The sequence below is a fragment of the Aedes albopictus genome, unplaced genomic scaffold (assembly GCF_035046485.1).
Source record: "Aedes albopictus strain Foshan unplaced genomic scaffold, AalbF5 HiC_scaffold_11, whole genome shotgun sequence".
Classification (NCBI taxonomy): domain Eukaryota; kingdom Metazoa; phylum Arthropoda; class Insecta; order Diptera; family Culicidae; genus Aedes; species Aedes albopictus.
Window position 1 is genome coordinate 50,728 of NW_026916482.1, and position 72,089 is coordinate 122,816.

Genomic DNA, 72,089 nt, shown 5'->3' on the forward strand with positions numbered 1-72,089 from the left:
GGCTAGGCGAAGGCTAAGCCTTCGCAGCTGGAAGCCATCATACTTCGACGAAGGGGTATTTAGGGAGGCGCCTTGAGCGAAACCTATTCGGTCTAAGCGGTGACGAGCTGGTGGCGGTCTCGCGTGCGTGCGAAAATACCATGCCTAGGCGAATTCAGCCTAGAAATGGGAGACCACCGGCTTACTGGTGGACTCAAGCGATTGCGGACCTGCGCCGCACCTGTCTACGGTCTAGGCGGCGGATGCAGCGAGCACAATCTGAGGAAGAGCGAAACGAACGACGGGTGGTGCTTGCCGCTGCAAAAACCGCGCTGAAGGCCGAGATAAGGAAAAGATAAGTAAAAGTCTTGCTTTGAGGTTCTCTGCCAGAGTGTCAATGCCAATCCGTGGGGTGATGCCTACAGAATCGTGATGGCCAAGACGAGAGGTGTAATGGCTCCTAAATATTGAGCAATCTCCAGAGATGTTGGAGGGGTCATCAAGGCTTTTTCCGCGCCATGATTTTAATCATTGGCCTCCTTTCGTAGGACAGGGACTGGGGCTGGCGACGTGGCGATGAGGAGAGGGTCACCGATGTGGAACTTGCGGGGATAGCAAAGTCCCTTAGCGTAGGTAAGGCCCCAAGTCCGGACAGAGCTCCGAAACTGGCCTTAAATGTAGCTATTGCAGAGGCCCCCGAGATGTTCAGGTTCAGGGAAGATGCTCGAAAAGATCATCCTCAACAGAATGGAAGGTCGACCGTAGACGCTATCATGTCGGTTACAAAGGCCGCCGAGATAGCGCTTCAGCGTTAGAGAAGGGTAATTCGTTACAGTGCAGTAGTGACTCTGGATGTAAGGAACGCGTTCAATAGCGCCAGTTGAGCGGCTATTTCCGATGCACTCCTGCGTCTGGGGATACCTGGGTACCTGTACAAGATTCTCGGAAGTTACTTCCAGAATCGAGTACTAGTTTACAACACAGAGGTGGGTCGGAAGTGCTGGTTATGTGACCTCAAGAGTCCCGCATGATTCCAAAAATTTCTGAAAATTACACCCAACCTAGCACCCAACGTAAACAAATTTGACATAGGATCTGGGACCATTATGAGCAGGGTGACCTATTTGGGGGTGTCCATAAACCACGTGGTCATTTTTTTGGGACTTCTCAACCACCCCCCCCCGTGGTCATTAGTCCATACAAATTTTTTTTTTCGTCCATACAAAATGGTCATTGGCCGAACCCCCCCTCATGACCACGTGGTTTATGGACAGCCCCTTTTAGGCACTTACTGCTATAACTCAGTCAATTTTTAATCAATTGACTTGATTTTTGGGCCACGGTGAGATACGCACAGCATCTAGCCATGTACAAAAATTGAAGTCGATTGGTTAAAAATTGACTGAGTTATAGCAGCAAGTATTCCATCTCACTGAATTTTACAATAAACAATTACTTGTATGGAATGTTGAACACAAGCTTCATACTGAGAGCAAGCTGTTAATTTAAAATTGGTTAAAAATGTGTGTGATATGACGGGGTCCTTTTGTTACAGGTGATATAATGTAGCATTTTTTATCTGTGTTGGTCCGGTATTATGGTACATATGTCATGACAATCTTGTCATCGACTATCGCCCACATCGTCTTGGAGCTACGGAGGCATAGACTCGGAGAATGGCTAGTTATGACGCTATCCAAGAGGTGGTTCAAGAGTTCGGATCCGAGTGGGCTACGTAGGTCATACCGGTGCCCTGCGGTCGAAATCGACAATTAATGATTAAGTGTCCGCGAAGAGAACATCCTGGTAGCGTTGCTGTCGTGGCGTCGATCAGCTGGGTTGAATCCGAGCAATTCTTAAGTTTTCTTTCTTGTGGTCATGTTGCACATAAATCCTTGCTGCATCCTTTGCTACTCTAAAACGCTCCCAATCAAAATCTCAGTGAACAAACATCAACCATCACCATCATACGTACGTCTCACGTCGCAGTATCTATTTTTGACGCCCTCCTTCACGTTGGACGTCATCAGCAGGAAGGACATCTTGGAGAAGCAAGCGGCGGCCAGCGTCACCAGGAACACGAAAATGTACGTAAACACTTTGAGACATTTGATGAACACGCTCAGATAGTCCTGACTGGCAGCCGAGCCGGACGTCTGCTGCACCGGCGGATCCTGGAAGGAGTCCCACAGTTTGTTGTCCTGCTGAACTCTATGGGAAGAGAGAGGGAGAGACAGGGAGAGACAACAATAGTGGGCTGCATTAATCGAAATATCAAACACAATTTAATTACAGTTTATGGGACGCAATAAATTTAATCGGCTTCGAAGCTCGGCAGATGAGTAAGTCGGTGTTGTTGGGCTGCTGCAGTAGGTTATAGCTAACAATGCGAATAATGAACGAGCTTGTCGAAAAGGTCAGCTGATAAATATGGGGAATTATAATTCTGTCCGACACATGTACAGACGTGAGAGAAACCTAAGTTAAATGGCATGCTGTGATAATTTCTAGTTGATGAATTTCTCAGGCTGACTTTTATCTTATTCTAATTTCGCTTTTTATAATAAACTAGCTGTACCCGGCAAACTTTGTCTTGCCTACTGCGTTTTTTGACGTTTCAAGTTTCTATCCAAGACCAAGCCCCCGGTCACAAAATGTATGGAAGATCGAAATACCAAAAACTCTCAATTTTTCCATGTTTTTTGCCTCATAAACCTTCCTTGGGTGAAAACTAACAGAACAAAACAAAAAAGATCAAAATTGGACCTTCCGTTCGCAAGTTATGCGCGGTCCCACGTATGCCACTGCATTTTTATATATATAGATACTCACCTGATTAAATTTAAGGTAAAACAAAAAAAAAATAGTGAGAAATTTAAAAAGTAAGTCCATTAAAAAATAATTTGGCGTTTTAGGAAAACATCGTGGATTGTATCGCGTTTACCAATTGAGCTACATGACCTTCCTTCAGTTGGGCACATTTTGCCCCATTTTCCCCACACATGTTCACCTAGCTCACAACTCCTTCTTACCTCTTCTTACAGGTCAAACAAATAGTCAAGATTGCGGAAACCATGATGTATGGACGGCTCAAGCTCGCACTGCGTTCGGATTGTTTTGCATCCCCTCTGGCTCTTCCGTACATCCTCTCCGAAGATTTCCGCAATCCTACAATTAGTGTGATGGCTCTCAGAAGAGTATGGAGTAGGCTAATAACTTACTTCATGTGTTCTAGTGAAGGGAGCCGAATGGGTTAGGTAGATAGGGGAAGGTGGGGTACACCCCCTAAGCAAACGTGGCCCTTTAGCTAAGATTAAGATGATTTTATGAGTGTCTTGCGTTTTGAAAGTTAGTTTACTTATTTGACTAAGAGACGCCAACTTTTGGGCCGCGTGATATATCAATTTTACCGAATCAAATTAACAATTTAAAAAAGTGTTACGTTTTGGGTGCTGAAAAACTGTTGGGGGCAAAACGCACCTTGAGGTGGGGCAATACGACCTCTGGCATTTTCCGCTTTGAATTCTAATGAGATACCAGGCGGCTCCATCTTACTGTTTACGGCAGCAAATAAAAGGAGTAGGAGGCGGATGGTAGTTAATAGGTTGATTCCATATAATCAGCGCGCAATTGCTTAAATTGCGTGCGCTACAAATTAGACAATCTGTCTAAATGTGGAAAATCATCGTTTTCCACGCTTTTCATTAGAATATTCTTTGCATTCTTGGGCTTGTCCGGCTCAGTTTACGTCTAGTTTGCTTGCATCGAATGGAACTTTACTTATAGGTATAATGAAATAGCGTGAGGGCGTTTTATCCCGGGCGTGCGTATTACCCCAGGTCACCCTACAGAATTAAAAAACCGATTGATTATAACCAGATGTCATTAATATTACTCATTGTCGAATGCGACAACGTCCTGGGAGTATTTTTTTTGTATAAATGAATTGAATGAATTTCCAAGCTCTTACCGAGGGAATCTAGTGTAAAGGTTTTCTCTTCTACGCACGAGCGGACATCGACCTCCAATCAAAACCAAGTGAACTACTCGTAACCGAGACTTTTCGGATTGATAATGCAGATCTTGCTACGATCGTGGTACATTTGAGACTGATTAAAAGGGTATATAATTTGGCTCTTTTAATAGTACAAAGTAGGTAGGGTCTGGGACCATTTGGGCAGGAGCATCTATTTTGGGCACTTGCTGCTATAACTCAATCAATTTCAAACCGATTGACTTGAATTTTTGCACATGGCTAGATACTGTGCGTATCTGATCGTGTCTCAAAAATCAGGTCAATCGGTTCCAAACTTGCTGAGTTACAGCAGCAAGTGCCCAAAATAGGTGCTCCTGCCCAAATGGTCCCAGACCCTACAATCAGATGATAGTGTTAGTTAAAAATTCTCTCTCTCATCATCGTTAGTGTAGGATCCTAGCAGTCTATGATTTGTATAATGACATTGGTCTTGAATGAATTATTATTGTTTTATAAACCAACTACTAGCCCAGTCGCATCTCTACATTTGGCGACGAAGAGTAAAATCGAAATTACACAAATCCTGAAGGCCAATGGAAAGGACGGCAGTCAAACGATAAGAAAGATGACGAAAGCATTCAAATTATTAAAAGGAAAACGAATGAAACTGGATTCAACTATTCAACAAACAGAACAGCTGTTGTAATATTATGAAATTGAGGGAGACGACTGACGAGTTGATGACCATGAAGCTGATTCCTTATTATTTGTATTTGATGAAACATAGTTTCAAGCATGTTTTAGTATGTTCAAACTTCACCATTGACCTGAAATATTATGATGAGATTGTGTTTAAGCATAGGAGAATGTTAGTAGATTGTATGTGTAACCATGCAGAGACGAATACAACTAAAATGTTGAATTAGCCAAGGGAAATTTCAGTATCTAAAACAAGATTTGTTGTTATGGAAAATTATTTTAAATTGATTTTAAATTGACGATATACAGATAAGCCACTATGAAAGCATTTATATAATTTAAATGAAATCATGATTGGTTTGGTAAGATTGGGTTGACCTGATCAAAGTGAACCCGAAAGATATTTGTTTTGTTGGAAATTTTGCTATTCAGCTTGACATTCTGAACTACGAACAATGACCAATTTTTAGCTAAATGAAGTGAAATAATCTGATTAATCTAATAGTTATTAAAATTCCATGTATATATATAGTTTGAGGTTAATTAAATTAGCCAACATCGCAGGTAAGCAGGAAAAATTCGATCGCTCAAATTATTATGTGGCTGATATTGGCAAATAGCTTGTATGGAGTTATTCTTTTGACTTAGTTTATAGTAACGCTAACGGCTTTTGAAGTTGACTAGCCATGCAGTAGATGGATTGGAATACACAATTATTTTCGGTTTGAAAATGTGATCGAGTAAAATAGGATCTTCCTGCCTGTAATTCTATAATCATTGAAATGAAATTTTGGAAAATAACGCCATGTGAGCACTTGTTCCAGTACTTAAGAAAACTGAACAACAAAGCATGCTCTATACCAGTGAGTATAATGTTAGTAAAACAGGGAGCGAGCTTGTATAGTCAAGTGGTAATAAACCATTATATTTTACATGGTGATCATAATAGAAAACCACACGTCCACAAGAATTGCATTCAGTACATGTCACAAAGATTACTAAGCATGTTGGTACACATGAAGGGACATGTTAGCCAGATGAGTATCACAGATGTGATGATCGACAATGCGTTCTGAACATTTTAGAAGAAAACTAGTCAAACGATTGTATGTCATTCTCCAGAAACCCATTCCCCACAATTCAGTACATATTTATGATAATGCCTTTTTGAAAACGAATAGATAATTATCTTTAAAAAAAACTGGACCAAAGAAAGTATAAATTTGAGAAGTGTCAACAAAAATTAATCCGGAATCTAAACAAGTGAGACTAGGATTGGAACAAAATAATATTTGTACTGTAATTTTGAACCCAATTTCGATGCTTCTTCGAATGTATTGAAAAATGTAAAACTGAAATGGCCTCAGTTATTGTGAGATTTGTAGGCATTCCTCACACGCAGAAAAATAAATTGTAAAAACAATTAAATTATAGTTCAAATCAACCAATTTTTCAGTTATAGCGAGAAACTGATTTCTAGTTTAAACTGAACTGTGGCATTGTTTGATAATACAAATATTTTCATTTGCCGAAATTTTTGACAGTTTGTTAGAACAAACAGATATTTGGTAGTTTCAACATAAAATAACAGATTGTTTTAAACGACTGCACTTTTGCAACTAACAAAGCCGGAATGTGATTGTGTTGGTGACGGCAGCTCCTGCGGCAGCTCGGAAATCTATTTTTAGACACTCGGCAAGCGGATGGAAGCGAGAACGAATAAAAAAAGGCAAAAAATCGAAATCGACCAACTTTTTGTGAATGCTGTCTTGAGTACCTGCGCGTTATCCATCACGGCCAAAACTGCACCTGAAAGTTGGAGTGATGGATTTGCTACACTTTCTTCGTTGTGGCGATGTTGGGGTAAGAATTTTATAGATGTGTGAGTGCTTCCGGGCCATGTTTATGGTTCTACTTTTGTTGAAACAAATGAAGATTTTAACATTATATGGAATGATGGGAATTGGTTGTTTTGATCGATAAATTATAAGTAAGAACAAAGAAATATAACTTTGGAATAAGTAAATGCTCAGTTTGAAACGAAGAAACGAAGGTTCCAACAGCAGGAGGAAATCAACTACAAGTCAAAGGCTACGTGAACCGAACAGTAACTTTTGAAGGTCAAACGCGGATTCTCGCTACCTTGCAAGCTCCTTCGATGAAGCGGAGGCTCTTATTAGGTATGAACTTCTGAAGGTTGTTCAATATTCAACCCACAGACAGTCCAGAACTCCCTAGACCAACAATTTTAAGGCGTTTGTCGAAGGAGGATCCTTAGAAACCATAACGTTAATCAGCCACCAAGTCGAGTCCGGGAAGAGTATTCAGAATGCGCCCCCTGTACTTCTGAACCCAGTCCCTTGGTCCTCGGCACTTGCAACGGAATTTGAACGAGGAGCTGAACAAGTGGATAGCCCAAGAAGTGGTAGAGCGACTGGGTCTTATTGTTCATCTCCGTACTGAAGAAGACCAAAGAAGATGGACAGCAGAAAATCAAGGTTCAGATGTGTCTGCATGCGAGGAAGTTGTATGAGAGGACTCGGCGAGATGCGTATCCTCTGCCTCACCGAGATAGAATCTTGGGCAGGTTGGATTCGTCGAAATACATGACAACCATCGATTTGTCTAAAGCTTTTTGGCAAACACCTTTGGATAACGATTCGAGGCGTTTAGAATTTTCGTGCGAGGACTGTTCCAGTTTACCCAGCTACCGTTTGTACTGGTCAGCCCGACGATATCGAGGCTGATGCACCAGGTCCTGGGTTATGAAGAGCTGAAACCCAACGTTTTCAAATACCTCCCGAGCAGAGGAGAATATCTAATTGATAACTACAAATTCACATAGCCTGTTATTATATCTTGTTGTGTTATTATTGAGTTACCAAGGTATTACTTTGCAATAACATGTTTTGTTGGGCAATCTTATTTTGTTATGATTAGACCATTGATATACATCCATTAAATGACATTTCAATAATATGTTTTGTTATAGAACAAGTTTGGTTATAATTGTGCTATTGAGAGTGTACATACAATTTGTCATAAATAGCACAACAATAACAAGTTTCAAAATGCAGACTAAGGACTGTATCAAAAAGTAATAAGCAACATTCACAACAGCATTGAAAATTAATGTGTTTTCATATTAGTATTTTTTATTGGACATACTGCGTAAATCATGTGATCAGTTTGATGTCATAGCTATTTTTGCTTTTTTTAATAACTTTAGAATATCAAAATTTGTTATTGAAATACTCTAGAAATTCACTGTTATTAAATTGTAATTGAAACTAACAAAACATGTTATTGAATTGGTATACCAGGAACATTTTTTTGTTATGAAATTTGTAATTTTGCCGCTTATGACAGACAAGTTTATGACATAATATGTTATGATAATAACATTAAAATAACTGATTTTATTACTCAGTTATTTTGCCGAAAAAACATATTTTATTATGCTGTTGTTATTTTCTTCTGCTCGGGCTGGACGATATTGTTGTAGCCACAAACTTGTTTGATGAACATGTACGGATTTCGGAAGAGGTAGCGGGGCGACTGAACACGGCAAATTTGTCGATTAACTTGGAGAAATCGAAACTTTGCGTTCCAGAGTTGCCCTACCTCGGATTCATTCTATCGGAACTTTGTAATATCTTCCTCGATTCGCTTACTCAGGAGGTTTCTAGGAATGGTTTATTACTATCGCCGTTTTATTGACTGCTTTAGCGAAGTGACCACTAACTTGACGGATCTCCTGAAGGGAAAACCTAAGGTCGTAAGTTGGAATCCTGAAGCGGAAAAGGCGTTCAACATATTGAAGGAAAAGCTGATAACTGCACCGGTTTTGGGTAACCCTCGATTCAACTTGCCGTTCAAAATTCAAACCGAAGCTAGCGATCTAGCGATTGCCGGTATTTTGTCGCAAGAAATCGAAGGAGCAGAACATGTCGTTGCATACTACTCACGAAAGCTAACCACGCCGCAAAGGGCTTGGAAAATGCCAGAAAAGGAAGGTCTGGCAGCGTTGGAATAGTAAGTCGACCTTTAGACACAGCTCTAAGAGTCACTTGCTGCTGCAGTTTAACCGAGATTTTGTTTATACGACTCAGCGTCTGGTTGAGATGACTCAGCGTCATAGTTATATGACTCAGAGCCATGCTATCGTGACTATGCTTTATGGTATTCAATTTACGAAAACGAGCTTAATTTTTTCATAACGCTTATGGCGGCCATGGCTTTTGTTGATGGAATCAGTTATTATTATTCACGATAATCGTTGTTAACGTCATGATATCATGACTTGTAGTTACAATATCATGAAGCGACAAGTTTTATGATTTCATAACATTTTAGTCATGGATCCGGCAACGATTTTTTTCCCGTGTACCCGGTCAAACTCGCAGTAAAACTGCAGCAGCAAGTGATCCTTAGAGCTGTGTCTCAAGGTCGGCTTACTATTGTGCATCGACAACAAAACTCCACGCAGTGCACCACCAACATCAGCAGAACCGGTACCTTCCCTAAAAACTCAATAAATTCCCCACTACACCATTATCTGCACGTTGGTTGCGGAGCCCCTCCGATTGCCCAGTAGTAAGCCGACCTTTAGATACAGCTCTAAGAGTCACTTGCTGTTGCAGTTTAACCGCGATTTTGACCGGGTAACAATAATTCAGTCCGACTTAAGTCCAACCTGCACTTTGAAGGATACTGTCTTCGGCTAAGTGGTTCAGTGCCCGTGTAGCTGCTGGCTTAGATTAGCACTATGGACCACCTGTTCCGGGGGTAAAAGTCCACCATACAGGTAACCCCAATCCAAGGTGTCAGGAGACCCGTGCTGATGGATGAATGATTGAGGGGGTTTAAGAGATGCTCGATCTTTAACAGAGTCCGTAGCGTGGGTAGAATTTAGGGGTCGCAGTAGCGACACTTTTGACGAGTACCGGTACTAGAGCATCCAGTACCGGTAGTGCCGGTAAAATACCGGTATGTACTGGTAGATGTTCGATGAACCCCCAAAGGCAATGATAACGGAATGGTAAAGGAAGCGGAATCGTTTCTGGCTGAACAAGCCACCCTTCTACATTGCATCACGACGTGCGCTTGAGTGAGATGAAAAAACAATATTTTTTTGTATTATAAAATTATAAAATTCTAATATAACCATATGATGTCCCTTCAGCCTAAATAGAAGGTGATCTTTTTTTTTGCTTCAAAACCTTATACTTGAGATTTTACATGTTCAACAGAACAGTTGTTATTTGTTTAATACGCATTTACTTTAGTTTTCTAGGGAATATTTTTAAAGATTTTGAAACAAGCAATGTTCTATAATGTTTATAAATATGTGCAAAACTATGTCTTAATAAATCGACTGTTTTAACTGCCAATTCTCAGGTATAAGTATCTTAGTGACATATGCTTCTGAGATAACTTGCGTACTTCACAGCAAAAAGGAATATCACAGTAGTTCTAAAATCTGGACGCAGTGATCTTCGCCCGACAAACGAGAGTACTGTCATTTCAGAATTTCCAATATTCAGATATTTATTTCCAATGTTTCAAATTGAGAATTTAAGTAACGGTTCTACAGTACCGAAAGTACTGGTACTGGAGGTGGCCCAGTACCGAAGATGGGTCGGTAGTACCGATATTACCGGTACTACATCCCTAGGGTAGATAACCTTTTTGGGTTGCGTTGCGGCGAAAGATCTACCAAACCCAACCCTACTCCTAACTGCTTCCAACTATGGAAAAGCATAACTTTGATTCTTATTACATTTATTACGTTTGGTTCTGGCCGAGATGGATCTTGAAACAAGGAAAAAAGGGTTAGTATTCCTATTATATTTTATTCGGTGTTCTCTGGTTTGAGGCAGTAAGGATTAGAGTTCCGATGCATGGTCAATATCAGTATCATTTCTTTACTATTTCGTTAAGACTGAATCCGATTTAGACTGAAAAAGGAGCGTGTTAAAAGCGGAACCTATTAATCAGAATCCTTCCTTGCGATTAAGTTGAAAATGACTACTGTAACAAAACCGAATACTTTATATCTTCTCAATATTGGTAAAGTTATACGGCATGCACTATATAAAGTAAGATAGGATGCATCACGTAGTCATCCCATTTGAGACCAATTTGCTGTCAAACGGAGACCAGTCACTGATTGGTGGTAATTGATATCCGTTTGCTGCGATCATATCGCTATGTTGTTGGCTTGGCCGTGTTGTTAGTTTGTAGATTTGGCAGTTGATAACAATATTCAAAATCATTGTATTTTATTATTCAAGGTTTATCGCCTCAAATATGTCAGCAATCAAATGTAAACCAACCTAAAGTGAGGCCCAAGTCTGAATATTGATAAAAACCACGGAATTGATGCGAAGTCAATTGAATTTTTGATAAATTTCGCTATAAATGAACGAACCTTGCGTTTGAAAGCAATTTTAGTTGCAAGTTATGCTATTACAAATGCAAATAGTAGTTTATGGTGCAAAATGTAATCTACATTTCAGAAATAATATAAGATTTGTTTGAAAGATTAAGAAAAAAGAAAAGTGGCAACACTGGATTTTCATCGTTGACGAAATCGAACGGAAAAATAACAAGGCAGGTGAATTTCTGTTGTCACATCCTATCCAAGGGTATGCTCCGAACAGAGAAAAAAAAGGTGTCTTTTGAACCAAAAGAGCCTAAACATTAAAAAAACAAATTAGTTGGAAATTCACTCACTATGTGATGCTACTGCTCTTAGAAGCTAGAAGCTTGATATAATCGTTGTATATCTCGCGTTCTAGACCAGTTCGTATTAATGTTACTATCTTTGTGCTTCTCAGAAGAATAAAAGCATACACATAGAAAGAATTATTAATTTCGTAAATCGCTCACAACGTGGCGCTTGTGTTCTTTAGAGCTGTCAGTTTGATATAATCGTCAATTATCGTCTCTATAGTTTCTTCGGAATTATTTTTTTTTATTAATTTTGTTCAGTATGTTTTTGGAAATTCGTAGAGGAATATCTTTCAAAATTTCGATGAAAATTCTTTTGGTAATTATTCTGAAAATTCTTTCGGCAATTCCTTTTGGAGTTCATCAAGCGTTTTTCTCTGTATTCTTACTGCATTATTTTAAGGATATTTCTTTGGCAATTTCGTCTAATTGGCGTCAATAAAAAACATGATTTGGCGATTCCTTTGGAATTTTTTTTTCAAGTTTTTTTTTAAATAATTCCTTAGTAATTTCTTTGAAAATGTCCGCGGTGATTATTTTGAGAAATTTTTAGACGATCCCTGTGCAAGTTTTTTTCAACCAATTCTTGTAGTAAATGCTTCGGCAAAGGCTTTGTGAACTTCAGAAATATCTTCTATGGATTTTTTGCCTTTCTCGTACACTAAGTGTACTGGAAAGGCTATATGTTCACTCCAAAAATGACTTTTTGATAGAAGGCCCGGAGGGTCGAGTCACATATACCAATCGACTCAGCTCGACGAATTCAGGTGATGTCTGTGTGTGTGTATGTGTGTATGTGTGTGTGTGTATGTGTGTGTACAAATAAACTCACATCAGTTTTTGGCAGTAAACCTCAACCGATTTCAATGACCAACGGTTCATTCGACGCAGCATCTGGTCCCATTGTTTCCTATTGAATATGGTTCGGATTGGTTCAGCCGTTCCGGAGTTATGGCCATTTAGGTGTTCCGGATCGGTACCCCTGGAAGGGGCCAGACATGAAAATGCACCAAACCCATGAATGCGACCCATTAAACCACCGCATTTACGATTATCTGATGACCGGGAAGCAGGAAAATAGTCTCAGACCATATCTGAACCGGTAGTGTTCCGGAACCGGTTCTAGATGTCCCACCGGAAGTGGCCAAATGTAAAAGTGAACCAAACCCATGCATGCGACACATCAAATCACGGCTTTTCTGATAACCTGATGACTGGTTATCATGGAAATAGGTTAGGACCGCATTAGAGACAGCCGGTAGTGCTGTATCCAGTTCCGGGTGTCCCTCCGAAAGCGGCCAAATATAAAATTGAACTGAACCAATGCGACACAGCAAAGCTCGGATTTTTCGATAACCTTATGAACGTTAGCAAGTTAACAGGTTCAGATTGGTAAAAAAAATATTTTACGCATAAGGTCAAATCTCAACCGTTACGTACCAGATCACATACGGGACTGCCGGTTGTATTCCGGAACCAGTTCCGGGTGTCTCGCCAAAAATTGCCAAATATAAAAGTGAACCAAACCCATGCATGCGACACATCAAACAGCGGCATTTTTGATAACCTGATGAACGATTAGCAGGAAAACAGTATCAGACCATATCTGAACAGGTAGTTGTCCGGAACCGGTTCCGGGAGTTCCGACGGATGTGGCCAAATATAAAAGAGTACCAAACCCATGCATGCGATACAACAAATAACGACTTTTCTGATAACCTGATGACTGGTTATCAAGGAAATAGGTTAGGACCGCATTAGAGACAGCCGGTAGTGCTGTATCCAGTTCCGGGTGTCCCTCCGAAAGCGGCCAAATATAAAATTGAACTGAACCAATGCGACACAGCAAAGCTCGGATTTTTCGATAACCTTATGAACGTTAGCAAGTTTACAGGTTCAGATTGGTAAAAAAAAATGTTTTACGCATAAGGTCAAATCTCAACCGTTACGTAGTAATTGAACTTTACATGTTTTTAATTTTGATTACCTCAAACCGGCTATAACTTGAAAATGTTCAAACATATCGCATTTGAATGATTATTAAATTTTCTACCAAAAAAGATCTTGGAATCTATTGGTTTGGTTAGATAACTAAAGCAAAAAAGCTCGAAAGTAGTGTTTGGCGTACACTTAGTGTACTAAAAACTATATGTTCACTCAAAAAACGATTTTTCGAAGAAAAAAAAAAGGCTGCAAGGATTAAGTCGCATATACCAATCAACTCAGTTCGACGAATTGAGATTAAGTATGTATGTGTGTATGTATGTGTGTAGGTATGTATGTATGAGCGCAAAATTAGATCACTCACTTTTAAGGCACTTCCCATTGGCCGATTTTTCGGATTATAGCTTGAATCGAACCGGAATTGTTTGCTATCAAAAATGGACCAGGTCGGCCAAGGCGTTCCGGAGTTATGGCCCTTTCCGTCGATCCGGACCAGCACCGGTAGAACTGGCCGTATATAAAACTGAACTAGCCCCATCATCAAACATCAAACTGCGGCGATTTTGTAACCTTTAGCATGGTTGACGAGTTTTGTGCGAAAATCAACACTGGAGACCAGAAGCTCCACGATGTCGGCCCAATATTCAATATGGCAGCCGAATTTTCTAGGTGGCGGCTCAAAATTCAAGATGGCGGCTGTTTAATGGAGATTTATTCTCTAAAAGCATGCTATATGGGAATAGTTGATATGGAGAAGATGTCTGGACTCCTAAAATGGCGACTAGAATATCCAAGATGGCGGTCTAAAATCCAAGATGGTGGCTTCAAATTCAAGATGGCGTCTGTTTAAAGAAGTTTAAGGCTCTAAAACTATGCAATATGGGTATATTTGGATATGGGGAAGATGTCCGAAGTAAAAAAATGACGACCAGAATGTACAAGATGGCGATCTAAAATCCAAGATGGCGGCTGTTTGATGGAGATTTAGGCTCTAACGGCTGTTTAATGAAGTTCTAGACTCTAAAACCATGCAATTATGAGTATATTTGAAACGAGGAAGATGTCCGGATTTCAAAAAGGCCGACCAGAATATCCAAGATGGCGATCACAAATTTAAGATGGCAGCTCCAAATTTAAGATGGCGGCTGTTTAACGGAGTTTTAGGGCCTGAAACAATGCATTATTGGTATATTTGGTATGGGGATGATGTCTGGATTCCAAAAATGGCGACTAGAATATCCAAGATGGTGGTCCAAAATCTAAGATAGCGGGTCCAGATTCAAGATGGCCGCTGTTTAATGAAGCATATTTCTCGTAGGGAAGATGCCTGGACGCCAAAAATGGCGACCAGAACATCCAAGATGGCAATCTTAAATCCTAAATGGCGGCTTCAAATTCAAGATACACTGTGGTGCATAATTGATCGGTCAAACGCCGATTTTCATACAAAATGGCCAAATTTGAGATGCTGTAACTATGGTTTGCTTTGATGGATTGAGCTCATTTTTTGACACGGAAATTTGTAGTTCCGTGCTGAATTTTGTGTATACAAAGTATAAAATGTTTTCGTTCACAGGTCTGGGCGTGGCAAGGCGTTGAAAAAATTGCAAAAGTGATCGGACAGCGGCACGCGTGTAAATCAAAGGGGTACCGCTGTCCGATCACTTTTGCAATATTTTCAACGCCTTGCCACGCCCAGCCCTGTGAACGAAAACATTTTATACTTTGTATACACAAAATTCAGCATATTTGTAGTTCCGTGTCAAAAATTGAGCTCAATCCATCAAAGCAAACCATAGTTACAGCATCTCAAACTTGGTCATTTTGTATGAAAATCGGCGTTTGACCGATCAATTGGCCGGGGTTCTGCTAAACCGAACTAAGCGCCAAAAAGTTTATTCCGAGATAATTAAGCTTCAAGTTCAACCACTCAGAAATAAACAACAGCTAAGATTATTTGAAACTTTTTCGCACACATGTAACTTACAAGCCTTTATTAACCACCAGAGATGAAGAAAACATGTAAATTATTTAAACTCATTGATATAATACCATTTAATTTCTCAGTACTTTGCACTCAGTTCACTCTGGCTGAACAAAAACATTGGAATATGGTTTATAGTTCAGTGTGGCTGACTGTGTTTCTTTGTTTCAGAGAAAACCAGTCGGAATGTGATAAAAAAATCTCGATTTTTCAGTGTCTATGAAGTTGAAATCGATATCACTCACAATCCTTCGCATGAATCAGAGAGGACGCGTAGTATGGTAGCACAAAGGTCTCAAAATAGTGTGAAATGTAAACGGCGGAAGCCCTCTCAGCTCAGCCCTTCCCATCTACGTTTTTTTATAGGCGGTGCATGTGCAGGCACAGAACAAGAGTGATTATGTCAAATGATGTCCTTGCATGTCCTGAGGTCCTGAGATGTGAAAATGGAGCAATTTGTGTACTTCAAATTTATACTGGTCGAAGAAAACCATGAAAATGATCTGCCAAAGTGAACTAAGACAAAAAAAAATTCGAAAATATTAAAGAGATTCGAACTTGGGTCCTTTAAGTGATAACCAAGCACGTTACCTCTAGGCCATTTTACTTAGCTGAAGGTCAGTTGTAAAGTCTGAATCAAGTTCTAAACATTCTTCTCTAGCATGGTTTTCGTGAAAACGCCATTTTTCGATCAGCCAAAGCGAACCAAGTGTTTGATTTTTTTCAAGCTTTATTATTCTTATTAGCCTTGTTGTTCAATGACGGCTCCTGGGTTAAATAATCAGTATGAGGTGTATCAACATAACGCATGTATTCAAAGCCAGTTCATCTTTGTATTGTTGAGAATAAATTGATTTTTTAATGCAGTGGATTTGGTTCGGTCTGGCTGACTGTGATTTGGAAAAATGGCGATCAACGCCATCGAAATCCAAATCGATCCTCCAACACCCGTATTTTTGATTACGTGTTAAATTCTCTCACAGATTGTTACTATGAGTCGGTTAGAAGTTAGAAATCTGACAGCGATGAGGAAAACTTGAAATGTTCATCATTTGGACCAAAACTAAAACATTTCGCTGATTCTATGGAATGGTTTACAGTTCACTCTGGTTGGATGCAATTTTATTTTTTGTATATTCTGCCAAACAGAAATTTTGAATTTACTCCACGAAGAGCTGTCAGAATTACTGGATTTTTACACGAAAATAAGATCATCATATTCTTCATCTAATGGTTAAGAAAACTCAATTTTTCAAAAAATGGTCTTTGGTTCGGTTTAGCAGAACCCCGACCAATTATGCACCACAGTGTAGGTTCTTTTTCTTGAGAGTTAAAGGCTCAAACTTTGAAAGCCAGATAAACGATATGATTTCTGGTATCTTGAAATGGATTTCTGTTAATTGTATGAAAGTGCGATATACATCAACATTTCAATTGAGTTTTATTGAAATGGGGTTTCGAAGGCACGAGAAAGGCGCCATCACCACTAGGTGGATTAATTAGGGGTTTTTTTGAAAATTCCGTCCGAATCTTCTTTTTGTTTTTTTTTTTTAACATTTCCTATGTAATATCTTTTGCTAATAACTTTGGGATGTTTTTCAACACTCTTCCTAGAGCTTCTTTGACAATTCCTGTGGGATTTGAGTGGGGAATTTTTTCGGCATCTCCTTTGGAAATTGATTCAATGAATTGCTGGTGAGTTACCCAGTAAAAATCTTTCAGATTACCTTTGGCGGATTTTTTTGGGCAAATCTTTTGGAAAACCTTTCAGCAATTTTTTTGGATTCAATCCAAACTTTCCCAATTTATTACTTTTTGCAGTTCTCTTGGACAGTTTTTTTTTAATTATTTCGGCAAATTCTTTGGAAATTTGTTCATTAACTCTTTCGGAAATTTCTTGGCAATAATATTGGAAACGATTTAGGCTATTCCAAAATAACTACGGATTGCCGTATCATTTAGCCGAATGCTTTGGAAATTTATCGAACAACTCCGAAGGGACTTTCTTCAGCAATTTTTTTGAGAGTTTCACCGGCAATCCCTGTAGTAATTTATTTCACAATTATTTTTGTAATTGTTTCGATATTTCTTTTCGAAATTCTTTCGGCAGTTACTTTTGAAATTCCTTAGTCAATTCGTTCGTAAATTTCTCTGGGAATTTCGGAAAATTTCTCCGGTAATTCATCTGAAAATTCCTTTAGTTATTCCCCTGGAAGTTGCTTACGGAATTCCGATAATGATACTTTTGAAATTCCTTTTTTATATATAACGCAATGGTCGAAGAAAATCTCAAAGGAATTTCCGAAGATCCCAAAGAATTTGTTGAAAAATTTCTCAAGTAATTCCCAAAAACCTTTGCATAGAAATAGCTAAAGGCACACCAAAGGAATAACCGAAAGACTTTCCTTTAGGAATTGCTACAAAAATTTCCTTAGGGAATCCAGAAGGAAATGTCGAAGGACGCCCCAAAGTAATTTCTGAAGAGGTACCTAGAAGAGTTGCTGAAAAAGTTTTCAAAAAAAAAGCACTGAATCATTTGTCAACGGCTCTTCCAACAGAATTCCAAAACAAAATGGCCAAAAGAAACCTTGAAGGAATAGCCTGATCGATTCCAAAGGAATTTGCTGTGTAACTTCCAAAAGAAATTTTCGAAGAAATTACCAGAGAAATTGACTCAGAATTTCACAATGAATTTATCGATGGAATTGCAGAAAGAAATCAATTAGAAATTGCCAGAAGAAATTATAAATAAATTGTCCAATAAGTTCTCAGAGGAGTTTTGGAAAGAACTTCCTATTTAATTGCTGAATGAATACTCAAAGGAAAAATGTATTGAAAGAAACAGCGAAATTGAAAAAAATAGAAACAAATAATTTGCAGAGAGAATTATCGCTCTGGATTCAATTGACATAAGAACTTCTGGATTCAAATGACATAAAAAGAGAAACCTCTGAATTTGAGCCAAACATGTTGAAACTTAGAGGTGGCGCAAGCGTCTCAAAGATGAAGTGCCATAACTTTTTCAATTTTCAACCGATTTTCAATCTTTTTTATGAATCTCTCTCAAATTGATTTTTGGATAAACTTGAAGAACATTGAATTTTCCAAAGTCACGCAAAATATGAGTTTTTTGTAAAGAATTTATATATATATTTTTTTTACAAAAAATATCTTTAGAGCCCGATAACTTTTTAACCGCTTGGCCAATTTCAATTTTTGTAGCGTGTTTTTGTAGATATTTTTGATGTCTAAATATGTCCTGAACAAACTATTCGTTAAAGTATTCATTTTTATGATACTTCTCTCTAAAAACTGCCAAAATATACCAACTACAAAAATATCTACAATAGCACGCTAAAAAATTAAAATTGGTCAAGCGGTTAAAAAGTTATCAAGCCCTAAAGATATTTTTTTTATAAAACCTCATATTTTGCGTGTCTTAAGAATAATTTAATATTCTACAAGTTTATTCAATAATCAATTTGAGAGAGATTTATAAAAAAAAGATAACTGTTTTTTAGATAAAAACTATCTATTTTAATTTCAAGCAAGCAATAAATCAGATATACCTAGTTTATGTTTATCTGACCAGAGAATCAAACAGAATTAGAATCCCCAGAATGGCACGAGTGGACTCTAACTCAACTGAATGGCATGTAATGCAAAGAAAAACAATACAAATAGTTCAAGATTATGCACTCCCGTACTTCCTGGCCCAACTGGTTCAGCCTGACTACTTATTGCATCGCTGCTTTCCTGGTACACGACTCACATCTCGGTGCACAATCGATAAGAACTAATTGATTGAATAATTAGTCCAACAACCATCAAGCCATTCCGGATGCACGCAGGCAGGCTTTCCCCTTTGTTCCCGCCAGGGTAGGAGCTGCATTCGAGTAGCCAGTTGTTTGCTCCACCGGTGGCAGCTCGAGCTTTGATCAGTGTGAATAATGAAGAGCATAATCAACAAGGCGATAGACCTTGCGGATACAGCTGGGTCCCTCCTGCTCCGGACAGATTGGACGAAACAGCTCACACACACAGATGGATCGAATTAGTGGCTGATTGCGACGGACCATATCGATTGAGTGCCGGACCGGCCGGTCGGTCCCCGGAGATGGCACAAGAAGTTCCGATTACAGCGTTAAGTAATTACGGGTCAGTTGGTCTCTAGTGCATCCAGTAAATTGGTGTATCGCAACTGGCCAGATGCGCTCTCGACACACTTCAAACGTACGCCCTACGTAGTGCTGACAGCGAACCAGTGTTTTTGCCTGGACGATTTGAGGCTTGCCTGTCTGCCGCTGTCGCAGTAAGACAGATAACGACTCTCCGGTTGAGACACTTCAAAAGGGGAAGTTTACGTCACTGAGTGAGCAAGTCTAGCTAAGTATCGATTGATAACAGTCGCAGAAGTTTTTCACCGAGTCCATTGCGAGCGTGCTACGGCGGATTACATTACCGAGCCATGAATCAGCTCGCAGCAAACAAAGGTCTAAAAGCGAGCGTAATGTATTGAAATATCGCAAAAGAAGGAAAGTAAAAAAAAAATGGTGAAGATAATTGAAAGCGAGATTTTTCACCAAACATGATTGAATTTTCATAAATCTGAATAGATATCCCAAATGGTGCCTTGAAGCCATAGAAGTCGGCAGAACATTCCCGATCGAAAGGCGATAGCCACCATGTTGGAGGAATGACGACGGCAATTGTAAGCGGTGGCTATGTACGGTGGAGAGGTTCGTAAGAAAAGGTAAAGGTACACAGCGGCGTATTTCTGTGTAGAAATATCTGTAAACCAGAATTTTTATATGAGATCCTTGACGATTTTAGCGCCAACTCTTCTATGGGGCTGGCATGAAAGCACTGCCGGCCAGTGGGCGATGGATTGTACATACATACATACACATATGTACATACAGGTATACCTCGATTTAGTGGACCCTCGATTATATAGACCCTCGATTTTATGTACTTCGATTTTATGTACATTTTTTTAATGGTAAATTATTTAATATTTAATCAGTTTAAAACTTGCAGTTTGTATCATGATGACTTATAATGCAGGGGTTTTCAGCCTTTTGACACGCGGAGCACTTCATATCAATAAATTGTTTTGTGGAGCATCCATATTAGCGCCAAAGCATACCTCATGTCATGTTTACCGTAATCTCATACTCTCCTTTCTGACTTCATTTTTTTTTATAAATATAACTGGCTTTGTCGACTATCACGATGAGCGGAGTATATGGGGTGATTTTCTGGTGATATTTTTTTATATTTTTGCGGATGCATGCAAACTGCTCATTTGCCAGACTTTCCCTCAAAGTTTTATAACAAACTTTTATCAACATTTCTTATGACTTCCTCACCGTGAATTGTATTATATTCCTGATATTTTTGGTATATGCCAGCTGATTGAATTCCAAAATTTGTAGCAAATTTCATGAAAAGGTCATTGTAATGCATTGGCTGATTACTGACAAAATGTGTGATAAATTATTTCTAGTGATGTCATGGTAGAATCAGAGCTAGTTAGTTAAGGCTCCCTGATTTCACCGTCCCTTCACATGTAACTTCCCAAGGCTTCCTAGAGGAATCTTTGAAGAAACCGCTTGAGAAATTCTTGAAGGAACTGCTGGAACAAGCTCTAAAAGAATCCATGGAATAGCTTTTGAAGAAATCCCTGCCGAAATTTCTGAAGAAATTCTAGTAATATTGAACAAGTCTCTAAAAATATTTCCGAAAGTATCGCTGAAGAAATTTCGGAAGGAATTTTAAAAAATCTGAAGAAAATTCTTAATTAATTCCAGAAAGAATTTCAGAAAAAAGGAATATTTTTAGAATTCATAGATGGATTTTCTGAAGAAGTTCCGGAATACCTGGAAACATCTGGTGAAATACCTAACAAAATCACTTGAGATATTTTTTTAAAAAAGAATCCTGGTGAAATCCCCAAAAAAATCCTAAACAATATTTTAATAAACTCTTTGAGACACCTATAGAATAATTCGTGGATGTACGCTTGGAGGAAATCCTGGAGAAATTTCTGATAAAATATATTGAGGAATAACCGGCGGAATATCTGATGGAATCTCTGTGTCAATTTCTGCAGGAATCTCTGCAAGAATGTCTTCCAGCCTTTCCATATCAATCCTCTGTAGAAATCTGCAAAATCTTTAGAAGAAATCCTTGGAGAAATTTCTGCAAGACCTTCTTAAGGAGTTCTTGGAGAAATTTCTAAATAGCATTTTAAAGTCTAGAGGAATCCCTAGAAGATTTTATGAAAAAATGTATGAGCAGTTTCGAAAGGTTTTTTTTTCAGGAACATGTGAAAGATTTTTTAAACGAATCCTAGAATGAAGTGCAGCAATGGTCCATGAAAGAATTATCGAAAAATCTGTGGAAGCTTTTTTAAGTAATGGAGAAATTCATAAAGAAATCTCTGGGGGAAAATCTGGAGATATTTTTTTAGAAATTGTTAGTCGAATTTATAATAAAAGCCATGGAAGATTTTCTGAAGGAACCCCCAGGGTAGATTCCACAGGAATCCCTGCAGAAAATTCATCCATTCGAGAATCACGTTTTTTAAAAAGGCCCTGTAGGAATTTCTAGAGATATCCCAGGAAGTTTTTCTGATAGAAATTCAGATTCAAAAACAAAAATCCTTGGAGCAATTTCTAAAGCAATTCCCGTAGAAAGAGTTGAAATAAATCCTTGAGGGATCGTTTAAGATAATGCTTAAAGGAATTTTCGGAAAAAAATCTCAAAAAAAAAGATAAAACTCTGAAAGATTTTCTAAAGAAATTCCAGGAGGAATTTCTTCAAAAAATCATACACAACTCTTTCTGAAACTTTTGGAGATAAATTGGAGAAGGATTTCTAAACAAATCTTCGAAGAAAATTTTCAAATGAATCCATGGAAGATTTTTTGAAGAATTCGTGAAGGATTTTTTCTCCTCGGAAAAGTTTCCGCAAACAAAAATAGAAAACTGTACAAGATTTTCTGTAGAAATTTTTGGTAGATTTTCTAAAGAAATTTCCAAAAAGTTCTCCAAACGAAAGTCTAAAATAATTTATCAATAAATAACTAGAGGAATTTCTGAAGTAATCCCTGGGCGAATTACTCATACAATCTCTGGAATGATTTGCGAAAAATCACGTAGGAATTGGCGAAGCAATTCTTGCCAAATTTCGTTGAATAATTCTTCTCTCTTCTCTCTTCTGAAGGAACACCTGGAAGATTTTATGATATTTTCTGTTACATGATGATTTTATGTGGAAATTTTCATTCGGAGACCGTCGTAATAGAGTTGAAAATTCTTGATTCACTTATTTGTATTTAACACCACAGAATTGCAACAAAAGGCAATCGAGCAGATAGCGGCACAAGCCTACACTACTCATACAGACAGATCGTTCGGCAAAAACAGCACAATCAGAAATCACGCTCTATCAAGTCCTTGTCACGAATCTCTAAATTTAAGAAGGAACCCCTTGAGGAATTTCAGATGCGATCCCTGGAGAAATTTTTGAAGCAAATCGTAAAGACATTCCAGGGTAAAAAAATCCTCATAGACATTTTCAAAGGAATCCCTGAATGAATTTCTGTTTTTTTTAGTATTTATGCAAATAACGTTATTGTGTATGTCCATTGCTCAAAATATTGGCTTTTAACCAACCATACATAGTTTTGAAGACAAGATTTTGATCGTAACAAAATAGCGAGATAGTGGTTTATTCGTTATTTACCGAGAATTACTAATATATGCCAAAAGCTCCAAGCCTTTTATCGAAAACTCAATTTTCATGCAGCTTTTATATGTTTTGGTACATTTTGGTATTAAATTTAAATAAAAATAAAATAAAAAATTTTGCTTCGATTTTATGTAAAATTCGATTTTATAGACATTTCAAAGATTGAAATGTCCACTAAATCGAGGTATACCTAGGCGCCGTCCACAAATTACGTAACGCTCTAGGGGGAGGGGGGAGTATGGCCAAGCGTTACGGCCCATACAAAAATTTTAGGTTTTTCATACAAAAAAGCGTTACGGAGGGGGGAGGGGGGGTCGAAAAATGCCGATTTTAGCGTTACGTAATAAATGGATGCTGCCCTACAACTCTTCTATGGGTACAACAGAGGTACAACTCTTCTATGGGGCTGGCAGCACCCTCTCAGAATCGTGGGAAACAGAAACGGGCGTAAAGACTTGGTCTTTTTAAGCAACTTTGTCTACTAGGTTTTATTGTTTTTTGCCTTTCTCGTACTGTGTACTGAAAGGCTATAAATTTGCTCAAAAATCGAATTTTTGATAGAAGGCTCGGAGGGTCATGTCACATATACCAATCAACTCAGTTCGACAAATTGAGGTGATGTCTGTATGTGTATGTTTTTGTGTGTGTATGTATGTATGTATGTATGTATGTATGTATGTATGTCTGTACATTCACTTTTAAGGTACTTCCCATTGGTCGAATTTTCGGATTTAAGCGCGAGTCTAACTGAAATTTTACCGCATTGTTTGCTATTAAAATGATCCGGATTGGTCAAGACGCTCCGGTGTTATGGCCATTTTAGTGATCCGGACCAGCACCGGCGGAACTGGCCATATATGGAACTGAACCAAGCTCTATCATGCGACCAGGCTTGATATTCCTCCTCGAAATCAAAAGAGTTTTGCAATAAGCTCTAGAGCGGTGTTTTGCTTCTGCCTCTTCGCGAGGGAGCGAACGAACCCCAAACAGAGAGGCAATAAAAACTGAGCGAGGAAGAGGGGGAGGAAAAAAGAGACGATGATTATTTCGGGTTTTTGAGTGCGATTTTTGCCTCGAGAGTCTTTCTTGGTGCTTTTTGAGTGTGAGTGTGAGAAACACAACAAGCAATTATGAGTGTTGGACGAACTCCTCGCTGCGCGACAAGCTCGAACTCGGTGCTGTTGAGGATTTGCGTTGTGATTTCTGAGTTTTATTTTCACTCCTCAGAAAATCGCCGAAATCGCTTCCTCATTTTCTCACGAGGGAGTTTCTGTCAAGCCTGCATGCGACACATCAAACTGCGACGATTTTTGTAACATTTAGCATGGTTGACGAATTTTGTGTGGAAATCAACATTGGAATCCAGTAATTTCACGATATTGGCCCAACATTCAAGTTAGCGACCCAAAATCCAAGATGGCGTCTAAGGAAGATGTCTGAAGTCCAAAAATAGCGTCAGAATATCCAAGATGACGATCCAAAACTCAAGATGGTGCCTATTTATTTTATTTTATTTATGCAATATGGGCATATTTGATACGGGGAAGATGGTTGGAGTCAAAAATAGTGACTAGAACAACAACATCTCAAAATTCAACATGGCAGCTTTTTTATGCGGTTTTAGCTCTAAAATCATGCAATATGTGTTTATTTGGTATGGGAAAGATGCCTGGAGTCCAAAAATGACGACCAGAATATCCAATATGGCGGTCTAATATCTAAGATGGCGTCTCAAAATTCAATCTGACGGCTTTTTCATAGAAATTAAAGTTCATAAATCAAAAGCCAGATGAACTATATGATTTCTTGTGTCATGAAGTGGATTTTTGTTAAACGGATGAAAGCGCGATATTCATCAACATGTCACTTGAGCTATGTTGAAATGAGTTTTCGAAGGCACGAGGAATATTTTTTTTTCTGTAATTATGGCGGAATAGAAATTCGTGCTAGAATTCCTTTTATGAGTTTTACAAGAATTCTTCCTAATATAGGGGCACCGCCAGAAATTTCTCTGGAAATATGTACTTTGAGGATTTATCAATCATTTTCTGGAATGTTTACAGAAAGCAGATTGTCGCAGGATTTCTTAGAATGGTTTTAGCAAGCAATTCTTTAAAAATTCCTCTATGTGCATCCCCCTTCAAAGTGCATCGATGTCCATGGATTTCTTTAAAATTTTCTCCAAAGATTCCTTCATATATTCTTTCAGGAATTCCCTCAGCAAGTTTTCCTGGCACTTCTTCTTGATTTTATCAAAAATTATTATTTTATCCAAAAGAATAATCTTCAATCAAACTGGTCCACGGGTTTCCTCAAAAATTTCTTACAAATTCCCTTTGGATTCATTCTATACTAATTCAACAGACTTCTTTGTTCTCATTGAATATTGAAAAAATAGCAATCATCCTGAGATTGCCTAAGGGATTCTATAGGAAATTATTTCCAGTATTGCTACATCAGAACATGCATGTTCTTTCATGTATTTGTTCAACCATTTCTGCAGGAATTCCTCCAGATACATATATTGTAAAAATTATTCCAGGAGTTTTTCTTTCGGATTTCTCCGTACGTTCTTCTAGAAATTTATCAAGAAATTGTACTAGGAATTATTCCAGGGGTCTTCAGGGTTTTCCAAGAAATCCTCCAAACGTTACTTCAAAAGATGGAATTCCAGGAGATTCGGATATTCTTTGAGAACTACCTCTAAGGTTTTCTTTTAGAAATTCAGATTTTATTCCAGAAGCTTTTTCAGATATTATTGCTTCTATTTCTCCAGAGGTTGCCTAATGTATTACTTTATTCATTCAGGGAGTTTCTCGCGTTGTTTTTCGAAAATTTCTATAGAAAATTCTGAAGAGATTCATCTAGATGTTTCTCCAATGGTTTCTCTAATAGGTCCTTCAGATATTCATCCAGGCGTTGGTTTGGATTTCTTCAGACCTTCTTTTAGGGATATTTTCAGATTTTTTTAAATGATACTCTCAACATTTCCCGCATACTGTAACATGGTTACAAGAAGGCTTGACAGAAACTCCCTCGCGAGAAAATGAGGAAGCGATTTCGGTGATTTTCTGAGGAGAAAAAATTGAACTCAGAAATCTCAACAGCACCGAGCGCAAGCTTGTCGCGCAGCAGGGAGTTCGTCCAACACTCATAATTGCTTGTTGTGTTTCTCACGTCCACTCACACTCAAAAAGCTCTCGCGAGTTCCACTCCCATTCAAAGAAAGACTTTCGAGGCAAAAATCGCACTCATCCATCAGAAACCATCATCGGCTCTTTTTTCGTTCCCCTCTTCCTCGCTCTAAGGATGGGAACACTCACTTGCAAAGAGTTACACTCACTTGCTATTTTCTCTGCTCAGAAGCGTGCAATCAAGAAACGATGTATAGACGACTTTTGCCTTGTGATTTGGTCTAAAAGTTTGCCGAAGAGAGTAGGGGTCGCACACGCATACCAAAGTCGTGACAGAGCTGTGAAAGCGACTCTCCACGAGGTGAGTGTAATTTACATTCACCTCGTAGAGAGTTGCCATCGCAGCTTCCTCACGACTTCGGTATGCGTGTGCGACTCCTACTTTATTCGGCTAATTTTTAGACCAAATCACAAGGCAAAAGTCATCTATACATCGTTTTTTGATTACACGCATCTGAGCTGAGAAAATATCAAGTGAGTGTAACTCTTTGCAAGTGAGTGTTCCCATCCCTGCGTCGCTCAGTTTTTATTGCCTCTCTGTTTGAGGTTCGTTTGCTCCCTCGCGACGAGGCAGAAGCAAACACCGCTCTAGAGCATGCTGCTTTTGATATTGAGGAGAATTATCAAGCCTGGTTACAAGAACTACGTCAATCTTCATATTAAAAATATCCTCAAACGCAAAAAAAAAAAAACAAAAAAAGAGTTCGAAGCATGGGATACGCAAGAGTTATTTCGCACTGAGTTATTTCGCACTTTTATGTTACTAATGCGCCCCCTGGTGACGAGTCCCAAGTAACACACTTGTCACCGAAGAGTCACGGCGGCGCAGGTTTATGTTGCGCAAAAGTCACTGTGACTTACTTCTAGCAAGTGAGTGTTTATTTGTTAGAAGTAAGTCACAGTGACTTCTGCGCAACAAAAACCTGCGCCGCCGTGACTCTTCGGTGACAAGTGTGTTACTTGGGGTGCCTAGAATGCCTAGAAGCTTCATCATTTCGTACAAGCTAGAAGCTTCATCATTTCGTACAAGAACAACAGTTATTTTATCGACCTTTAACAATTTTTCGGTTGTATTAACCCTTTTCGGTGGATTAATCAACTTTCTGAATCACATTAGCTATTACACGTCATGGTGACATTGTATTTTTCAAGTAGGCTCAAAAGCTAGAATCATACTTTGACGCATTGTCACCCCCTCTAAGGGGTGAGATTGGGTCAATTTTCAATCATTTTTTGGTGAGTGAATAAAATCATATAATCATATAGCAAGAAAGTATCACATTAATGTGATACTTTCTTGCAAAACTGTCATTATCACATAGAAAAGTATGCCTACCAAAGAAAAAAACAATATTCCAACTTAAATTGCTTTAGCTATGTAACAAACAATCTTTGAGAATCCTTTTTTGACCCTTTCTCACTCCCAACTACGGTACATAAAGGACTCGCCTTGAGGAGTTGTTGATTAGCGATTTTGTTTATAAATCTCTTGAGAGGTATGTCCAAGAGTACTTTTAATCCCTTCAGAAATCCTCGAGAAATCTACGAGAAATCCTCGAAAAATCTTTAATCCTTCAGAAATCTACGAGATATCTCGTAGAAATGTATTGAAGGATGTTTTCAAAAATAATTCTAATTCCTTTGTTTTTTCTTTGGAATTTTTTAAGAGATTCCTTCAGAATTTCCTTCAAAGGTTTCTCAAGCGATATTTTTACCCTTCTAACACCCATAAGAAGGGTATAAATATCGCTCGAAAAACCGACTTTCGATCCGAGGCCCGGAGGGCCGAGTCTCATATACCAATGAACTCAGCTCGACGAACTGAGCAAATGTCTGTATGTGTGTGTATGTGTGTATGTGTGTGTGTGTGTGTGTGTGTGTGTGTGTGTGTGTGTGTGTGTGTGTGTGTGTGTGTGTGTGTGTGTGTGTGTGTGTGTGTGTGTGTGTGTGTGTGTGTGTGTGTGTGTGTGTGTGTGTGTGTGTGTGTGTGTGTGTGTGTGTGTGTGTATGTGCGTTACAAAAAAAAGTCACGCACGTTTCTCAGCCGTCTGTCAACCGAATTGAGTTCTCTTGGAAGCAAATGAAAGCTACTACATCCTAGTAGAACGCTATTGATTTTTTTTTCGATTGGACGTTTGGTTACCGAGATATTTCTCGAAGAGTACTTATGAGTCATATATCTAAACTTTTTAAGATTTTTGATCAAGTGCATCATAATAAATATTTCGGCCGTTTGTCAATCGATTTGGGTTCTCTGGGCACCAAATGAAAGCTACAGCATCCAAGTAGATCGCCCAGAAATTTTATTTCGATTGGACATTTGGTTACAGAGATATCTTTCGAAGAGTACTTAGGATTAATACAACTAAACCTTTTGAGATTTTTGACCAAGTGTATCATAATAAATATTTCGGCCGTTTGTCAATCGATTTCGGTTCTCCAGGCATCAAATGGAAGCTACAACATTCTAGCAGAACCCTATACAATTTCATTAGGATTGGACATTTGGTTACCGAGATATCTTTTAAAGAGTACTTGGGAGTAATACAGGTTAACTTTTTGAGATATTTTTAACCAAGGGTACCATAATAAATATCTCAGCCGTCTGTCAACTGATTTGGGTTCTCTAAGCACCAAATGAAAGTTACAATATCCTTTTAACAGGCCCTGAAATTTTATTTCGATTCGACATTTGATTACTGAGATATCTTACGAAGAGTGTTTAAAAAAAATCTTTTTTATTATTATATTCACTTGTTATCTTGCATTAGTTTTTGACCAGTCTATGGGAAATTATTTTTCAATAAATAATGCTGACCTCATACAAAGTGTATACTAGCAGGTTATTGTTTTCAACAAAATTATAAATAACAAATTACAAATACACAGGAATTCTATGAAAACTAACAACAACTAACAATTTATATATTGTGGGAAAAATGCAAGAACCAGACAGCCAAAATAACTAGTCAATGCCAAAACTGATTTACATAGTAGATATATCGTTTTTGTCCTTTCTACACCATAACCATGAATACCAAGTACTTCGGAGCTAATTTAATCGACTGATTAAGAGATATTAGACAAAGTGTATCTCGCTGATTTTCTTACCCATTTGTTAATCGATTCAAGATCTTTTGGCAGTTAACAAAAGATACAATATTCCAGAATATGTAAGCTATTTTTTAAACATTCCATACAAGATTCTAGGAGGTGTCTGGCATTTCTGGTAGTTTAGTCCATGGTCTATGATGCTATTTTGGAAACCAATCCCCTAGATGCCAAATCCACAAAATTTTCTAGAACTTTTGGTCAATTACACAAAATAAATATGTTAAATACAAATAATACAACAATAATTTTAATAAGTGTAAGAAGGGTTCTGTTCACCATAGGTGGATTTAATCGGGTTTTTTTTCCTTTGAATTACTTGCAAAGTTCCTCCATAAGAGGTAAACAACAATAAAGGGGGTATCTGCGGGCGTTTCTTCAGGTATTCTCCTAGGTATTACCTGGGCATTTAACCAGGAGCTCCAATAATAACTTCGGAAATTGCTTCAAGAATTTTTGTCCAAGAGTTCGTACAAAAAGGAGTTTCCATAGGCTGAAGTTTTTCAAAGGATTTCTTGAGGCCATCCTCCAGGAATTTCCAAGAAATTTCTTCGGGGATTCCTTAAAGAATTGCCCATTAGTTTTTGTACAATTCTTGGAAGAACTTGGATCGGGCATTGTGGCCGTGCAGTTAACTGCAGTAGTCGTCTAGCCATTTCGTTAGCCCCGGAGTGGGGGTTCAATTCCCACGTCAGTCGGTGAACGGAAAATTTCTCCTCTGGACCACTGGGTGTTTCGTGGACATTGTCTTATGCTAGTGATCGGTTTAGTCTGTGTCTCCTCTGGTTGGAGGTGGTGTAGTGTCTTTTATAAACTTCTGAAAAAAAAAAAATCCCTGGAAGAATGTCTGACAAATTCTGCAGGGATCTCTAAAGACATCTAAGGTAAGAGAAATTTAAAAAAAATCATCCTTGTTAACATTTTTGCAGAAACCACCAATGAAATTTCTCAAAGAATTCTTGGAGAAAATCTGGGAAGAATTTCCGAAGCAATCCCTATAGTATTTGTAAAAAAAATTTAGAGAATTTCTTAAAAATTCTAAGAAGAACTCCCCTGAAGTGGCAGCTTGAACCTCTTATTCTAGAGATACCTTTAGAAATTTATCGAAAAACTCCCTTAAGGAAGCTTCCATGGATTTTTATCTCTAAACAATTTTTTAGATATTTCGTTAGGAATCATTCCAGAATAGCTTCTAAGAAGTGTTCTGGAGATTTGATGATGATGATGATGATGATTGTGTACCCACCATCAGCGCAAGGATTACCTATGGCTGCAGAGTCATACCGGAAGGGAATGATCTACCTGATGGTTTGTTGTAGCAGGGTAAGCTAAATTTACTGGAGACCTTCGGAATACAACACGATGGTTGTTATCTCGTGACAAAGTCTGGCCACCCCACGAACATTTGTCCAGAAACCAGTTCATTTAGCTTCCTTAGGCTACCCCTCCCAATATCCCAAGTATCATATAATTTGAATATATTTAATTATATAATTGACCAATTACCTGATTTTACCTGAAACAATAAATATTATGATTATGATACATAGAATGTTAATTGACTTACATTACAATTACAACTTTATTGACTTGAACAGCGCTGAAACAAATCGTTATTTTATTAAAGTTGAAGTTAAAATCAAGTAAATAACACGGAAAAATTGTATATTAGTAGTGAAAAACAATATACAAAAATAAAAAAAACACAGAAAAGTAAACCAAATTTTGATCTTATTATTTTCCTGCATTTAAACCAAGCTGGAAAATTACTAAATCAGAATTGATTATGGTAGATCTTACGCCGTAACGCACCATTATAAGGTGATCTACCCACGTTATGGGTAAGAAGTGTTCTGGAGATTTATTCAGAAATCGATTTTGAGGATTTATCCAAAAAAATATACAGGGATGCGGAAAAAAAATCTTTCAAGGATTTTTAAAGCATGTCTATAAGGGATTGTTTTGGAAAATCTTCCAGGTATCCCTATAGAAATTATTTCATGGGTTTCTTATTAAAAAAATACTCCCGTAGGAATCCCTCTATAGGTGCCTTCAGAAAATGTTCCATGAATTGCTTCAGAAACCATATTTTTTTTAGAAACTCTCTAGAACTTCCTACTGAAATTCTTCAAGAGGTTTTTCCAAAAACTTTTCCAAGAATTTCTTTGAAATTTAAAATATAATTTTATTTAATAGCTTTAAAAAAAACCTTCATGGATTCCTTTAGAAAATTCTCCAGGAAAAACTTTTAGGGATTCTTTTGGAAAATCTGAAGCTATTCGTTCACGGATTCAGTACATCAATTTTTTTTTCTGGGAAGTGTTTCATGGATTGCTTTGAAAATGTCTCCATATTTCTTTTAGGAGTTTTTCCAGAGTAACCTTTAAAAAAATCCTCTAGCGTTTTTTCCAGATGTTTCGATAATGAGATCCCTAGAAAACCTTCTGTGGGTTTTCCCAGAAATTCGTCCATAGGTTCTATCGATTTTTTTTTCGGAGATTCTTAAATGTTTATCATCGGGGATTTTTTTTTTCGGAAAATTTTCCAAAGATTTCTTTTAAGTTCTTTTAAAACCTTTCAAAGATATCTTTAAAAAATCCTCCATGGGTTTCTTCAGAAATTCCTCCAGGGCGGCTTTCAGGATTTTTTGCAGAAATAAGTCTACGGATTCCTTCAGAAATTTATCCATTAGAGAATCTTCCACAGATTGCTTAAGAATTTCCTCCTGAAAATCTTCCATGGTTATCTTTTATCCAAAAAATATTGCTGGGATTCGTTTACAAATTTTATCCAGATTTTCCTTAAAAAGTTTACTTCCAAGGATTCTTTTAAACATTTTTCGGAGGGTACATTTCCTGACGGATGTTTCTAAAAAAATTACCATGAATTGCTACAGAAATACCCTCTTGAAATTCTTCCGAAATTTTCCCTGAATTTCGTTAAAGGTTATTTCCCTAGAAATTCATTCCAAACATTCCCCAGATATTAGCTATACTTTGTGAAGAAAGAGCCTAAAGTAGAATTCTCGAATAAAAAGAAAAAAAAAATGCCTTTGTATTGTTTAGGATTTTTTTAAATTTTTGCTGTAGACATTTCTCCAGTATTTTTTCAGCGAACTGCTTTAGGAAGCTCTCCATGGTTACCTTCGAAATTGCTCCACGACTGCCTTTGAAAATCATCCAGCGATTCCTTGAAAAAAAAAAATTTCCACGGGTTCCTTAGCAATTTTCTCTACAAGCCCTCCATGGATTGCTTAACCCATTAACGCCCGAATTATGCCACAATCACAGTAGATGTCTGATTTTTTCTAGAGTACCTCAACCCCATAAAAGAAAGTTATTGTAGCCATTTAATCGGAAATGTACGATGAAATTTTCGTTTAAATAAACAGTGGGCATATGCACGTGGAACGTTGAAAAAAAAATATTTATTTTGTGCAGCTACCTTATTTCTATAAGCTATGTAAATCTATTTTAGATGACTGATCATGTTGCAAGGAATAGTTGATATTCTTTAAATAAAAAAATACAGTTTGAAATGTTCCAGAAAGGGTTTGCATTAGTAATAACTAAAAAAATCTACTAGTAGTTCTTCAATGGATAGTTTTCAACAGTTTTTAGGCAATCCAATATGCATCATTCTAATAATTTCAATATATAATGGGTTGATATTCGGCATACTGGTAGTATATCCTGCCCACCGTATCCTTCTGACTTTGGCAACCGCAGAGCGTAGCGAGCACGTGGCTCACCCTCTGCCGCCATACACCGTTATCTTGTACAGCGCCAAAGATTATCCTTAGCACTCGTCATTCGAAAACTCCAAATGTTTGCAAGTGTTCTTTGAGCATGGTTTATGTTTCATTTTATGAAGGACCACCTTATTATTATTATATTCTTCCGGAGCTCACAGCAGAAACGATTCCCGCTGATGATGCGTGATCGTATTTCACGGCTCACGTAATTTACAGCTGTGGTTGTATGGACCTGAGTCCTTTATGTAGTTCTATTCTCGAGATACACAAGTTCAAAATTTCTTTGTGTTGAGGCGAAAATCAGCCATTTTACCCTCGCGCAAACAGTGAGAGTAGTCATATGCTATAAGCTTCACTGTAGATGATACATATAAAACGAGTAGGAAGTAGCGATAGTATCAAGTGCGTTGATCACTAGTCGATCACAGTAAGTTTGTGAATTTGTAATAGAAGGAAACAAGATTCGGGTTGAACCGAAGCCGATAATTATTATTGTCAAGTGGCTGAAGTATTTTAAGTGATTTAAAATAAAAAAAATGAACAATAAAATGAAACAAACTATTCCAGTTTAAGCTGATTCAAGCAACCACCAGTGTGCTCCATCTGCTCAAAGAACTCCAGTAAAATTCTACCTCGGCAACACTATGAATCATTGAAACCGCCTAACGGGCTAACCTAAAACCAACCAGTTCATCATAGGATAACAACTCTCCTGAAGGAGCACGAACAAGAGAGGAGAATGGAGGACGGTGCAACATGCTTCATTTTCCACGGTATTAGCAAAACTTACTAATATGTGAATGAACCATTGGGCATTCAAGCCTTCTGGTCTCTAACCAAATTGCTGGGCGCTAGTTGATCAAAATACGTTCAATTCATCCATATACACATATTTTGTATCAGTAGGTCGGCTCCAGAGGCACGTTCGACCCACATGAATGTCTTTGAGATGAGAGTCACTATGAACCCGAGAAAAGATAACAAATTGATAGCACATAGCACGTTATCGAAAATTACGTAATCATTGAGTTCAAGTTGATAACTAATTATACTATACTATATTTCGTTCAATATTATATTTAGTTATAAATTATATGAATAGTTTATATGAAATAAGACGGCTGTTTAATACCTAGCTGATTTTGTTATCAATCAGTAGCCATGTAGTTTTATTTTATCGTAAAAACTACTTTAAGGTACACCGGGGCAAGTTGAAACGGGTGGGGCAAGATGAAACAGCGGGTTAGCATGATGTTATTCAATGATGGTAAACAGCTTGAATGCCAAAACACATAGTTTTTTATTCATACAATCTTTTAGCGGAAGAAAAATTTAGAAATTGTATTGAAATCTATTTCAAAACTTCGTGTTTCATCTTGCCCCACCCGTTTCAACTTGCCCCGGTGTACCTTATCAATATTAGTTCAGAATTTTAAGAGCCCACTTGCGCCACCTAGTGGTCAAACTAATAATCAACTAGTTCACTATTAGATAGCTCTTGATGTCCTGGTCGACCTTGTCGAAGTCAAAATTCTTCTATGTAGTCGGATTCTCGAGATACAGAAGTTCAGAATTTTTAGAGCTCACTAGCGTCACCTACCGGAAAAACCCAGAACAAACTAGTTCACTATCCGTTAGCTCTTGATCTCTCTCTCTCTCTTCTTGGCGTAACGTCCTCATTGGGACAAAGCCTGCTTCTCAGCTTAGTGTTCTATGAGCACTTCCACAGTTATTAACTGAGAGCTTCCTCTGCCTATGACCATTTTGCATGCGTATATCGTGTGGCAGGCACGAAGATACTCTATGCCCAAGGAAGTCAAGGAAATTTCCATTACGAAAAGATCCTGGACCGACCGGGAATCGAACCCGTCACCCTCAGCATGGTCATGCTGAATACCCGTGCGTTTACCGCCTCGGCTATATGGGCCGCTCTTGATGTACTGATCAACTTTGCTGAAGACGATTTTTTTATGAATCCTGATTTTCGAGATTCAGCAGCTAATTTTTTCTAAAACTCACTAGCGCTACCTAGCGGATAAACCTTTAATCAACTAGCTCACTATCGGATAGCTTGTGATGTCCTGATCGACCTTACCGAAGACGAAATTTTTCTATGTAGTCTGATTATCGAGATACAGAAGTTCAGAATTTCTAGGGCTCACTAGCACCTCCTAGCAGATTTACTTTGAACCAACTAGTGCACAATCGGGTAGCTCTTGATGTTCTGATCGACCTTGCAGAAGACGAAATTCTTCTAAATAGTCTGATTCTCGAGATACAGAGGTTTAATATTTTTTAGGACTCACTAACGCCACCTAGCGGATAAACCTTGATCCAACTAGTGCGCTATCGGGTAGCTCTTGATGTCCTGATCAACTTTGCCGAAGACAAAAAAATTCTTGTAGTCTGATTGTTGAGAAACAGAAGATAAGAATTTCTATGACTTGCTAGTGCCACCTAGTGGATAAGCCTAGAACCAACTAGTTCAGCATCGGATAGCTCATGATTTCCTGATCGACCTTGTCGAAGACGAAATTCTTCTTTGTAGTCTGATTCTCGAGATACACAGGTTTAATTTTTTAGGACTCACTAGCGCCACCTAACGGATAAACCCAGAACCAACTAGTTCACTATCGGATAGCTCTTGATGTCCTGATCAATTTTGCCGAAGAAAAAATTTTTCTATGTCGTCTGGTTGTTAAGAAACAGAAGCCAAGAATTTCTATGACTCACCAGCGCCACCTAGTGGATAAACCTAGAACCAACTAGTTCAGTGTATCGGTTAGCTCTTGATGTCCTGATCGACCTTGTCGAAGACGAAATTCTGAAATTCTTCTATGTTGTCTGATTCTCAAGATACATAAATTCAGAATTTTTAGAACCCACTTCCGCCACCTAGCGGACAAACCTACAACCAACTAGTTCAATGTCGGATAGCCATTGATGTCCTGATCAACTTTGCCGAAGACGAAACCCAAGTAACAATCAGCATGCCTTGAAGGTTTATTCATGTTTTATCCTGGTTTTATACGAGCATGTCAAAAAGCTAGTTGTTCTAAATTAGTTTTATGTGGTAGTTTTTTACTTTGAACCTTTGGCGATCCATAAAACTATCATATAACTTCTGCTATAAACATCTTCAGTTAAAGACTTGCAAGTAGACATGAATTGGTTTTATCACTTATTATATACCATATAAATAAAACTTGCATTTTCGGGTGTTGTCGGAGAGATTTTTTTTTGTAAACAAATACACAAAACTGTGAGGCAATGCATAAAACCAACAAAAGATTTCGTGGCCGTAACATAAACCAAAAAAAATGCTGTGATAAAACCGCTAGTTCTATCATGAGCTCAGTTAAGACTACCTCAGGAGGGTTAGCCCTATTGGAGGAATCCTCAGGAACACAGAGTTTTATCAGAAAAATATGTCGCCTAGCCGGAATAATTCATGTAAATACAGAAAAATATTACTCAATTTTATGATTCCACGTACAGCTTAAGATCAAATTAAACCATACAACACGTTTCCGTCATTTTATTTTGTCAGAAAAAATACATAATGTCTTTTAAACTCCGCTGTGTTGAAAAAACCTTTTTTGCACCCAATTCCACCGAGTAAATTAAATGCATTTAACTTCCAAATTATACATAGTTTGTGTTGCGCACTTAGTTTTTGTCATTATCACAGTCACATTCACCACAAATTTTCCGTGGCATGTCTCCTGACACGTATTAAATAGGAAAACAAATCTGAATTCCATATCTGCATCATTTCAATTGATGGCTGGATAAACAACCAAGCATAATTTATTCTGACGATCGAACATTGAGAGTGAAAAATAATCAAAACAATTATTTGACAAGTCAGAAGATGGTTTTATTTAGAAGATTAATAAAACTATGATACAACCCGAAATCCTAAGCCGGTTTGCATACGAAGTCCTGTAGACCCTAATAAGACTGGGCCAACTAGCCAGAACGTGGGCTTATTGAGGCATACAAGAACTCGAGAGCATTTTCAAGTCGGCATCAATAATTTTATGTTTAGGATTTTTGAATCGCTAAAAAACTTTGATAAAATTAAAATTGTTACTTGGGAACTCATCTATGTAATCGGATTCTCGAGATACAGAGGTTTAATTTTTTTAGGACTCACTAGCGCCACCTTACGGATAAACCTAGAACCAACTAGTTCACTATCAGATAGCTCTTGATGTCCTGAACAACTTTGCTGAAGACAAAAATTTTCTATGTAGTTGGATGCTCAAGATACGAGCGCGACTATATTGGCAATGGCTGTTGACGAAACACCTATCAAAGCACAATGTTTCATGATCACTAGCGCCACCTACTGGAGCAAATTCGTACTAAATTACGTACTATCGGAGAGTCCTTGTTCTCCTCATCAACTTTGCTGAAGACACCAGTCTTCCAAAATGCTTCATTTCTCCGCAGTTATCGCAAATTAATGATCTATGAATAGATCACTGGCCGTTCGAGGCATCTGATCTATAGCTAGTTCACTGGGCGTAAATGGGTTAAGAAAATTCTCCACACAATTTTGTCAAGCCACCCTGCCATGGATTTCTTCAGAAATTTCTCCATGGATTCTGTTATTAAAAGGATTAATTTTTAATCACCCTGTTTGTATATGAGCTCTAGATTACCTGTGTAACCTGTGCATCTGTCTCTCTCAACATTATCTATCCATCCGATAGGGAAGCTCAGTTCGAATTTCCGTGCTCTGTGCGTATTGTATAGCTAGTATAGAATAGCCAAGCCTGCCAGTTCAATGTGGATTGCCGAACCACAAAGATCATTTGATTTGATTTTGATTTGTGGTTCCACGAATTCCTTCGGAAATTTCATTGCCCTTTTGAGAGTTCTGCAAAAAATCTTCCAGAATTGTTCTACAATTTTCTTCAAATATTTTACCCGAAAAAGGAGTTCTCTAGAGAAATCAAGAAATTCCTCAAAAGTCTTATTCAGAAAATCTTCAAATGATTTCTCTAGAGTTTCTCCAGAAATTCATTCCAGAAATTTCTCCCGATATTTTTGTAGTAATTTCTCTAAAGAAATCTTCCTTGAATTTCTTCCAACATTGCTCTATACATTCCTTCAGATATTCCTCCGAAGATTCTTTTATAAAATCTGCCACGGATTCCATCAGTTCCTACTCACAGGATTCTCTCATTAAATCTTCCAAGGAATCTTTAAGAAAATGTTCCAGCGCTTTCTTCAGAAAATCTTCGAGAGATTCTTAAAAAAATCCTACGAGGAGTTCCTTAGATATTCCTCTTAGAATTCTTTCAGAATTTTCTCAAAGGACTATTGAAGGACTTTTTAAAAGTAAGTCTTGCATGGATTTCTTAGTTAGTTTCTTCAAGAGTTCCTATAGATCATCTGCATTACATTAAAGAATCCACCAGGTATTTTGCTAGAATTCTATTATTGGATTCTTTCAATTATTCTTTCAAAAATTTCCAATTCTCCAGAAATTTCTTCAGGGATTCTATTAAAAAATCTCGCAGAAGTGTTTCCTGCAATTTCATTAGGATTTTCTCCGAAAATTCATGCTGGAATTTTCCGTAGAATATCTACATTTTGTGCAGTTTTGAGCCACTGTTTCGCGGGTTCTCTCAGGAATTCATGAATATATTTTTTCCGAAAATATTCCTTTGTGATTTTTTACAAATTTTCAAAACACGATTTAGAAATTTTAAAGATAAGAATCTTTATGTTTGTTCCTAAGATTCTTTCAGAAAAACTTCCAACGATGGCTCCGTAATCCCTTTAGTAAATCCTTCAGGAATTATAGGAATGGATTTCTTCTAAAAATATTATCCAACCACTGGTCGTGCCGTCGCGAAATTCGTCAATCCCAAGGACGTTACCTTTTTTCTACTACCTGTGCTAACGCCTCTGTTCGCGAGAAGGCGGAATCAAGTCCTGGAATCTATAATGCGGTGGTACGTAGGCACCTTCATTGGAGGGTGGAAATTTTCTTTCTTCTTGATTGAATATTCAATTGAGTCAATTTCCATCAAGTATTTCTTACAGTCTTTTTTTTTCTTTTCTTTTCTTTCCTGATATTGGTTTCAAATTTGGTTCACGTTTATCGCTGGCTGCCACGACAGCAGCCGGCGCCGTGTGTTGATTTTTTCTTTGGTTCATGGAACAAGGATACCTTTACATCTTTAAAGTATGTTTACTTACTTTTTGATCATCAGGGTTTCCTCGTCATCATCATCGGATGACTCCGTAAAGTAGTGCATGTTGTTACCGTGATTCTTCATGTTAATTTGTAGATTTCGTCACTTTTATTAACAACAAAATGCGACCTCAATATTTTGAACACTTATCTCGATTTCACAGCATTCGTTAAATAGCTCTCACATATCTAATCGAAACTATCTTCTTGATCCATCTCCGCCCACCACTCGAAAGGGTATATTCCCACCCGGATAAACTCACACGCCGGAAAAAAAAATCCGCAAATATTTCTCCACTTCCGAGAAAACCTATGTTCCACTTTGCGTTCGTACAAGCGACTCGAAACGATTTGCACGCAGGTACACACCACCCTCTTGCCTATGGTACGACACGAACCGAACAGAACAGAACACTGAATTCAATTAGATTGTCAAGTGCGCCACTCGAAGACGACCTGTTTGGGTAAACTACCTGCATTACACACACCCAACAGTCATCCAGCACAGCGCAACGCAATCATTTGATTCCTTTGACGAATTGGGGGCGAAGTGCGGAAGAACCCTTCCACCCATCACACGGTTCAACAGGCTGAAAGTGAAAGGGAGGCGGGATAAAATGCACCCCGAGAAGCAGGCTCTGTTCCAGTTATAACGTAACGCAAGAGAGGATAAATGAAGCATAGAGAAAAATCTCTCCCATTGATTCCCAATTTCCACCGTTGAAAGCTGAAACATTGGACAACGATAAACAAACAGAAAATCAAAATTTAATGAAGATTGTAACGCTTCATATTGGAATCATTTCACCCCACTCTCCCCAACTGTAGGACCCAAACCCAAGCCAGCAATCATCCGCCAATGATGTATTTTCTGGCGAGCGAGGGGAACCATCCAGAAGGGGGGAATCATCGCTTCAACCTCTTGCAGCGGCGACGCGACGACCGACAACGACAACGACAACGACGACGGTGTCTTATCATTTGGTGCAATTCTCGCTAATGGCCTAGTTGAGTAGTGATGATTGCTATCGGTTCTTTGATCGGAGAATCCATGCTTCGGGCTTGCGTGAACGGTGGAAAATGGGCTTTGTGCGGTGGGGAGCGTGCTGAATGTGGTGAGAGGGTTGGAGTTTAGGTGGTGTATGAACAACCGTTCTTTGAGTCGGATAATCGAATATTTTATTGACTTTCGATTCTGTCTGAATTGAACATTGGATGTAAAACTAACGGTTGCATTTTTTTCTCTCTGAATGTTTTATTTTTGTTTTACAACAAAGCTGTACCTAAAGATTATCATTTTATTCGAAAAATCAGTTATCAACAGAAGGCTTTATAAACTGAGCAGCTGTTCGCCTGTACGTGTATGTTGAAAAGTATGTTTCCGTTGTTTTTGGGGAACTTTGAATCAGTTGATAATTATGAAAATCTATTAAATATAAATATTGGTTAAGATGAGGAGATAAAAAAATTAAAATTATAAAGATTGTAAGTGTTGTATAATTTGTGTCGTAAGTACTACCGAGAAGTATGTGTGATTTTGTGTAAACCGTGAATGTTTCAATATAGCAGGTAGTACTCGTGTTAAATGTAGGTTTTTTCCCAGCTAAACTCCCGACAGCGATAGATGTAGGTAGGAATAAGCTCCACCACCCTGAGCGTGAATATCCACCCACTGTAGTTCAACAACCCACCACTAGAGGGACGGTTATCATCTACGGAGCGGCCATGAGGGGTGGCGTAGCGAGGCCATTAAGGATTTTGGAATTGGGAGAAGAGGGCAATGACCGAGGAACGAGGTCATGAACCCATGGACGGTCGATGACTCCATGATTCGTTCTCATTTTGCTAGAGTCCGTCGACCAAGACAGAAGTTTGGAAAAATTTAAAAAGTTGAAAGTTCAGATAGTTGTCAGAAAAGTAAAAAACCTTGTCAAGTTCAAGGAGAAGTAAAGAAGAGTGAAAGTGGAAAATGCGATAGGCAAAGAGGACTTCAGGTATCTGAAATAACCGTCTGCAACTATAAAACCTAAACCATAATGCCCTCTCAATATCCCAGAACCCCGCCGTTCTTTTGGTTCAAGAACCCCGTGAAGTGCCGTACGAAATCCGAGTGTCCAAAGTCATTCCGGCAAAAACCGAAGACCGATCCACTACGACATCGGTAAGGACCCGGACGAGTAGCAGGCCGGAATACGGAGCAGCGCGAGTCCCAAGCCACCCCCGGAAACCGTGGAGAGCGAGCCGAGGATCCACGCCCGCACGCGAGTCGCCGTTGGAGACGAGGAAGGAGAAGGGGCCCCGCAACAGAAAAGGTCAGATAGAATTAAGAAAGTGGGAGTAGAAAGTGCCAGGAATAGCCTAGGAATAAAGCGTAGTTGAAGCAATAAACTGGTGTAGAAAGTGTATAAGTGCTGTGGTTTTCCTCCATTTTGTACGGAAATTACTTGCCCGAGAGTTAATTGTATAGTGAACGTGCCGACCCTGAGGCCATTGAGTCGAGGAGTCTCTGTAGTACTCCCGACTGACTACCCAATACTTACAAGATAATAGTTTATTTTCTATGAAAATATGAAATTTTGTGGGTAAAACCCCAATTTCTCAAAAAATTCACGTGTAACAGAAATTCTTAGGTTAGATTCTGAATCAGTGGATCAAAGTCTATTGAATATAAATATTGGTTACACTATTTTTCTCAAAAATGTACGTGTGACAGAAATTCTGAAGTCAAATTTCGAAACAGTATAAGAAAATCTATTAAATATAAATACAGGCGTACCTCGATAGTACGTACACCAAAATTTAGTTAATTTTTAATCTACAAAAATGAGTTCGAACCATTAGTAGACGTATAGCAGAGACTCCGATACTATGAATTTGTGTTATGCAGACTCCTATAACACGGATTTTCATTAAACATTAAACAGTTTTAAAATGTAGCGAAATGAAAGGCATGAACGAATACGTTTGATGTAATGATTGCAGTATTCTTCGCTTTACAGAGATATTTTCTGCCAGTCATCCCAGTCAACACACGATCGCATATGAAGTTGATAGGATGCTAAAGTGGAGGCGATATGCGTACATTTTACACGCGGTTAAATGGAAGCAGGTACGCATATGGCCTCCACTTTAGCATTTTATTCAACATGATTTACGACTTTTTGTACCGTAGGGCACTGCAAGCCGCAATTGCCAAGGAAAATGTTCTTAGTTTTTGACGTTTCGTGCCTTTGTTGTTTACGATTCGGACTTAACAAAATCTTCAGCTCTCCCCGAGCAGAAGAGAATAGAAAGTTAATAACTACGAAATCACATAACCTGTTTTCATATCTTGTTCTGTTATTATTAAATTATCAAGGCATAGCTTTTCCATAACAAATTTTGTTGGACAATCTCATATTGTTATAATCAAGCTATTGATATACATTAACTAAATTACATTAAAAATAACATGTTTTGTTGAAGTACAAGTTTCGTTATTGTTGTACTATTGATCAACTTATCAGCAATAGCAAAACAGTAACAAGTTTTGAAATCACAGCAACAATTCGACAATTATGACCTGTCCCTATGTGTTGTTCCGTTTATGTATTCAGTAAAAAAGGAAATTCCTGAACGACTCCTTTTAAGAATTCCTTAAATAATTTTCGGATAAGCACTTGGAAGTTCTGGAGGAACCTTTCGATAAATCCCTGGAGAAGTCTTCAAGAGAACTACTGGCGCAATTTTCTCAGAAATTCCGAATGTAATTCTTTCTGAGCAATTATTAGAATTCTTGGCAGAATCTTTTGGAAAACTCCTGGAGAATCCTTCGGAAAAACTTCTGGTGAAATCCTCAAAGAAATTTTCAGAGAAATCTTTAAGATAAAGTTCAGGACTAATGATCACAGGAAATTCTGGAGAAACCCTTGAAGGGATTCTATGCAGGATTCTGTCGGAGTCTTTGAAAATCCATGAAAGATTCCGTCAAAGAACTTTCGGTGAAATTTCTGGAAGATTTTTGGAGTCATTAGGGGCCGTGCACAAATTACGTGACGCTTTTAGGGGGAAGGGGGCGGGTTTACAGATTGTGACGACCCATATAAAAATATTGAGGTCCCATACAAAAAGTGTGATATAGGGGGGAGGGGGGGGGGTTGAAAAAGGTTGACTTTTGCGTGACATAATTTGTGCACCACCCTGGAAGAGTTCTTAACCAAATCTGTCGACAAAATTCCGGAAATTTTTTAGAGTTTTTGAAAAAAAAGTAATGCAAAAATTTCTGATGAAAGTCCTGAATGAATCATCAGAGGAAATTCAGGAGAAATTATAGCAAATTTTTTGGAGGAATCCTTGTGGAATCCAGGAGGAATATTCGACATAATTCTTGAATCCAGGGAAAAATCGGAGGAATTAAATCAGCTTTCCAATATCCCAAAAAATTTATGCAGAACTGTTGAGCATTCTAAAAAAAATCAGTTTCTATGCTGAAAAAAAAAAAAAACAAAACAAAAGTCACAAATTACTATCGACGATCAAACTTTTTCAAGTACACGTGCAGATTTCAAAACCGTGCTCCGAAAACAATTAAAGTACAACAGTTTATGGATGACAGGTGTAAATCGAAGCTCGTCGTATTTGATAATATAGAAATTACCAAAGTTCGATTTTCTTGCGACTTCAAATCTCTTAGAATGAATTAAAAGCTGAATACAGTATTTTTTGATCATTTGAAAATCTTTTTTACGTCAGAGTGATGAACCTCATGTTATTTTTGTGAGACAAAGCGAATAATTTTATATAATAAGTATTATAACTTAATTAGTAACGAGTTTGATATCATAGCAAATTCAGCTCTCCGATATAACATATTAATAACATATTAATATCAAAATTTGTTATCGAAATATTTTCCGCATTCACTGTTATTACGTTGTTATTGAAACTAACAAAACAAGTTATTGAAATGGTTTTCCAGGAACATTTTTTTGTTATGGAATTTGTTATTTTGCCGCTTATGACAGACAAGTTTATAACACAATATGTTATGGTAATAACTTAAAAATAATCGATTTTATTATTCAGTTATTTTGCCAAAATAACACAGCTTCTTATGCTGTTGTTATTCCCTTCTGCTCGGGTCGCATTAAATAAATGCGCCAGCTTATCATGAGTGGTTGGATTTCATTCAAAATGGGGGGTATGCGTGCGTGTGCTGTTTTATAACTTGATGGTGGCTTGGTTGCTCACCTCATGGAGTTTCTTCTGGAATTCCACAAGAATTCCATCCGGGACTCCCCTCGTGGTTTGTCCACAAATTTGTTCTAGAGCTTTCTTCTGGGATTCCGTAAGCTCTTAATGAAATTCTTCCGGAAGTTTATTTAGGATCCCTTGAGAAATTCCCTCTGGGGTTTTCCCAGGAGTTTTTTTTTCCTGAGATTCCTTAAGGCTTAAGAGGTTCCGCCTGGGGTTCCGTCAAAAGCTCTTGCCAGGATTGTTCCAGGAAGTTCCCCGAGATTTTTCCTGAGATTCCTGGATTTCTGTAGAAATGTATTTCGAGATTCCTTCAGCATTACTCCTTCTACACCGAGAGAAAATTCTACTCAATGACTGAGTTGGCCTTACTCAGAAATCGAAAAATCCTTTGTTTTCTTACTCAGTTTCGGCTAAAAGTGGGACAACCCATTGGCAATGGGTTGTCCCACTTTTAAGGGAAACTGAGTAAGAAAACAAAGGATTTCTCAATTTCTGAGTAAGACCAACTCAGTCACTGAGTAGAAATTTTTCCCTGTGTAGGATTATCTTTGTTATTTTTCCTGAAACTCTTCCAGGTATTCCTTTCGTGGTTTCTTCACAAACTTATTCTAGAATTCCTGTAGGATTTATGTGATTCTTCAGGGAGCTATAACTTAGTTGCTTTTCCTGTTTTATTCAAGAACATCCTACAGAAACTACATGAGGAATTCCATAAACAAAATACTCCAAAACAATTCATAATGAACTCCAGGAGGATTTCCATTACAAAGATCTGAAAGAATTCCAGAAGAGTCTGCAGGAATTCATGACGGAACTCTTGGTGGAAACCAAAAAAGAGTCCCTGTATGGTTCCTGGAAAAAGTTCTCCAAAAAATCCTGGAATCAGTTTCTGAAAGAATTCCGAGAAGAAGCTCTAAGAGGAATCCCGGAAGAAGCTCCTGAAAAGTAATTCCTGACAGTCTCCCAGAAGAAATTCCCGGAAGGAATTTCCGAAAGAATACTGGAAAAATCCCAGAAAGATTACCTGTTGGAATTATTGTAGGAATCCCAGAAGGAATACTTGAAGCAGAAGTAGCTCCCGAAAAAAACCGGAAGAAGTTCCTGGAGGGATCTCGGAGAAGCTTTTAGAGGCATACTGAATGAAGTCCTTGTCAGGGATCTTGTAGGATTTCTGGAAGGGTTTCAGAAGAAATTCCTGAAGAATTCTTAGAAGATACTTCGGGAAGAATCTCGTATGATACGGATTGTTTCAAGGAGTTTTTGAAGGAATCTCGGTAAGAATTTCTGATACTATTTCCGAAAGAACTCCTAGAGAAATTCTGGGTGAAGTTGCTAGAATTTCCAGGAATACCATCTGGAAGCCTAAAAAAATAAATCCAGAGAGATCCTACAAGAAACTATTTGGAGAATCTCGGATGAAATTCCTGGAGGATTGCAGGGACTTCTTGAGAAATTCTGGAAGAAATCTCTTGAAGTCCGAACGTGAACAAAAAGGTCACAAAACATTAGAAAAAAAAAATCTTTAGCAATCGTGGTTTGCATTGTCCTATAGGCTGTACCGATGCAATTGTTTCTGGGTGAATCCGAATTGTGATATTCGGAGAAAGACATTTCGCTTTCTCGCTTGCTTTAGGGATTTCTTCAAGTTTTAAGTTTTTTTCAGTTCCGAAATTTCTCTAGGTGTTGGTTCCGAGATTTCTCCAGGAGTTCTTTCTGGGATTTCTTAGGGATTCTTCCAGGAGTTTCTCCTGCGATTCTTATGAGTTTCCAGGGTCTCTTTCAGAGTTTTCTCCAGAGATTACTTTCGGGACTTCCAGGATTTCTTCAGGAATTTCTTCCTGAATACCTCCAGGAATTTCGTTCCGGGATTTCTCCATGAATTCATTCCGAGATTCCTACAGAAATTCTTTCTAATAATAATCAAATAATTTTTCCTTGAATCCCTCCAAGAATTCCGGGTTTCCTCCAAGAGCTCCGGGATACCTTCTTGTAAAAATTTAAGCTCTGGGAGGTGTCCTAGATGAAGCAATGTTCAGAAGATTTTGAAAATATCACGGCAATGAATATTGCAGGAAAACGCACTTCTAGAATGTTTCTATAACAAGGTATAATTGATCTAGATCGATTTAATTATGTCTAGATCAGTTTGGATGGTTCTAAAAGATAATTCAAATAAAATCAATATAGGTTTCCAGAGACGAGATGCCTCTACGAAGCATCCCCAAAGCACAAGAAGATTTTTCCAATAAAGATAGAATCCTAAACAAGCAAAATTACGTAATTAATAAACGGACCCTTAGGCCACAAGTAATTTTTTGGCAATCCTGACGTTCTAGAAATAACATTCTTTGATTTGAAAATGAAATTTGAAATAAAAATTTGTGATTCGATAGTACGTACGTTTCGATAGTACGTAAACTAAAAGAAGCGGTGGTGTACGTTAAGATGAGCAGATTAAAGAATTAAAATTTTAAAGACAATAGTTTATTTTCTATGAAAATATGAAATTTTGTGAATAAAATACCATTTTTCTCAAAAATTTTACGTGTTACAGAAATTGTTATGTCAGATTACGAATCAGTGGATCAAAAATTAGGGGTCTCCAGTTAGCCTTGTGGTTAAGGCTATTGATCGCCAATCCGGAGATGGCGGGTTCGATTCCCGTTCCAGTCGGGAAAATTTCCTCGACTCCCTGGGCATAGTGTATCATTCTACTTGCCTCACAATACACCAAAACCTCCATTTAGGTAATGGGTCGGGACTGCCTAAATAGAATTTTTACCTAAATGGATTCATTACCTAAATGGATTCAGTTCATTACCTAAATGGAGTACAAGGTTGCAAAGATGTTTAACTAGGGAGAGTGACTCGAATAGGAGATTTAAACATGGTCATGCGGAGTTTCAGAGAACTTTCAAGGGAGTTTCTGTAGGGGAGGGGCTTTAGGGGCGTTTTCAGGGGTTTTGAAGGGTCTCAGGTGAGAATTGTCATGCAAATGACTGGCTGGGCACGGAACACAAAAAACCCTGAAAAATTCCGCCAGACTGAAAAATTGTTGAATGTCGGGTCAATGTCGGGTAAATTTTTATCGTATGTTGGGCCACTGTTGGACAAACATCGAACAACTGTTGGGTCTATGTTGGGTTTGGAGGCCAAAATAAAAACAGGTGAATGATAGGTTAATGTCGGGTATGACGTCATCAGTCTTAAGCACTCCAACTGTTCTGAACACAACCAAATTCTATTTAGGTAACGTTACCTAAATGGAGGGACCTAAATAGATTTTACCTAAATGGATCCTACCTAAATGGAGGTTTGAGTGTATACAAATTCATGCAATGGCAGGCAAAAAAAGCCCTTCAATTAATAACTGTGGAAGTGCTCAAAGAACACTAAGTTGAAGCGAGGCAGGCCAAGTCCCAGTGGGGACGTAAAGCCATAAAGAAGAAGAAGAAGAAATGTCAAAATCCATTATATGTTAATATTGTTTATGATGAACACATTATTATTATTATTATTATTATTTATTTAACTCAAAATTTGAAAAGAGGGAAAAGCCCCTTTGAGTGATTTCATGATGAACACATAAAAAAAAATTATAAAGACATTTTTTTATTTTCCATGAAAATATGAAATTTTGTTAATAAAACTACATTTTCTCAGAAATTTTATGTGTCATAGGAATTCTTAGGTCAGATTACGAATTAGTGGATCAAAATCCATTAAAAATAAATATTGGTTAAGATGAGCAGATAAAAAAATAAAAATATAAAGACAATAGTTTTCATATTTTCTATGGAAATTTGAAATTTTGTGAATAAATTCCTATTTTTCTCAAAAACTGTACGTGTTACAGCAATTCCGAATTTTTCTAGCGATTCAAGCGCTTTTTGCATGTGTGATCGATTAGAAATCTCAAATATTGAAGATTAATTGCCATCAAGCTGGTCCGTTAGTTGATTGGTACAGAAAAGTAATAAAAATATCAAAAAGTCTAAAATCGAGGCTTGTGGCGTAATATTTTACCTCTTGTAAGCTGACTTCATTGTAAACCAAGCTAGTTCTTTTCGCTTGTGTTATTTCGCAACTTTTATGCAGTTAAACACTTGTTGAAAGACCCTCCTAGGATAATCATGTGGTGGAATTATTCGCTGGGACAGTTTTATCACGGGACTGGACGTTTTTCTTTTGATGGGGCGTATTGCCCCGTTTGTTTTGAAAAGGCAAATTTAGGAACGTTTTCGAAAAACGTTTCAAAGCTTCCATTGCCACCTCTCTAAAGGCAAAGTTCGCATGCAACACTTCACTGACTTTAGGAACAACGATTAGCAGTGGACAATAGATGGAATAAGGCGCCAGTTTTAGATATATTGCCATTTCTGCTTAAAGGGGGCATATTATACCTGTTTACCCTACTTTCACAACCAGTGCAAACTTATCTGCAATTATATAAAAAAAACCCAGATTAATCCACCTAGTGGTGATAGTGCCTTTCTCGTCGAATATGTATTCATAAACTTTTCTTCGACGTTAGCCAAAATGTTCCTGAATCCTGAAAACACTTTACACTAGCAACAATTTTAACAAAGCCATCATCGATTTTCGAAACTTATTGATGATACATATTCCGATGTTATGTTCAACAACAAAACAGAGAAGAAAAAGATCAGGCCTCTCAGTTGGCTGCTTGACCACCTTAACCCTAGTCGTGTATTGGGGTCATTGTGACCCCATTCCATCCACTACGGCAGCGGGGTGAGCGCCAGCTAATTCAGGTTAACTTTATTCACAATCACAGATCACTTTGTGATCTTCGTCAATGTTTATTTCAGCACACTTTAGGCTATATTTTATTATCATTGGTAACACGATTCATGTAAAATTTGACCTTCCTACGAGGAAAATGCAGAAAATGTAAATTTTCCATTCAAATTTCAATCGCAATGAGAAGAGTGAGGGCTCAACCAGCCGCACCCAAATTGTGAGCAGTAATTTTAGAAGCATAAGGAAATTGGAGATTGAAAAACTGTATAAGGTTGACGCGATTAAATTATATTTTTATATAAAACGTTGATCCATCCTACTATACATCTACACCGCAGGAATCTGAAATGGTGTGATTTGAAGAGATCGCTTTGGTCACGATTTCGTTCTCTCGCATATATGAAGACTTTGATCATTTCTTCATTTATAATCTTTTTATTTATTTTTTTTTTTTATTTTTATTTTTTTTTTTTTATTTTTTTTATTTTTTTTATAATCTTACCCAAACGTTTACATGCTATCAAAAAATCCACAATTTGATTTATCGCTTTGACATTTATTTTGTTAACCTTTATAATTCCGCTATTTGATGTGCAGCTGGCATGGGTTTGGTTAAATTTTACGTTTTGACTACTTCCGGCGGGACACCTGGAACTGATTCCGGTTGTCTCAAATATGGTCTTAGACTATGTTTTTGTCAACTGTTCATCACGTGACCTGAAAAGCCGGAAATTGATGTGATTTGAGGCTATTTTCTTGCTAACCGTTCGGCAAATTTTTGAAAATGCCGCGATTTTATGTATCTCATGCATGGTTTTGGTTCACTTCTATCAAATCACACCCGTAACCGTTTCCGAACTACTGTGGCCTGAGACTATTTTCTTGTTGACTGTTCATCAGATTATCAAAAACGCCGCTATGGTTTAGTTCCTTTCTATATTTTACCACTTCCGACGCGTTACTCGTCTTGTCACCAGTTCTGGAACACTACTGGTTCTCCCAAATATGGTCTGAGATTATTTGTCGGTTAACCGTTTATCTTGTTACCGAATAAGTCATCGATATGTCGCATGTATTGGTTCTCTTTAACATTTGACCATTTCTGGCGGGACACCCGTAATCGGTTCCGTAACACACTGATATGGCTTGCGTCTATTTTCTTGCAACTGTTACCTAAAAAGCCGTGATTTGAGGTATCGCATGCATGGGTTTGGTGTCACTTCCGGCCCGGAACCGGTTGCGAAACACTACCGATAGTCTCTTAAATAGTCTGAGCCTATTTGCTTGCTAAAGTTTATTAGGTTATCAAAAAAGCCATGGGTTTGGTTCAATTTTATATTTAGCCGCTTTCGGAGGGAATTAGTTTCGGCACTACTGACAGTCCATAATGTGGTCTTAGCCTACTTCCTCAATAACCGGTCATCAAGTTGTCGAAAAAGCCGTGATTTGATTTGCCGCATGCAAGAGTTTTGTCAACTTTTATATACGGCCACTTCCGGCGGAACACCCGGAACCGGTTCTGAAACACTACCGGTTCATATAAGGTCTGAGACTGTTTTCTTGCTGACTGTTCATCAGGTTATCCAAAATGCCGCAATTTGATGTGTCGCATGCATGGATTTGGTTCACTTCTATATTCGGCCACTTCCGGCGGAACTCCCGGAACCGGTTCCGGAACACTACCGGTTCAGATATCGTCTGAGACTGTTTTCTTGCTGATTGTTCATCAGGTTATCCAAAATGCCGCAATTTGATGTGTCGCATGCATGGATTTGGTTCACTTTCATATTTGGCCACTTCCGGTGGGACTCCCGGAACCGGTTCCGGAACACTACCGGTTCAGATATGGTCTGAGACTGTTTTCTTGCTGACTGTTCATCAGGTTATCCAAAATGCCGCAATTTGATGTATCGCATGCATGGATTTGGTTCACTTTTATATTTGGCCACTTCCGGCGGAACTCCCGGAACCGGTTCCGGAACACTACCGGTTCAGATATCGTCTGAGACTGTTTTCTTGCTGATTGTTCATCAGGTTATCCAAAATGCCGCAATTTGATGTGTCGCATGCATGGATTTGGTTCACTTTCATATTTGGCCACTTCCGGTGGGACTCCCGGAACCGGTTCCGGAACACTACCGGTTCAGATATGGTCTGAGACTGTTTTCTTGCTGACTGTTCATCAGGTTATCCAAAATGCCGCAATTTGATGTATCGCATGCATGGATTTGGTTCACTTTTATATTTGGCCACTTCCGGCGGAACTCCCGGAACCGGTTCCGGAACACTACCGGTTCAGATATCGTCTGAGACTGTTTTCTTGCTGATTGTTCATCAGGTTATCCAAAATGCCGCAATTTGATGTGTCGCATGCATGGATTTGGTTCACTTTCATATTTGGCCACTTCCGGTGGGACTCCCGGAACCGGTTCCGGAACACTACCGGTTCAGATATGGTCTGAGACTGTTTTCTTGCTGACTGTTCATCAGGTTATCCAAAATGCCGCAGTTTGATGTGTCGCATGTATGTGTTTGTTACATTTTTATGTATGGCCCCTTCCAAGGGTACTGGTCCGGAACACCTAAATGGCCATAACTCCGGAACGGCTGGACCGATCCGAACCAATTTCAATAGGACCGATCCGAACCACTTTCAATGAGACCAGATTCCGCGTCGATTGAACCGTCGGTCATTAAAATCGGTTGAGGTTTACTGCCAAAAAGTGATGTGAGTTTATTTGTACACACACATACACACACACATACACACTAGACTGTCCCAAAAAAAAATCGATGTTCGAAAAGTCAAGGTGCTCAACCCTTATATGAAAGATATGCATATTTGAAGCATTTTTGTAGAACATTTCGATTTTCTAAAAAATCATTTAGAGGTTCCGCTAGGGCGATTTTTGAAAAATGGCCTTTTTTCATGAAAAGTCTCAAAAAAATCATTTTTTCGTAATATTTTTTCAACTTATGAATTCTTTCAATATTTATATATTTTTCTATTGACCTCTAGACATTCTTGAAGAGGATAAGTTTTTCAAATATTGTATTTATATTGACGGCAGAACAGTTTTTGTGCTGATAAATGGACTATTTCTTGAGAATTTTTCTCTAAATTTAGGAAAAAAATACAGGCACGATTTTTTATTTTCAGTTTTGAAAGTTTTGTCTGATAGTACTATTTGTATGCTTCATTTCTCTAAAAAAAGATTTTAAATATCTTGTTTAGAAGCTGAGATATTAAGATTTTAGTAAATGGACAATATTTCAAATTTTTGCTAAACTTTGAATTTTTGAAATATTGTAAGGTCTTTGTGACACTTCAATGTACGTATATTAAAAGAAGTTAGGCTTAAAAATACGGCTTCCCTTATTGGATGGTCAAGCTAGTTCAAACATGGATCTTTTATTGGTGATCGGTAGTAGATTCATGAAGAGCTTTTATCTGAATAACTACAACAATGACGGGTAGCAACGTATTAATTTCGATATTATGTCGTGGAATTCTCGACAATTACACCTCTTTTCTGAAGTAGCAGAAACCATTCCATGCAGAGATAACATAATAGTGATGAAATCAATAAAGAATAACAAAGTTAAGTCAAGACTGATTTTAAAAAACTTAGAAAATAGTAGACAATAATAGGCTTTCGAGGAAATACGCGATCTTATGATTGCTAAACGTTTATTTCTTTGATGAATTGAGCTAATATGTTGACACGAAATTGCAAATATGCTGAATTTTGCAAATACGAAATACAAATCGTGCCCGATCACAAGCTTGGGCACGATAGGGCAACCAAAATGTGTTAAAGTGATCGGACAACGGCAGTTTTTTGATTTACACGTGTGTTGCTGTTCGATCAGTTTGTGTTTTGTATTTCTTATACGCAAAATTCTTCATCGTGTCGGTTTCGTATCAAAATTTGTGTTTAATTCATCAAAGGAAATATAGTTAAACCATCTCAAAGTTGGCAATTTTGTATGACAATCGGCGTTTGTCCGATTAACTATGCACCCCCGTTGCCGAGTTTTATACCAAATTGTTCATTACATTTCAAGTTCAAGTCTTCAGTAAAAACCATGACTTAGCTATGGCTTTTATTGATGTTATCAATGTTATATAATCTCTACATGGAATGGTCGTTCCTAATTCAGAAAAAATGGACGCAGTAGTCGGGAAATCCACGACGTAATCTCGAATTAAATGCGTTGCTACCAGTAACCACGATACCCCTCATATTTGTAGTTATTCAGATAAAAGCTCTTCATGAATCTACTGCCAACCAGCTCAGAATAAAAGACCCATGTTTAAACTAGCTTGACTATATAACAAGAAAAGCAGGTTTCTTAAACTACTTTTGATATACGTACATTGAAGTGTCACAAAAACCTTACAATATTCCAAATATACAAAGTTTTGCAAAAATGTGAAATATTGTCCATTTACTAAAATCCTAATATCTCAGCTTCTACATACACTAGATATTTTAAATCTTTTTTTAGAGAAATGACGCATACAAATAGTACTATCAGATAATTCAAATTTCAATTCAAAATTTAATATTAAAAAACGTGCCTGTATTTTTTGTCACATTTAGATGAAAAATTCTCAAAAACTGGTCTTTTTATCAACATAAAAACGGTTCTGCTGTCAATATAAATACAATATTTCAAAAACTTATCCCCTTCAAGAATGCCTAGAGGTCCGTAGAAAAATACAAAAATATTGAAAAAATGCAAAAGTTGAAAAAATATTACGAAAAAATATTTTTTTTGAGACTTTTCATGAAAAAAAAGGCCATTTTTCAAAAATCGCCCTAGCGGAACCTCTAAATGATTTTTTAGAAAATCGAAATGTTCTACAAAAATGCTTCAAATATGCATATCTTTCATTTAAGGGTTGAGCACCTTGACTTTTCGAACATCGATTTTTTTTGGGACAGTCTAATACACACACACACACACATACACACACACACACAGACATCACCTCAATTCGTCGAGCTGAGTTGATTGGTATATGTGACTTGACCCTCCGAGCCTTCTATCAAAAAGTCGTTTTTGAAGTGAACATATAGCCTTTCCAGTACACTTAGTGTACGAGAAAGGCAAAAAGATTTTCCAGCGTTTTCATCCAGGAAATTTGATCACTAAAATTGAGCTCACTTATGGCATCGTTCACAAATTACGTAACACTATATGGGGAGGGGGGAGTCTGGCGTAGTGTGACGATCCTTACAATCATGTTTGGGTTCTCATACAAAAAGCGTTACAAGGGGGGAGGGAGAGGGTCTGAAATGACTAATTTTGGCGTTACGTAATTTGTGTACCTTGCCTGTGTATAGAGAACTCTACATTGAGCATGTACAGGGGATGGCCAAAATGTTTGGGGTAGGCAACTTTTTTTCTCCCACAAAAAATTCAACATGCTGTAACTTTTCATAGAGTGCATCAAAAAATCTCAAATATTGACTGTTTGTCAACCAATTATATGTGCATCATTGGTACAAATTTGGGATCGATTGATTAATTTTTCGCGAAGTTAGAACCGTTTGGGTAAAACACTATTATTTAGACAACTAATTTTTGAACTGTCATATCTCGGAAACCAGTGCACCGAATTGAATGAATTTTTTAACGTTATCAACAATATATTGATACTTTATACGACGTTATAAAATGAAATATTTTCTCTCGGCGAATTCAGTTATACCGGATTGAAATTTTTACACATATAGAGGAAAATAAGTCAAATTTACAATACCACACAAAAATTACTAAATTGATTGATTGATTTGTCTTTATTTGAGAGACTTTCAGCCCTTGGCTGGTTCGTCTCTCTAAATTACTAAATGTGTTCTTCCTTCAATCTAAATAGGATCTAATATACCTGATAAGAGATAATTTGAGAACAGAAGTGGAAAATCTTTGGATATCAACACTAAAATTTATTGACATTGATGTAAAAAAAATACATTTTTTCGAGAAAAATCTAGAAAGTGTCAATCAATGATAACTTTTTTTTCAACGTTTAAGAAGTACCTATGTTTTAATAGCTTGTGAAGCATTCACATATTGTTAGTGTTCGTTCAAAATTTCATTCAATTCGGTTCACTGGTTTCCGAGATATGACAGCTCAAAAATGAGTTGTCTGAATAATAGTGTTTTACCCGAACGGTTCTAACTTTGCGAAATATTAATCAATCGAGCACAAATTTGTACCGATGATGCACACATAATAGGTTGACAAACAGTCAAAATTTGAGATTTTTTGATGCGCTCTATGAAAAGTTATAGCTTGTTGAACTTTTTTGTGAGAGAAAAAAAAGGTGCCTATCCCAAAAATTTTGGCCATCCCCTGTATATAGAAGGAACTGCAGAGCACCTTGCGTTCTTATCGAAAGCAGCTAGAAATCAAAGCAGAACTTCTGCACGAATTTCTGGTGGGATTTGTTTGAAAGCACCTAAATGGTTGTTTTCAGAGGAAACTCCATCATTAGTTTCTTTTGAAAATCTTCTTTAATTTTCTCCTGGGCGTACTCCTGGAGTTCCTTATGAACATCTTCCTGAAGTTGTTTTTCCCTGAAAACCCTCCAGAAGCTCCTGGTGGGAGTTCTTCGAAAGTTTCTTCTGGGAATCCTGGGGCAGTTCGTTTTAGAACTCCTGCTGCGTTTGTTGAGTGGATTCTCTCAGGAGTTTCTTCTGGGAATAATTCAGAAGTTCCTGGAGAAATGCCCTAATAAAAATTCTGGATCCCATAGTAAACTTCTGTAGAAATCCCTAGAGGAGCTTCTGACGGATATCCTGTAGAATTATCAGCAGAAGAACAAATCATAAAGGAATACAGAAGGCATCCATTCGGAATCCACTTGTTGATGTTTTTCGGCTAAATTTCTACGCAATATTCATACATTTACAAAAATTGGGCCGAAGGGTCTCAGATTTTCATGAAACTTTTTCCACAGGCAGGGCTCATGGATATATGAACAAAAAAAAAATTGAGGAAAATTCAGGATCGCCTATTTTCCCGGAAAACTCAGGTGGAATTTTTTTGTTTTCCCTTGACACTACTTACTTCGAAAAATCATAATTCAAGAAAGAAGCATCGTAGAAACAAAGTTTTTTTAGAAAATGAAAGCAAATTTTCTCAGGAATAAAAAAAAATATTAACTGGAAAAAGTATCCCACGAAATTTTCCACAGTTGAGAAAATTCGTAAAGAAAAGCCGGAAAAAACTATGCCCGAACTCGTGGAAAATTTTCGAAAAAGTATTTGTGAGAAGGTTATATTATAAGCTTTAATCGCTGAAATTTTTGGAATGCACTTTTTTTCGTTTTTGAGTTATGGCCAATTTTGTTGAAAAATGTCCAAATGTGCCATAAAAGCCTTTTCTTTGAAAAATCATAACTCAAGAACGAAGCATCGTGGAAACAAAGTTTTCAATGAAAATGAAAGCAAATTTTCTCAGAAATCCAAATAAAATATGAAGTGGAAAAAGTTTTCCACAAAATTTTCCACCGTTGAGAAAATTCATAAAGAAAAGCCGGAAAAACTATGTCTGAACTTGTGGAAAATTTTCAAAAACATATTTTTAGGAATATAATTTTATAAGCTTTGATCGCAGAAATTTTTGGAATGTACTTTTTTCTCGTTACTGAGTTATGGTCAATTATGTGAAAATGACCATGCAAGCCTATATTATATGGTCATTTTTCACAAAATTTGCCATAACTCAGGAACGAAAATTAAGTGCATTCCAAAAATTTCAGCGATCAAAGCTTATGAAACTACCTTCTCAAAAATATTTTTTTTTTAATTTTCCACGAGTTCGGACATAGTTTTTCCGGCTTTTCTTTATGATTTTTCTCAACGGTGACAAATTTTGTGGAAAACTTTTTTCATTTCAAATTTTTATTCAGCCTGAAACCACGCAAGACCACGTTGGGGGAGGGGGGTCTAAAATTCAGGAAAAAATGACCACGTGGTTTATGGACAGCCCCAAATAATAATCTACCCAAAAATTGAAACATAAAGCATATCACATCAATTAACGGCATTCGTTGACGTTAACACTCCAAATACCGTGATAACTCACGCGGAATACCGTGATCAGAAAAAAGTTGGAACTTTTACTTTGAGCAGCACGTTCTCAGCCGTCTGTGTTCCGATTCATAAAAAAAATCAGGAATGTTCTACCCAACTCTTCTATTTTTGTGGTCTGTAAAAATATATTTCTAGGGATGCTCATTTTTCCCCCAGACTTGCGTGAGTAAGGAACATTTTTAAAAAACCTCGCTATTTTTGATAAGCTTTCGAAATTTTAAGAGTGATCACGAAAAATGACTAGAAATCGGTATATTTGGCAAAAAGGCATGATATACCGTGGGTACACAGTCATGGATCACTTAGTGGTATTTTGGACCTTCAAAATTCAATTAAAAATAAAAGAAAACAAAAAGTACGACTTTGAAAGCACCGTTGGCTATGTTTTGATTCGAACTTTTCATTCCCGCTCCATTTGAAGTATAATTTTATTTATTTATTTATTTACATCGTCTTCAGGTTACCTGTACAGACTGTATAACTTAATATTATGGTTTGTTTAAATCTAAGATGCGGCTTAAGGCAAAAACACAGGACTATAACACTCAGTTTACAATTCATCATTATTGTTCATCAAATTCATATTAGAACTAAAACAAACACATCACATTAACAAATATCAATAAAGTTAACAAATCATTTTTCAAGAACAATAACTGCAGATTATACGGGTTTTGCAATCATGCAACTATACATATATTGGTTTCATATACAGGATTTTGAGCATTAAATTGTTTCATTCCTCAGCGCTGGTGGCATCCATGGATCATTGTTCCTACGAACAAACTCTCGAAATTTTATTCCGCGTGGCCAGGTTGTTGCAGTCATGGCTAGCAGCTTCCAACGGTTGGCTAACACAATTTTAAATGAAATGTAATCCAGTTCATCGCAATTTTTATAACGAGGAACTAATTTTGTTACTTTCAAACACTCGGGTTCTGGAGCACAAAGAGACTGCGATACCAACAGAGCAATGTCGTTTTCTGTCACCCGTCGGTCGATATTCGTTAAAAGCAGCGAAAACGACTCATTAGAAGTGTGCTCAGGCGAGTGCGACTGCGAGCTATTGGACATACATACACTTGTATTGTTTGGCGGTTGGTGCGGTGAGTTGATTGGTGTTGAGCTGAGACGTGTTGAATGCCGTTGTGCGGTTGCAGATGACGTGGATGATGTGATAGCAATAGACAATTTAGTGATCGAATTGTTCATTATTCCAATTTGTGATTTTATTTCCTCTAGATCGGCTGTAAACGAGCTATCTGACGGTAGAGCCTTGGTAGTTTCAGGAATGCGATCTCTGGCCTCACGGAACTCGAATATGCATTCGTCACATATCCAAACGATATTTTTGGATAGTGAACACAATTGGTCCTCAGTTATAGCTGCACACGTAGCGTGGAACTTTTTAGCGCATCTCCCCTCACAAACAGTGTAAAGACAGTTCAAAGTATCAATGTCTGTGGAGCATTTCTTACACTGGTTATCCATTACGTTTGGCTGTAACTCACTTGTGGCTTCAACAAAATTACACTTATTTATTAAATAATTCCGGTATCCTTGTAAGTCCAAATACTTAGTTCCTTTACACACAGGTCAAGTACAGAAGCACTAAGCAGTAAGAACTTGAATGATGAATATATTCAGTATATTTCACGTAGAAATAAGTTCGAAATCGGAGCAATACAATAGCGTTAGACTCAAGCGAACCATTCACACACAAACTCGCAAGTCATTTCCGCGTAAAAAAGGAATATTTCACTGTTTACAAAATGCCTTATTATGGATCAGCTCCACAGAATCCCACACATTATGGATCAATTTTTGCCATATTATGGATCAGTGCAAAATTACTCAAAATCCCAACTCTGATAATAAATTTGCGTTTGTAAGGCTAAACTACGCAGTGCATTGATTATTTTACTGATGGAGTACCCGATTTTACAACAGGAATAAAGAGAAAACATTAAAAAGTCCCGAATCCATTTACTTCGATGGAGTTGCGCCACTAGGTTTCAGTGATGCTCTCCATTTTAAGTGTTATTTTTACAAATCTGTGTTTCAAGACACCTGGTTTTCAAGGTTACATGTTTTTTAATAATACTTTTGATACTTTAAGGTAAAAATATTGTATCAAGAGCGTTGAGTGGAGCAAAAATCTATATTTGTTTAAAGTGATCCATAATAGCGTCAAACGATCATTTATTGGGTCACATTATGGATCACTGTTGAAAGTCACATTATTTTAGTATTTGAATCCCAGAATAAAACAAAACTTCTTTTAATAGATACATACATATCTTATCCAACGTGTACGAGCGATTTTTATATCAAAATTGATGGATTTCGACACTTTTAGAGCTTACCGCTGCAGGAGTAGCTTCTTATGGAATTCGGCTGTTTACTGGCAGATGTGAGAGGACAACACTATCGTTGCATTAAAATACATTTTATTTTTAGATTGAACTCTTGTAAATGACTTTTTATCTCAGGAAACAAATAGGATCATGCTACAAAAATGAATTTCTTGCCGAATTATATGTTTTGAGCAAGATATTCGACTTTAACCCTAAAAGGGATACCTGGGGTCCATTGGACCCCAGGCGCCTTTCAGAGCTCGTCTTTAATGGAACACACTCAGCGAGGTGACGAAACTGAAGCCATGAAGGTATCCCTTTTAGGGTTAAACATCAAAGTGATCCGTAACTGTGTGTGATCCATAACTGTGTAGGGACGGTAGAGGTAGTAAACTATTTGCGTAGGTTTCTTGAACATCCCTAGCTACAAATGAGTACGGCAAGTACTCTAGTGCTCTTGATAAGCATCCCAGAAGGTTCGAGTCTTCAGCAAATATATATAGAAAAATAAAACTAATCTAGATCAGTTACAGCAGATCTAGATCAATATAGAATACGTGAAAGTGTAGTACCAATCAATATAAAACACTTTACTGAAGACTCGAACCTTCTAGGATGCTTATCAAGAGCACTAGAGTACTTGCGGGTCGGGAATCGAGACCATTTGTAGCTAGGGATGTTCAAGAAAACTACGCAAATCGTATACTACCTCTACAGTATGCCTTTTTATCAATATACCGATTTCTAGTCATTTTTCGTGGCCACTACTAAAACTAAAGAGTCCTTTGGGGGTGCGAAACGCCGTGTAATTCCCTGAACTTTCTTTTAGTGGAATTTTAAAGTACGCATCCTTCAAATCCACCAGGCTGAAGTATTTGGCCTTCTGGAGACGGTGGAAAATCTCCGACACATTACGCATTGGGTATGCGTCCTTCTTTGTGATCGTGTTCACTCGTCTCGAGTCCAAACAAAATCTGATTTCCCGTTTGCCTTCTTGACGGGAACTAACGGGTTGGAGAACTCTGTAACGCATTCCTCGATTACATCAAGCTCCTTCCATCGCTCTAGTTCTTGCTCGATCTTTCCCCATATTTGAGGTGAATACCGATACATCGGCATCTCTCTCATTTTTGCTCCTTCAATAACCTCGATTTCGTGCTCGATCAGTGTTGTTTTGCCCAGTCGACCTTGACTAGTGCAATCGAATCCGCTTAGAACCTCTTGTAGTTGAGCCCTTTGTTCCGAAGTCAGTTCATGTTCCGTCTTTATGTTGTCGATTGCCTCCTGAGGATTTTGAGGCAATTCTAAGGTCGGAATGTCTAGAGTCTCGTCCTCTTCTGGTTGAGATATCCACGTCTGGGGTCCTTCTTCGGATGGCTCCACTATCCGAACTGAAAACTGGATCGGCTCGGTTTCCGCTACTAATTCTTTTTCAACTCGAAGATAGTTTATTACCGTTTTTTCCTCCAAGTCCGATGTCCATGTTAGCTCTAACTTCTCAATACGGTTCCGAGACGATATCATGGGCCTTATTTGGAATGCCTTCCAGAAATTCATGCCCAGAATTAAGCATGTGTCGGACTTTGTCTGACTTCGTTTTGTTGTGTTGTCTATCTTCGGTGTTTTGTGCTCTGCTTCGTTTGTGTCAAATGCTTGTTTAAGAATAAACAATGCGAACAAGTAACAGCACGGGTGCAAGAACCAATTTCGAGCGCTCATCACGCTCAGCACCGCACCAGTGTCAAGAAGTGCAACGACTTCGGTCCCTAAAATTTCTACTTTTATGTGTGGACATGAGCTAGGATTGACCCTGACTTCTGGGACAGAATTCTCAAAATGTCCTAAATCATTTTGTCCGGGAATTCATTCCGACAGCGAGGTGGATGGATTCCCCTTCATGTATTCCGCCTTTAGTTTGTCGAACGATTATTCTGTTGTCTCTGGTTGTTCAAAAATGTATGGTCTCTGTCACAATTCCGTGTGGTCTTTCCTAAGTTTCCACATGCAAAACAAAATATTTGTCTTAGGCCCCTACACTCTCTAAAAATGTGTCCGGTATTTCGACAATTCCAACATACAACAGTAGAGCTCTTCGTCGCTTGACGTTGTTGTGGCAGTCGATCAGTTGACCCTGACTGTTTCTGCGGTTGTGTTGCCTGTTGTTGGTTCCTGGTAGGCGCTTAACTTCGCGTTACAAACTTCGAAAGAAACTCTTGCCCCACCCGAACTTTTACCCCACTCTACTGTACATGCTGGTAGATGCGGAACCGACCACGACCGGATCCGTCTGGGTAGTAATGTTTCGATAGACGGGGATACTTCCGAGGTGGTGGAGGAATTCATCTACCTCGGATCCTTACTGACGGCTGAGTCAGCGTGAGTCGTGAATTTTGAAGGCGCACCATCAGCGGAAGTCGGACCTACTGCGGGACCCAGAATAAGCTGCGGTCTAAAAAGATTCACCCACGCACCAAATGCACCATGTACAAAACGCTAATAAGACCGGTGGTCCTCTACGGACACGAGGCATGGACCATACTCGAGGAGGACTTGCAAGCACTCGGAGTTTTCGAGCGACGCGTGCTAAGGACGATCTTCGGCGGTGTGCAGGAGAACGGTGTGTAGCGGAGAAGAATGAACCACGAACTCGCTGCACTCTACGGCGAACCCAGCATCCAACATTCATCATTGAGATCTGAAAAATTCAAATTGAGCCTATGACTTTATCCATGTGTGAATGCTCTACAATGCGGAGAACTTTTTTTTGGAAATTCTCCATAGTAATTCCCATACAAACCTATTTTGCTCTTGGGCCACCATTAAATCACCACCGAAATGGCTGAACATTTGGCAGAACTCTAGTTTTGCACCAAGGATTGTAATGAACATATGGGAGCTTTGAATTATTGACATGTTTGAAATCTGAACTGCCCTAATCCAGAAGTTGGCCAAAGCCGGAAAGATACGGTGGGCAGGGCATATTGCAAGAATACCGGCCAATAGCCGTGCAAAATTGGTATTCGCTACTGATCCGGTTGGTACAAGAAGGCGCGGAGCGCATAGAGCACAATGCACGACCAGGTAGGAACATGACTTAGCAAGCATTAAGACGTAACCGAGCGCCAGTCACGAACCGAGTATTGTGGACACATTCTACCATGACGTTACAACGATTTGACGCCTTTTCTGTCAGATTTTCCACTATAACTCGTAAACTCGATCGTAAACCCTCGAATATTTTTACGTATTCGGATTCCTTGTATGGCATCAAAACGTTGTAACGTCACGGTAGAATGTGCCTGTGACGTGACGTACCATTGTTGATTATGTCTTATCTTATATATGATGCTTTCTTATAGATACGACTGTGATATGTTGATTCGGGGTAATGGCTTTCAGTCTGTTTAAATTCAAAACGGATTCTTATGTTTTCATCCGACGTTTCGGACACATTTATTGTGACTTCTTCTTAGGAATTAACAATATCCCGTTTTATCGTTAAGGGCCTGCAGCATAGGCAGGCACCTTTGTCAACTTATGTTCCGACAATTCGCCCACTTCGTTCAAGCCGTGGTGATTTTCGGTGATGGGCTGATTTTCGGAAATCGGTCCGGCTCGCAGAAAAGAGGTGCAGTCTGTTTCGCGCCACTTTCACACTTGTAACAAGTGTGTAAGTGGCGTAATGTGCCAGTTACAAGAGTGAAATTGGCGCGAAACAGAATGCACCTCATTCCTGCGAGCCGGATCGATTTCCGAAAATCAGCCTATCACCGAAAATCAGCCCACGGCTTGAACGAAGTGGGCGAATTGTCGGAACATAAGTTGACAAAGGTGCCTGCCTATGCTGCAGGCCCTTAACGATAAAACGGGATATTGTTAATTCCTAAGAAGAAGTCACACTAAATGTGTCCGAAACGTCGGATGAAAACATAAGAATCCGTTTTGAATTGAAACAGACTGAAAGCCATTACCCCGAATTAAATATGATGTTGAGAAAATAAATGTATGTGTGTTTAAATGGTCGTCAGTCCTTCGTCGGCAAACACCAAGCGCGTTTTCGTGAGGGCCGATCAAAGACAGATCTAATGTTTACTCTGCGATAAATCATAGATAGACTTGGGGAGTACAACTTGCAGTAATGGTGGATAATAGTTCCTACCAACCAAACAGTTTTCCGACGAAACAGATTAGGCTGATTCGCGCAACGTTTGATGGATCGAAATCAAGTGTAAGGGTTGCGAATAAAATTTGGAAGTCTTTTCGTAACCCGAGATGGTTTGAAGTAGGGTGAGGCTTAGTCGCACTTGTTGTTGAATCATGCTATCAAAGGAATCATTGGGAGAGGTGGCGTGCAAAGAAGCAGTCGCATCGCCACACGGTTGCATCTGCCCCTGGTTTCTAGTATTCATGTCTAACCGCCAAGATTTAACGTGGTATTAGATGCAACTTCGTGCTTACTTAAAATAATGTATCCACCAGGTTCAAAACTCTCGCTACAACTGTTTCAAACAGTTTGAAATCCTCTAGTCGTTCCACAAAGCGGCAGGAACCATTCACTCAAAGCCATTTTCTAGAACACATTTGCCTGATGAAAGACCTTTGCATCACCGACGGTCCAGTAGTGTAGCAATAGGACCGTGCACTCCTCCGGAGTCGTAACCATCGGGCAGCGAACTGCATCGCCAAAGCCAGAGTGCATTCTTCTCTGCCGCCGTGCTGCCGGTTCCGGATTGCCAATTCAATTTCAACACATTCGCAATAATGACGATAACAATGCAATGGCAGTCAGCAACCGCCGCCCTTTTCCCGGATGAGAGTGGAGTAGATTCGTTTTTCTCCTCCACCTCATTTTCCAGCAGCCTGCTCCCCGTTTTTTGGATTGAAAATGGATTCAAACCTCAGTGAGGGGAGCTTGGTAAAATAAACTTCTTATGTTATCTCAATAAGAAAATTTGCGGTTTTATTTTTTTAGAAATTTTTTTTTAGATTTTGATTTTAGGTTCTTCTTGGGAAAATATTCAGTTGTGGAAAACGACACGTGATAAAAAAAAAAGAATCGGATGTATTTTACCCCGATCTCCCCAATACTTTTTTTTTCTGTGCACCACAGCACAATGAACGACTTTGGCGTTGCATCACATTCCTGCAGCAGAAGAAAAAAAAAAACACACTCACAACCCGGTCGGTCGGAAAACGTCAGAAGCCTTTTGATGATGACGATAATAACAATGATAATAATAGTTTGCTGAAATGGAAGCCGGAGATCCAGTGCTGGTTGGCTCAGGGGATGCGGTCGGTTTGGGGCTTTTTAGCGCTCTCACAGAGGCATATGATGCGAAGGTTTAGCGGTGTGCGGTAGGACGGAGGCGTGGTGCAGTGCTATAGTGTCGATCCCCTTTCAGTCGGATTGAACTCAAAGTAGATGGGTTTCATTTTTCCCCTGGCGAATTTCCGTCTTTATTGCCCTATTTCCATGCCCTTGTGGAAGGGAACAAGGTTTGGACGGAGGAAGTACAGGGTCAGACGATACTCGGTTTCTAAGAGGAGAGAGTGAGACAAAATGCGCCTGCTATTTATTTTGGGAAGATGTTAGTCAAAGTACAATAGCAGTCAGCATTTTATTGACCATCATGCTTCTGCAATCCTACTGTCATTCCTCCGCCGCTCCATTACCATTTCACTGTTTTTCGATGGCATTTAATTAGCATTCCGATATCGTTCTATTGCCATTTCATTGTTATTACGAATCTATGACAAGAGGTCGAAAGACATAAGGTCGAAGGACAAAAGGTCAAAGGACAAAAGGTCGAATGGACAAAACGTCGAAAGGACCAAAGGTCGAATGGACAAATGGTCGAATGGGACACAAGGGCGAATGGAACAAAAGGTCGAATGGACAAATGGTCGAATGGACAAAAGGTCGAATAGGGCAGAAGGTTAAATAGCCTAAAGACGAATAGGAAGACATGAAAAAGTGATCTGAACCTGACAGAAAAACGGCAATTAAACTCGATAAAGTAGAACCAGTGATACCAACATTATTAAACAACTTTTTTTTTTTTTTTAAACATTATTTATTTGGAACACATTCACAGTTATGGAAAATACATTTTACAAAACGTTACAAAACTTAAAGCAACATATAATCTAACATAAAATCTAATGCGTCTATAGTCAAATTTTCTGCATCTAAGATAAACTTTATATAAACTATGAACAATTTGAGAGCTTTGTTTTTCGCACTAATGTTGATATTTTTGAGTTCTGGTAACTAAAAATCCTTATATCTACAGGGGATAGACAAAATGATCGGGACAGGCAAAATTTTCACTTTCCAAAAAATGCTCAACTAGCTGTAACTTTTCGAAAAGTGCATCGAATATTCTCAAATTTTTACTGTAAGTTCTTCAACTAGCTGTGTATCAGTGGACAAAATTTGGAAAAGATCGGACAATTCTTCACGAATTTATAAAGACTTTTGAAAAAGATAAAATTATCCGATAGCCAACTTTGAGCTGTTATATCTCCGGATTCAATGAACGGATTGCAATGAAATTTTGACCATTCATGACTTATATAATGAACTCTGGAAAACATTTGACTTAACTTGAAATTTTTAACAAGCGAAAAAGTTATAGCGATTTTATTTTTTCACGATTTTTTAGTAATTTGGTCTATTTTTCATACGCATCCCATTACTTTATCAATTTATTGGTGGCTATGTTGTTACTTTCCTTCAAAACGCATTTATATATAAGTCAATTAGAGGGAAACTAAATGAAATATAATTTGCATCTTGAATTTTGAAACGATGTTGATGTTTTGGATAATTTGGTGTTTTATTAGAAAAATAATGTAATCGTTATAATTTTCTTCCGTGTTAAGAATATTAAGTTAAGTCAATGGTTTTTCATAGCTCATTATATAAGTCATTAATGGTCAAAATTTCATTACATTCGGTTAATTGAATTCGGAGATATAACAGCTCAAAGTTGGCTATCGGATAATTTTACCATTTTCAAAAAAAAATATAACTTCGTGTAGAATTGTCCGATCTTTTCCAAATTTTGTCCACTGATACATAACTAGTTGAAGAAGTTACAGTAAAAATTTGAGAATATTTGATGCACTTTTCGAAAAGTTACAACTAATTGAACATTTTTTGAAAAGTGAAAATTTTGCCTGTCCCGATCATTTTGTCTATCCCCTGTATGTCTTCTACCTGTGATTGTCTCTAGTTTGGGAAGGACATGATTCCATAGATGTCGTATTCGAGAGCATAACGCAAATTTATGTTCTAAATCCTCGTTTGCACTACGACAGTTTTGACAAATCGGGCTCTGCAACCTATTTTGCCGAAACAGCAAAGTAGCGTGAGGTATTTTACCATTGACAAACAAATAAAACAATGATTTTTCTTCTGATGATAAGGTTTTGTTTCGTATGTTACTCCAAACCCTCTTCCAAGAGACAGTATTATTATCTGTTACTACCTTTGGTGATGTCAACTTTGCTTTGTAGTATTTATGGAGCTCTTTTGCTGATAGATGTTCGATCGTATACTCGGAAAGATATGGAACTTCTTTTGCAATAACTTTGAGACAAGGATATAACGCAGGAATTGCTTGAATGTGAGGTGGATTGCTCAAAAACTGATGAAAAGAGTGCGCAAATGGTAAGTTTTGCTCACATTGCAAAAATCTGTTTACTAACAGTGCCTTACATTTTTGCATCGGTAGATGAAGATTTAAGCCTCCCTTATCAATAGGAAGGGTCAGTTGATCTAAAGCTACTCTTGTAGGATATCTGCCCCAAATAAAATATCCTATTTGTGATGTCATTCTTGCTAGTATAGCATTTGGAACACTTAAAATTGATGCTACAAACCATAACCTGGCGGTAATGAACGTATTTAGTAGGATAACTTTTTGGAGCAGAGAAAGAATCCTAGGTTTATAAAGCCACATTAACCTTGACGTACTCCGAACTACTTCAGTCCAGTTATGTTCGATTGTCTTTTTGAGAGAATTGAAAAAAGTTATGCCTAAGATTTTAACCGAATCGTTAACGTTCAACCATCCATAGTTATTGTAACCATCACTATTTATTCCTATGTTAACTGCTATCGTTTTATTCAAATTAAGGACCGCTCCTGCGCAAACTCCAAAATCTTCAAAAGTTCTCCTAATAGTTTCAACCTTGCGATCATCGACTATTATTATCGATATGTCGTCTGCGTAGGCAACGACTAGCTCCAAACGATTGTCACAGATTGTTTGCAGCTTCTCTATCAGTGGATGCAAATATATAACAAATAAATGCATGCTCAGGGGATCACCCTGACGTATAGATCTTTGGACGGGAAAACTCTGAGACAGATGTCCATTTATAAGGAGTCGTGAGCACAAGTTTTGCATGATTCGTTCTAACAATCCGATCAGGTCATCGTTAAAACGAATTTCCCTCATAACGTTTAATAGGTACCGTTGATCCACACGATCAAACGCGTGATCTAGGTCGAAAGATATAAGCCTGCCTGCAGACGCGCCAACTTGGTCAAATTATTGGGGGGGCAAAGCCTGGTTTTTCTGATTTTTGTATGGGAAAATCGAAAAATCATTAAAAATGGTCAAATATTGGGGGGGGGGGGGCAAAACCATGCTTGCCCCCCCTAAGTTGGCGCCTATGCCTGCCTGTCTTGCGCTTGCAATTAAGTTCGACAATATTGTCTTTGATTCCTAAAACCGCCTCAAAGATATTTTTACCATTATTGGAACATTTCTGATTTTCATTCAAAACGTGATTATTTATCATTATTTTCTCCAAGCGTGCTTTTAGAATTCGAGCTAGTAGTTTATAGTCACAGTTTAGTAACGTGATAGGCCTAAAAGATTTAATCGATGAATGGTCGGAGTTTTTCTTGCACAGGACAATTACTCCTTCCAAAAACTCTGGAGGTAAGTTCCCCTGAATCGCCTCATTCAATATCAAGTTCAACTGTCGATGAATGATGTCAAAAGCTTTAACGTAAAATTCTTTAGGTATTCCATCACTTCCCGGAGATTTCTTAGCCGCCGCGGACTGGATGGAGAAGAAAATTTCTTCCGTAGTAATTTCGTTCATCGCATGGTTATTAGCCTCGCAGTTAATGTCAATTGTTCGATTGCTGGGAAAATTTGTGTTTGGTTCATGATTCTGGGCAGTATGAAGCTGATTAAAATAGTTAAAAACATGTCCTTCAATTTCAGCGGCATTCCGCAAAACTCTACCATTATGTGAAATTTCAGTGATAGTACTATTCTTTTTCCGTCTAGCTCGGTCAGCCAACTGGAAGGTTGAGAGTTTTTCCCCGGATATAATCTTATCATTGAGCCTCTCAAAGGTTTGCGAAAAGTGGTTTTGCAACAAAAGCATTTTACCTTTGATTTTGTTAATTTCTGCTGTTCCCCTTGGATTTTTTTTTTTTTTTGTCTGTATTAACGAGATTTTTAACCCTAGGCTAGTTCATCTCGGGACCCACGTTTTACTTCCCTTCCGAAGGAAGAACCCACATTTTGTGAGTATGTCGGGAGTGGGATTCGATCCCAGGTCCTCGGCGTGATAGTCAAGTGTTCTAACCACCACACCAGGTCCGCTCCACCCCCTTGGATTTTGATAGAGATTATCATAAGCTATTCTAAGCTGACGGTACAACATTTCATTCTCAGCATGAAACCTTCGAAAAGTTTCGTTTGTTTTCCACCGAAAAAAACTTCTTATTTTCGGTTTGGCAAAAGCCACCCACCACGATATCCAACTATTGTAATTTCTACGTTCGCGAAGCCAACGGTTCCATTTGATTTCGAATTCTTGCATGTTATCTTCGGTTAAAACATGAGCACGTATTGACCAATACCCGTTTCCACATGATCGGCCTTGATTTGGCAAGCAACAACGAATTTTGTAAGGTTTATGATCTGAGAACGATGTTACATAAAATTCCGCTGTTCGTAGCTGTGCTACCAATGATTCAGTGATGTACAAGCGATCAATACGAGATGCACAGTTTGGTCGAATAAAACTGTACTGAATTTGATTTGGTTTAAGCAGATCCCACGTATCTTTAAGATTCAAATTACTAAGCAGTGTGCCCGAAGCCGGACTGAAGTTACTCGAGCCAGTTGAATCCTTGTGGGAAACAACACAATTAACCCTTCAGCGCGCGCGCTGTTGTAAAAAGTACAACACTACCAAAAAACCTCGCTTTTCGTATACAGCGCGAGCGCGGTGCAGTTTCGGTTGCTTGATGGCGCGCGTCCTGGAAGGTTAAAATCACCACCCAACACCAAATGTTCGGAAGTCGACTGTAAATAAAATGGTAAAATATTCTGAAAGAAGTTTTCCCTACTAGCGTAATTCGTTGTTCCCGATGGAGCATAAACATTGACAATCTTAACCCCACCATCCAAGGTAACTGATATTACTCGACTATCTATGCTTCGTTGAACATTTGAGAACGACATGTGAGATTTCAAGGCTATCGCCGTGCCACGTTTTTGGTTGTCAACGTTCGTTATTACATTGAAACCCGGAATAGCAAGGTATGGACTCTCAACTTCCTGCAACAAGACTATATCTGAATCTACCGATCTAATGAACGTGCGTAAGGATTGTATCTTGGTGTTGTTCGAAATTGCGTTAGTATTGATACTGGATATGTTGTAGCTATGATTGAGATTGCTCATCGCTCTCCTATTTACCTACTCTCTGCTTCTTTGAACGATCCCGACCTTTCGTAACAGTGATAAACTGTTGATCTGATGAGCTGTCGTATGAGTTAGCATCACTATCCGATATTTCCATAGAACAATTAGCATCACCGGTACCACCACAGACAACGTCCAGTGGTTTTTTGAACGATCCGGTTGGACTAACATCAGTTCTTACCGGTGTAGGGGTAATCATTGTCGATACCTCTCTCGCTTTTGAAGAATTTCTGCTCCGGCTTCGTCGATCCTTCGGTTGTTTTTGTTTCTCGGTTGTCGATTCCGCGCTCACCTGCTCAGCCCAGCTCTCTCCCTTGAGAGCATTGCTGAGTTCCGGAACGTTCGGCTGATCGTTACTTCCTTGCTGAGAGGCACTCACAACCTCCACTGGTGCTTCTTCCGACGATGTGGCCTTTTCGCTCGCATGATCTGTGATCTCCATGATGTTCTCTTCGTTGGCTGCCGTAAAGATCGATGTACTGCCTTCATCAGCAGCTTTTCGGTTGTGTTCGTTGAGGTCTACGAAGTTCATGGCCAATGGATCCTGCTCGGGGGGTGGTGCGCTAAGCACCCCTGCGTACCCTTCAGGTTTCTGGCGATTTGAGTTTAGCCTTGCATTGAGATCGGTTTTTTGACCGATTAGTTTTTTGTTTTCTACGCATGAAATGCCCGTGTGTATGGCATTCATACAATGTTTGCATGTCTGTGGTTGACCACTGTAGGTGATTAGTGTTTGTTCTCCCTGTATCGTTACGAACGACTTGATGTGTCTTCGTAGTATCATTTTGGCTACTCGTACTCCCGATGGTCTGCTTTTGAATGTGTAGATGTCTCCCCACATCTGTTCCTGAAGGTTGATGATTTCGCCGTATTGTTTGAGGTACGCAACAATGTCGTCGTTCCGGATGTTTTCAGAGAGGTCGTGGATCTTAACCTCCACTCCTCCATCCTCCATCACCAATTTGACTCTGACTTTGGTTTTGTTGATGATAATCTCGTGTTTGCCCTTATGTTGATCCACAGTATCCTGTGCAATCTTTAGGGTAGAACATTTGACATGAACACAGTTCTGCACATGATTCATCTGCAGTCTGACCACCTGCTCCAGCTTCAAACATAGGGCATTGTGCACGAATAAGTACAGATCCTCAAACGATGGACGCTTCGGAAAGTTTGTCAGGTCGATCCTGAAAGTATTTTCTCTGGGTTTCACCTGTGTCATGTTGCGTTGTGCATTCGCAGATGCAGTTCACAAAATATGTCGCCAGACAACACTGACGCGGAAGAATCGAAGCTTGCTACACACTAGGTGTACACTACTGCTCAACGAACGACGACTCTCTCTCAGAGCGAAGATTTTGCGTCTTGACGCACCGAACGCTCGATGCAAACTGTTACCATTTCACTGTTTTTCGATGGCATTTAATTAGCATTCCGTTATCGTTCTATTGCCATTTCATTGTTATTACGAATCTATGACAAGAGGTCGAAAGACATAAGGTCGAAGGACAAAAGGTCAAAGGACAAA

At 38.3% G+C, this 72,089-nt stretch overlaps 1 protein-coding gene across 2 annotated transcripts; it reads right to left on the minus strand.

Moving 5' to 3' along the window:
• Positions 1 to 1,404: 1,404 nt before the first annotated feature.
• LOC134284404 (uncharacterized) lies at positions 1,405 to 39,830 on the minus strand. Of its 2 annotated transcripts, none has more exons than XM_062843216.1 (3): positions 39,354 to 39,830; positions 1,955 to 2,190; positions 1,405 to 1,889 (listed from the first exon to the last, which is right to left on the minus strand). In XM_062843216.1, exons 1-3 carry the CDS (start codon positions 39,431 to 39,433, stop codon positions 1,810 to 1,812), a joined length of 396 nt encoding a protein of 131 aa, XP_062699200.1. In that variant the 5' UTR covers positions 39,434 to 39,830; the 3' UTR covers positions 1,405 to 1,809. The 2 variants fall into 2 exon arrangements, with proteins under 2 accessions (XP_062699200.1, XP_062699201.1); XM_062843217.1 differs by having other exon boundaries at positions 1,875 to 1,894; positions 39,354 to 39,826.
• Between the last annotated feature and the right edge of the window lie 32,259 nt (positions 39,831 to 72,089).

What these genes read in the sequence shown, in the direction of transcription:
- LOC134284404 (XM_062843216.1), bottom strand. Translation starts at nt 39,433, where the DNA reads ATGAAGAATCACGGTAACAACATGCACTACTTTACGGAGTCATCCGAT. An exon ending in GAAACCCTGATGATCAAAAA is followed by an intron (nt 2,191 to 39,353) that starts GTAAGTAAACAT and finishes CTCTTCCCATAG; the next exon opens with AGTTCAGCAGGACAACAAAC. An exon ending in TAGATACTGCGACGTGAGAC is followed by an intron (nt 1,890 to 1,954) that starts GTACGTATGATG and finishes GTTTTAGAGTAG; the next exon opens with CAAAGGATGCAGCAAGGATT.